General features: G+C 35.6%; 2 protein-coding genes across 3 annotated transcripts in view; both read left to right on the top strand.

Moving 5' to 3' along the window:
- The window catches only part of LOC127546955 (pulmonary surfactant-associated protein D-like), a 26,598-nt gene extending 9,821 nt beyond the window's left edge, over nt 1-16,777 (top strand). The window contains exons 5-6 of the mRNA XM_051973831.1: nt 8,814-8,897; nt 16,078-16,777. Of these exons, the coding sequence (XP_051829791.1) occupies nt 8,814-8,897; nt 16,078-16,469 (476 nt within the window). The 3' untranslated portion in view covers nt 16,470-16,777. The remainder of the gene's footprint in view (nt 1-8,813; nt 8,898-16,077) is intronic.
- A 14,035-nt stretch (nt 16,778-30,812) lies between these two features.
- Nucleotides 30,813-45,175, top strand: LOC127551865 (pulmonary surfactant-associated protein D-like). Of its 2 annotated transcripts, none has more exons than XM_051982002.1 (8): nt 30,813-30,962; nt 34,053-34,262; nt 35,541-35,657; nt 36,643-36,759; nt 38,202-38,318; nt 38,535-38,651; nt 42,524-42,607; nt 44,630-45,175. In XM_051982002.1, the coding sequence occupies exons 1-8, from the start codon at nt 30,857-30,859 to the stop codon at nt 45,004-45,006; spliced, it is 1,245 nt and encodes a 414-aa protein (XP_051837962.1). In that variant the 5' UTR covers nt 30,813-30,856; the 3' UTR covers nt 45,007-45,175. The 2 variants fall into 2 exon arrangements, with proteins under 2 accessions (XP_051837962.1, XP_051837961.1); XM_051982001.1 differs by having other exon boundaries at nt 34,048-34,262.
- Nucleotides 45,176-72,089: the final 26,914 nt, after the last annotated feature.

Genomic DNA, 72,089 nt, shown 5'->3' with positions numbered 1-72,089 from the left:
ATGGCAGAAGGAGGCTGGGAAAGTGGATAGAAATTTCAGGGTGAGAAGGTAACTGGTGATAAACTCCAGAGACAGCTATAGATAAAATCTAAGGGGAATAGAATGGCAAGATCCTTAGAGACAGAGCCTGTTTCACTTTTGTCTTTGTCTCCCTTGCATCTTGGACAGCATCTAGCTTAATGATTGTTAACTGGTTGAAAAAGTCCATTGTCATCTTCTCAGCTTCATTAATAAATGGTTTTAAAACACACATTTATCCCACTTTCTATCTCAAAAACCTTCAAAAATTACTACTGACTTCTGTCAGTAGTTGATCAACTTTAATTTCAGTTTTCGGTTCAGTTTAGTTTTTAGCTTTCAGATGTAGTTGATCAAGTACCAGTTCCTCAGTTTGGATCTATTTGGATCTATGCAGTCTGCTTGCAGCCTACCCTTCCAACCTTTTTCCATTGCTCCTCTTCAAGTACTCTACATTCCAGCCAAATTGACATATTAACTTTCTCTGTACAAGTCATTGCTTCTTCAGCCTCTCCATGTCCTGGAATAAGCTGTCCCCTATATCCTCCTTTTCTCTTCTTCTTAGAATTCTTATTTTTTTTCTCCCTTTGCAAATTATAATCTATTTATTCATTTTTTTATATTAAATACTTCACTAGAATGTGAGTTGCTTGAAAATAGATTTTTTTTTGCCTCATTGGTGCAGGTAAGGTGGCATAGTGGGTAGAGTGCCAGATCTGGAATCAGGAAGATTAATTTTCCTGACTTCAAATCTGGCCTGAGACACTTATTAGCTGTGTGACCCTGGGCAAATCCTTTAACCTCATTTGCCTTAGTTTCTCATCTACAAAATAGGCTAGGGAAAGAGGCAAACCACTCTATTATCTTTCTCAAGAAATTTATTTAAGAGTTGGACATGACTGAACCAACAAAACAACAATCCCCTTGACCACATTAGACACTTTGAAAATGTTTGTTCAATTTAAAGGCTTATGGAATCTGACTTACCTATGCCTGGCAGCATGTTTTCCTCTGGCTCTATTTTCCCCCTCTATAAGCTCTTTTCTGTTCCGTAAAATGATATAGCTGGTAATCTGCCATCCCCCTCCTCCATAATTAGCTTACATAGAGCTCAATTGCCTTTGGTTTTTAACTTTTCCCCTTTGCTGCTTGGGGCAATGTCTAAGATCTCTTCCCCCTCCCCCATAAGATTTTAAAGTTTAATTCTAAAAATGCCAGTAATTAGAGCTAATGTTTGTATTTTACTTGTTTTTCTTCTTCCCCATCCCCTAACCCCCAGTGGAAAGCTTATTTGAAAGAATGGTTGAATAAATGAATGAATCAATGAGTTTGGAGCTCCTATAATGGCTTGACCTGTTTTTCATACTTTTCTGTTTTCTCCTAATTTAGTGTTGATTTTGATTTTAACATCTATTGGTCGTCATTTACTTTCAAGCTACATTCAAGTTCCTTTTCTGTACCTGTTGCAGGTACTTCAGAAGTTTCTTACTGCCTTCTAGGAAAGAATTTTTATTAATGAGAAACAAATTTCTAAATATTCATTTCTTGATCTTGAACTATGTTTCTGTCCCATTTTTCATTATCTTATCCTCCCTCTTTACCACAAGCCCCACTGGCCTTGAAATCCCCAATTATCAAGGAATCTATGGGCTAGTATAAGAGATCTAACAGAGTTATTCATGAAATTTCTCCTCTTCTTTGTCATCTGCAATTGATGTTAATGCATACACCGACCTTCATGATTGTGTATCTTGTTACACTAAAAATAAGCATTTTGTGGTGACCAAATATTCCACAAAAAGATAATTTTTTTGTTATCTTTAAGCTAATGATCAAACCAATGAATCAATCAAGCATTTTAAAGTACCTCCTATGTGTCAGGCAGTATGCTTGGTGTCTAGGAAATAAAGACAAACATGAAATAATCTCTACCTTTAAAGACCTTGCCTTCCATCAGAAGAAACATATTTAACTGTCAATTCCTTTATTTACCTATCTGAAGAAAACCTGTGAACTAATTTTCTATTAAGATGCATCTTCTTATCTTTCTTCATTCCATTTGCAACAAGATTGGCAATGTTACAAGAAATATTATTATTCTTCCGGTTAAGATGGCGGAGAGGAGGCACACAGCTGTGTAACCTCCACGCTTTCTCTCACTATCCATTTCATTACAAGCCTCTGAATTAATGCTTGACTGAAAAAAAAACCCACAAATAGTTACCAAGAGAAGCCATCCTTGAGATTCACCAAGAAAGGTCTGTCTTTACTGGAGGGCTGGGACGGTTTTAGATCGGGCACAGGCTGAGGGCAGCGGCAGTGAGAGCACGGGAGCAGACTGGAGAGGGGGTGGGGAGTGATTGCAGCCGTCTCTGCGGGGAGAGCTTCGCTACAGGGCTGGATACTTTGCTCCGGCAGCAAGTCAGCAGCCCAGCAGAGAAGCTAAAAACACCGGGGCTGAAGAATACAACCCCAAACAGCTGGAGTCTCCCGGGACCTGGCCACCCCCCCCCCTCCCCCGCCACAGTGACTCAGCACGCTCTGGGATCTCAGAGCGCAGGCGCAGCACAGTCCTGCTAGTGCCTCACTGCTGCCCCCCGCAGTCTGGAGAAGAAGCTCGGTAACACACCCAGCCCCTCCCCCAAAGAAAGACTCCAGTTTTTTCTGTTTTTCTTTGCTAGTTTGTCTTGATTATTAGACAGAATGAGCAAGAAACTGAAGAGGACTTTAACCCTTGACAGCTTCTATACAGATAGAGAGCAAACTCTAAATTCTGAGGAGACTAAAAACAGACAATCCCCAGGTGAATGCCCAAAGGAGGAGATCATCTGTTCCTCAGCACAGATGAACCTCATAGAAGTAATTAAAAAGGCTCTCACAAGGGAGCTAGAAGAAAAATGGGAAAAGCAGAGTGAGGCTTGGGAAAAGCAGAGTGAGGCTTGGCAAAAGGAGAGAGAAGCTTGGGAAAAGGAGAGGGAGGCTTGGCAAAAGAGCCTGGAAAAGTCAGTTAAAGAGAGAGTGGATAAAGAAGTAAAATCCTTGAAAAATAGGATTGGTGAACTGGAAAACAAAATTGGCGAAATGGAAAAAAATTCCACAGAATAAAAGAACTCAATGGGACAATTAGAAAAAGATTTTTAAAAAGTGAGTGAAGAAAATACTTCACTGAAAATCAGAATTGAACAATTGGAATTGAATGACTCGAGGAGACAAGAAGAATCAGTCAAGCATTGGACTTCCAGAAAAACATGATGAAAAAAAGAGCCTGGACACTATTTTCCAGGAAATTATCAAAGAGAACTGCCCAGAAGTCATAGGAACAGAGGAAAAAATAAACATTGAAAGGATTCATCAATCACCCACTGAAAGGGATCCTAAAATCAAAACACCAAGGAATATAGTGGCCAAATGCCAGAACCCTCAGATGAAGGAAAAAATATTGCAAGCGGCTAGAAAAACCCAATTCAAGTATCAAGGAGCCACAATAAGGATCACCCAGGATCTGGAAGCATCCACATTAAAAGATCGAAGGGCCTGGAATATGATATTCCGAAAGGCTAAGGAACTTGGTATGCAACCAAAAATAACTTACCCAGCGAGAATGAGCATCTTTTTCCAGGGAAGAAGATGGACATTCAACGAAGTAAGCGAATTTCATCTATTTCTGATGAAAAAGCCAGAACTTAACAAAAAGTTTGATCTACAAATATAGAACTCAAGAGAAATCTAAAAAGGTAAAGATTAATCTTGGGAACTATATTTCGACTATATAGATGTATAAAGAATACATGTATACCTTGTTCTAGAAATTGATGTGGAAAGGACATTGTACCAGAAAAAGGGTAAAGTGGGGGTAGTACATCTCATGAAGAGGCATAGGAAACCTATTATATCTGAGAGAAAGAATGGAGGGGGATGAATATAGTGGGTATCTTACTGCCTTCAGAATTGGCTTTAAGTGAAAAATCTTAAGACATACTCAATCTATGGTGAAACTTCTCCCACCTCATTGAAAAGTGAGAAGGGAAAAGTGAAAAGGGAAGGAATAAGCTAAGAGGAAGGGAATACGGAAACTGGGAGGGAAAGGGGTAAGATAGGAGGAGGAACTCTAAGGCGGGGGGAGGGATACTAAAAAGGGAAGGCTGTGAGAAGCAAGTGGTGCTCACAAGCTTAATACTGGGAAGGGGGGAAAGGGGAAAGAAGGGAGAAAAGCATAAACCAGGGTTAACAAGATGGCAAGTAATACAGAATTGGTCATTTTAACCATAAATGTGAACGGGGTAAACTCCCCCATAAAGAGGAAGCGGTTAGCAGAATGGATTAAAAGCCAGAATCCTACAATATGTTGTTTACAGGAAACACACCTGAAGCGGGGAGATACATGCAGGTTAAAGGTAAAAGGTTGGAACAAAATCTACTATGCTTCAGGTGAAGTGAAAAAAGCAGGGGTAGCCATCCTGATCTCAGATCAAGCTAAAGCAAAAATTGATCTAATTAAAAGAGATAAGGAAGGGCACTATATCTTGCTAAAGGTAGCATGGATAATGAAGCACTATCTATATTAAACATATATGCACCAAGTGGTGTAGCATCTAAATTCTTAAAAGAGAAACTAAGAGAGCTGCAAGAAGAAATAGACAGTAAAACTATAATAGTGGGAGATCTTAACCTTGCACTCTCAGAATTAGATAAATCAAACCACAAAATAAATAAGAAAGAAGTCAAAGAGGTAAATAGAATACTAGAAAAGTTAGATATGATAGATCTCTGGAGAAAATGTAATGGAGACAGAAAGGAATACACTTTCTTTTCAGCAGTTCATGGAACCTATACAAAAATTGACCATATATTAGGACATAAAAACCTCAAACTCAAATGCAGTAAGGCAGAAATAGTAAATGCATCCTTTTCAGACCACGATGCAATGAAAATTACATTCAACAAAAAACCAGGGGGAAGAAGACCAAAAAATAATTGGAAACTAAATAATCTTATACTAAAGAATGATTGGGTGAAACAGCAAATCATAGACATAATTAATAACTTCACCCAAGAAAACGATAATAATGAGACATCATACCAAAATGTATGGGATGCAGCCAAAGAGGTAATAAGGGGAAATTTTGTATCTCTAGAGGCCTATTTGTATAAAATAGAGAAAGAGAAGGTCAATGAATTGGGTTTGCAACTAAAAATGTAGAAAAGGAACAAATTAAAAACCCCCAGTCAAATACTAAACTTGAAATTCTAAAAATAAAAGGAGAGATCAATAAAATTGAAAGTAAAAAAACTATTGAATTGATTAATAAAACTAAGAGTTGGTTCTATGAAAAAACCAACAAAATAGACAAACCCTTAGTAAATCTGATTAAAAAAAGGAAAGAGGAAAATCAAATTGTTAGTCTTAAAAATGAAAAGGGAGAACTCGCCACTAACGAAGAGGAAATTAGAGCAATAATTAGGAGTTACTTTGCCCAACTTTATGCCAATAAATTCGACAACTTAAATGAAATAGAAAAATACCTCCAAAAACATAGCTTACCCAAACTAACAGAGGAAGAAGTAAATATCCTAAACAGTCCCATCTCAGAAAAAGAAATAGAACAAACTATCAATCAACTCCCTAAGAAAAAATCCCCAGGACCAGATGGATTTACATGTGAATTCTACCAAACATTTAAAGAACAATTAACTCCAATGCTAAATAAACTATTTGAAAAAATAGGGATTGAAGGAGTCCTACCAAACTCCTTTTATGACACAGACATGGTACTGATACCTAAACCAGGTAGGCTGAAAACAGAGAAAGAAAATTATAGACCAATCTCCCTAATGAATATTGATGCTAAAATCTTAAATAAAATATTAGCAAAAAGATTACAGAAAATCATCCCCAGGACAATACACTATGACCAAGTAGGATTTATACCAGGAATGCAGGGCTGGTTCAATATTAGGAAAACTATTAGCATAATTGACTATATCAATAACCAAACAAACAAAAACCATATGATCATCTCAATAGATGCAGAAAAAGCATTTGATAAAATCCAACATCCATTCCTAATAAAAACACTTGAGAGCATAGGAATAAATGGACTTTTCCTTAAAATAGTCAGGAGCATATATTTGAAAGTGTCAGTAAGCATCATATGCAATGGGGAAAAACTGGAACCTTTCCCAGTAAGATCTGGAGTGAAGCAAGGTTGCCCTCTATCACCATTATTATTTAATATCGTATTAGACACACTAGCCTCGGCAATAAGAGTCGAGAAAGATATTAAAGGAATTAGAGTAGGCAATGAGGAAACCAAACTATCACTCTTTGCAGATGATATGATGGTATACCTAGAGAACCCCAGAGATTCTACTAAAAAGCTATTAGAAATAATTCATAATTTTAGCAAAGTAGCTGGCTACAAAATAAATCCCCATAAATCCTCAGCATTTTTATACATCTCCAACAAAACCAAACAGCAAGAGATACAAAGAGAAATTCCATTCAGAATAACTGTTGATACCATAAAATATTTGGGAATCTATCTACCAAAGGAAAGTCAGGAATTATATGAGCAAAATTATAAAAAAGTCTCCACACAAATAAAGTCAGACTTAAATAATTGGAAAAATATTAAGTGCTCTTGGATCAGCCGAGCGAACATAATAAAGATGACAATACTCCCTAAACTAATCTATTTATTTAGTGCTATACCAATCAGACTTCCAAGAAAATATTTTAATGATCTAGAAAAAATAACAACAAAATTCATATGGAACAATAAAAAGTCGAGAATCTCAAGGGAATTAATGAAAAAAAAAATCAAATGAAGGTGGCCTAGCTGTACCTGATCTAAAATTATATTATAAAGCAGCAGTCACCAAAACCATTTGGTATTGGCTAAGAAATAGATTAGTGGATCAGTGGAAAAGGTTAGGTTCACAAGACAGAATAGTCAACTATAGCAATCTAGTGTTTGACAAACCCAAAGCCCCTAACTTCTGGGAAAAGAATTCATTATTTGATAAAAACTGCTGGGATAATTGGAAATTAGTATGGCAGAAATTAGGCATGGACCCACACTTAACACCATATACCAAGATAAGATCAAAATGGGTCTATGACCTAGGCATAAAGAATGAGATTATAAATAAATTAGAGGAACATAGAATAGTTTATCTCTCAGACTTGTGGAGGAGAAAGAAATTTGTGACCAAAGATGAACTAGAGACCATTACTGATCACAAAATAGAAAATTTTGATTACATCAAATTAAAAAGCCTTTGTACAAACTAAACTAATGCAAACAAGATTAGAAGGGAAGCAACAAACTGGGAAAACATTTTCACAGTTAAAGGTTCTGATAAAGGCCTCATTTCTAAAATATATAGAGAACTGACTCAAATTTATAAGAAATCAAGCCATTCTCCAATTGATAAATGGTCAAAGGATATGAACAGACAATTTTCAGAGGATGAAATTGAAACTATTACCACTCATATGAAAGAGTGTTCCAAATCATTATTGATCAGAGAAATGCAAATTAAGACAACTCTGAGATACCACTACACACCTGTCAGATTGGCTAAGATGACAGGAAAAAATCATGATGAATGTTGGAGGGGATGCGGGAAAACTGGGACACTAATGCATTGTTGGTGGAGTTGTGAACGAATCCAACCATTCTGGAGAGCAATCTGGAATTATGCCCAAAAAGTTATCAAATTGTGCATACCCTTTGACCCAGCAGTGTTTCTATTGGGCTTATATCCCAAAGAAATACTAAAGAAGGGAAAGGGACCTGTATGTGCCAAAATGTTTGTAGCAGCCATATTTGTAGTGGCTAGAAACTGGAAAATGAATGGATGCCCATCAATTGGAGAATGGCTGGGTAAATTGTGGTATATGAATGTTATGGAATATTATTGTTCTGTAAGGAATGACCAGCAGGATGCATACAGAGAGGACTGGCGAGACTTACATGAACTGATGCTAAGTGAAATGAGCAGAACCAGGAGATCACTATACACTTCGACAACGATATTGTATGAGGACATATTTTGATGGAAGTGGATTTCTTTGACAAAGAGACCTGAGTTTCAATTGATAAATGACGGACAAAAGCAGCTACACCCAAAGAAAGAACACTGGGAAACGAATGTGAACTATCTGCATTTTTGTTTTTCTTCCTGGGTTATTTATACCTTCTGAATCCAATTCTCCCTATGCAACAAGAGAACTGTTCAGTTCTGCAAACATATATTGTATCTAGGATATACTGCAACATATCCAACATATAAAGGACTGCTTGCCATCTAGGGGAGGGGATGGAGGGAGGGAGGGGAAAAAAATCGGAAAAGAAACGAGTGCAAGGGATAATGTTGTCAATATAAAGTAATCATTAAATAAAAATTAAAAAAAAAAGAAATATTATTATTCCCTTGGAAAAGATCTGATAATTGGGGCTGAGAGAAGGAAAGAAACTCTCCAAAACAACTAAGTGTTGAAGATAGGACTTGAGTTCTCAGATTTCTTTAATTACAAATCCAGTGTTCTTCCAAAATGAATTGAGACTTATCGAGTTTGACAGGCCAAGGAGATTTCCAGATATAGAAAGGCTTTCAGGAATAAGAGAAGAAAGTTCTTGAAGACACTGAGGAAGTCAGCATTCAGTAAGAATTTTTGAGAACTTTCATCTCTAATTCCTGAAAATCTTGGGCATTAATCCAAGGGAAAAAAAAAAAAACCCTTATACTGGATTGAGGATTTTTTTTTAAACCTCTCTCTCCACATGCAGAAACCAACAAACTGAAGCAAGAAGTGGCTGAACTGCGTGAAAATATTGAGAATCTTCAGAAACAATTCTCTGAGCAACAGAAAGGTAAGTAATTTGGAGCTGAGGCTGCCACAGGATCTTCTCTTAGTCTCAGTGCTTCCCTTGTTCTTTGGACACATCCTGCTTTTATTGAGTCTTTTAAGCTGGTTTCTTGCTTTTTAAACTTCATTCTTGGCACCTCAGCTGTTCTCCTACCTAGTGATAAGGAAAGGATATTAATAAATCCATTTGAAGAAAATGAAAAATGCAGCTAAAGAAGGGAAAGAGAAAGGATATGTGGGATTCTACACCTGAAACTAGAAGGGATATTGGAGGTTACCTTATTTTAAAGATAAAGAAAACCCAGACAGCTTAAGAGATTTGTCCAAAATCAGACAGGGAGTCAGTGGAAGCACGAGAAAATAAATCCAGTGCTCTGCCTCCACCTAGAGCATTATTTCTCCATTGCAACTCTGCTTCACCACCAAGGGTCTGACTGACATTTCTGACTTCATTTTTCTTAAGGATGTGGACGGGCAATAAGACTTTGTATCTTCTCATAGTAACCCAAATTTATGAATTCAAGGAAAGAAATAACCCCCAAATGAAGTTAAATAGGGTAAAGCAATAGTCTTTCAACATGGAATTATGCTATTGCACTAGCACACCTAAGTGATAAGATATACAGGCTTAGAGACAAAAACAGGGCAGATGACAGAAACTTGGTCTTAGCAACAGGGGCTGTGCAGGAGGCTCAATTTAGCACCATAGCCTGGGCTCACTCATTCTCCCCTGGGCCATTCCACAACATGAAGGCTTATAGAGCTAGCTGGAGCTTATGGGATTTGGGCCCAAGCTTTCCAGAAGCTAGTGATAGTGGCCTATTGCACTATTGTTATTTGAGAACTGTCTTCTCCTACAAGGCCTTCAGAATAGAGAAAAAGAGAAAAGAGATGTTAATTCTGATCATGCTTGAGGTCAAGATTCCTCCCATGTGTGTAGGTGGAGAGATTTTTAGATAATTCTAAAACATCTCTAGGATTTCCTTAAATCTTTGTCCAGTACTCTTTTTATGGGAAATATTTGGAAAGAGCTAGTTGATTTTTTTTTAAAGAAAGAAAGGACAGCTAGATGGTGCAATGAATAGAGCATCCATTCTGGAGTCAGGAGGATCCAAATCCAAATCCAAATTCAGACACTTAATACATATTAGCTGTGTGACCCTGAGGAAGTCACTTAGTCTCAATTACCTTGCAAAAAATAAAGGAACTTTAACGGTTAAGGTAGCTAAATGGTTACCAATGGGTAAGACCAAATAAGCAGAACAACAGTGTGATAGGAAGATGGGAATTTGGTTTAGAATCAGAAAGACCTGGGTTTGAGACTCAGTTCTGCCATTTACTACCTAAGTGACATTTTTGCTCAGTCATTTTCAGTCATGTCTAACTCTTGGTGATCCTATTTGGGGTTTTCTTGAGAGAGATTCTGGAATAGTTTGCCATTTCCCTCTCCAATTAATTTTACAGGAAACTGAGGAAAATAGGATTAAGGGATTTGCCCAGGATCACACAGTTAGTAAATGTCTGAGACCAGATTTGAACTCAGGTCCTCCTGACTCCAGGGCCAGAGCTTTATCCAGTCTGCTTCCTTGCTACCCCTGGGGGAGGGAGAGGTGCCTAAAATGATTAATTTGCACTCTCTAGGACTTTTGGGAAATGAAGTAGATTACTTCTAAGAATGCTTACCACCTCTACAGGTCTATAATCTAGAATCTCCTCTCAAGAAACAAAAATACCTTATGACCTACTTAAACTAAAGGATTAGAAGCATCAAATCAGATAATCATAATGAGTTGGGAGTAGGGGCTTCAAACAATATTGTCAAGGCCATGATGTGCTAACAGAGACATTGGTATCATTGACTTATGTAACTGGGTACTCTGTACCCAGAGTAAGTGCAAATCTGAGAGATTCATAATGTAGTAGAAAGAATAAAGGATGAGGACTCTGAAGGTCTGAGTTCAAATCCCACCTCTACCATTGATTTACTATCTGATGCTGGACAATTTCTTGAACTTTACTTCCTTCATCTGTAAAATGAAGGAGATGGGCTTGAGGGCCACTCAATTTTCCTTTCTGCTCAAAAATCTCATGATCTTAGGTAATATGTGAGAGGTATCATGTAATAATGGAAAATACAAATTTGCATTTGGAATTCCAGACATTAAACTATAAGCTCCAATATATACTCCTTCGAGTTAAGGTTCCAATGAACTTTCATGGGCTTGTTTGGAAATCTCAGTGCCACCATAGCATGAATTTCAATAGAAAACCCATCAAGAATTCTAAATATCTGCTTACAAATTAATATTTAACACATGGCATTTTATGAGTGTGGAAGAACCATTCATGTTACCTGAGACAATTGAGTTCCAATCTTGTCTTTGATACTAATTGGCAGAATTTGGACTTTGGAAAAGTCCCTTCCATACTCTGATTGTCTGTTTCTTCATTTAGAAGATGAAGGGATTGGAACATTTTATCTTTAAGTTCTTTTCCAGATCTAAAATCATAAAAAAATTAATTTAAGCTTTGTCTAGTTGTAAGTTTACAGTCATTTTTGTTGACATCTCCTCCCAAATTCCCTATATTAATAAGCTGTATTCATATAGGGTTTTGTTGTAATGAAGTAGTTATCCTACAAACTTATGACATGGAGCACAGAATGTATAATATCAGCAACAGAGATATAAAGACTAATGACCTAATGGCTATGGCATAATTAGAATACTATCCCAATACCCTTTAATCCAGCAATACCACTATTAGGTCTGCATCCCAAAGAGATAAAAAAAAAACTACATGTGCAAAAAAATATTTATAGTACCTTTTCTTGTGGCGGCAAAATATTGCAAATTGGGGGAACACCTATCAGTTGGAGAATGGATGAACAAGTTGTAGTATGTGAATGTAAAGGAAAACGACTGTGTAGTAAGAAATGGTGAATAAATAAATTTCAGGAAAAAAATAAAAAAAGATCTGTGCAAACTTATACAAATTGAAATGAGCAGAATCAGAAAAATATTATGCATATATAAATATAAATAAAAATATTATAACAACATTAGGTGATGATCAACTATGAATGACTTGGCTCTTCTCAGCAATACAATGTTGCAAGAAATTACAAAGGACTCATGATTGAAAATGCTATCCACATCTAAATAAAGAATGGATGCACTTCTTTTACAACTATGACTAATATGGAAATATTTTACAGGATTTGCACACATAACATATTAAATTGATAACTATTATAGGAAAAGAGTAGAGGAAAACAATTTGAAACTCAAATCTTGTAAAAAATATATTCTAAAAATTGTCTTTACACATAATTGGAAAAAGTACCATTAAAAAGGAAGGGGGAAAGAATAGTATCCGATTCAATAAACCTTCATTAGACTCCTCATATATCAGACATTGTGCTCAACACTGAGAACAGAAATTCTTTAAATAAAAAAGGAAAAAGAACCAACCTTCTCATAAAGGAATTTACATTCTGTTAGAGAATATATGCATCTGGGAAGGCTTTGTTTTTTTTTTCTGTTTAATTTTCTTTTTTTTTTAATTTTTATTTAATAATTACTTTATATTGACAGAATCCATGCCAGGGTAATTTTTTTACAACATAATCCCTTGCACTCATTTCTGTTCCGATTTTTCCCCTCCCTCACTCCACCCCCTCCTCTAGATGGCAAGCAGTCCTATATATGTTGGATATGTTGCAGTATGTCCTAGATACAATATATGTTTGCAGAACCGAACAGTTCTCTTGTTGCACAGGGAGAATTGGATTCAGAAGGTATAAATAACCGGGGAAGAAAAACAAAAATGTAGATAGTTCACATTTGTTTCCCAGTGTTCTTTCTTTGGGTGTAGCTGCTTTTGTCTGTCATTTATCAATTGAAACTCAGGTCTCTTTGTCAAAGAAATCCCCTTCCCTCAAAATATGTCCTCATACAATATCATTGTCGAAGTGTATAATGATCTCCTGGTTCTGCTCATTTCACTTAGCATCAGTTCATGTAAGTCTCGCCAGTCCTCTCTGTATTCATCCTGCTGGTCATTTCTTATAGAACAATAATATTCCATAACATTCATATACCACAATTTACCCAGCCATTCTCCAATTGATGGGCATCCATTCATTTTCCAGTTTCTAGCCACTACAAACAGGGCTGCTACAAACATTTTGGCACATACAGGTCCCTTTCCCTTCTTTAGTATTTCTTTGGGATATAAGCCCAATAGAAACACTGCTGGGTCAAAGGGTATGCACAATTTGATAACTTTTTGGGCATAATTCCAGATTGCTCTCCAGAATGGTTGGATTCGTTCACAACTCCACCAACAATGCATTAGTGTCCCAGTTTTCCCGCATCCCCTCCAACATTCATCATGATTTTTTCCTGTCCTCTTAGCCAATCTGACAGGTGTGTAGTGGTATCTCAGAGTTGTCTTAATTTGCATTTCTCTGATCAATAATGATTTGGAACACTCTTTCATATGGGTGGTAATAGTTTCAATTTCATCCTCTGAAAATTGTCTGTTCATATCCTTTGACTATTTATCAATTGGAGAATGGCTTGATTTCTTATAAATTTGAGTTAGTTCTCTATATACTTTGGAAATGAGGCCTTTATCAGAACCTTTAACTGTGAAGATGTTTTCCCAGTTTGTTGCTTCCCTTCTAATCTTGTTTGCATTAGTTTAGTTTGTACAAAGGCTTTTTAATTTGAAGTAATCAAAATTTTCTATTTTGTGATCAGTAATGGTCTCTAGTTCATCTTTGGTCACAAATTTCTTTCTCCTCCACAAGTCTGAGAGATAAACTATCCTGTGTTCCTCTAATTTATTTATAATCTCGTTCTTTATGCCTAGCTCATGGACCCATTTTGATCTTATCTTGGTATATGGTGTTAAGTGTGGGTCCATGCCTAATTTCTGCCATACTAATTTCCAATTATCCCAGCAGTTTTTATCAAATAATGAATTCTTATCCCAGAAGTTAGGGTCTTTGGGTTTGTCAAACACTAGATTGCTATAGTTGATTATTCTGTCTTGTGAACCTAACCTTTTCCACTGATCCACTAATCTATTTCTTAGCCAATACCAAATGGTTTTGGTGACTGCTGCTTTATAATATAATTTTAGATCAGGTACAGCTAGGCCACCTTCATTTGATTTTTTTTTTCATTAATTCCCTTGAGATTCTCGACTTTTTATTGTTCCATATGAATTTTGTTGTTATTTTTTCTAGATCATTAAAATATTTTCTTGGAAGTCTGATTGGTATAGCGCTAAATAAATAGATTAGTTTAGGGAGTATTGTCATCTTTATTATGTTCACTCGGCCGATCCAAGAGCACTTACTATTTTTCCAATTATTTAAGTCTGACTTTATTTGTGTGGAGACTTTTTTTATAATTTTGCTCATATAATTCCTGACTTTCCTTTGGTAGATAGATTCCCAAATATTTTATGGTATCGACAGTTATTCTGAATGGAATTTCTCTTTGTATCTCTTGCTGTTGGGTTTTGTTGGTGATGTATAAAAATGCTGAGGATTTATGGGGATTTATTTTGTAGCCAGCTACTTTGCTAAAATTATGAATTATTTCTAATAGCTTTTTAGTAGAATCTCTGGGGTTCTCTAGGTATACCATCATATCATCTACAAAGAGTGATAGTTTGGTTTCCTCATTGCCTACTCTAATTCCTTTAATATCTTTCTCGACTTATTGCTGAGGCTAGTGTTTCTAATATGATATTAAATAATAATGGTGATAGTGGGCAACCTTGCTTCACTCCAGATCTTACTGGGAAAGGTTCCTATTTTTCCCCATTGCATATGATGCTTACTGATGGTTTTAAATATATGCTCCTGACTATTTTAAGGAAAAGTCCATTTATTCCTATGCTCTCAAGTGTTTTTATTAGGAATAGATGTTGGATTTTATCAAATGCTTTTTCTGCATCTATTGAGATGATCATATGGTTTTTGTTTGTTTGGTTATTGATATAGTCAATTATGCTAATAGTTTTCCTAATATTGAACCAGCCCTGCATTTCTGGTATAAATCCTACTTGGTCATAATGTATTATCCTGGGGATGATTTTCTGTAATCTTTTTGCTAATATTTTATTTAAGATTTTAGCATCAATATTCATTAGGGAGATTGGTCTATAATTTTCTTTCTCTGTTTTCAGCCTACCTGGTTTAGGTATCAGTACCATGTCTGTGTCATAAAAGGAGTTTGGTAGGACTCCTTCATTTCTGGGAAGGCTTTGTGAAGAAGATAGATGAACTCTATTTTGAATAAAGAGCAATCAATTTATCAGTAAACATTTATTAAGTGCCTACTCTATACCACACACTATATTAAGTAATAGGGCTTCTGAGAATCAGGACCTAAGGGGAGAAAAACTTCATACATGGGAGATGGATTGTGCAACTAGGTTTAAGCAAGCTTTGGAATAGTGAGTTCAGGAAAAGCAAGTAGATTGGCTGGAATACAGAATGCAAAAAGAGTAATAATGTAAATAAAGATGAAAAGAGAGATAGAAGCCATATGGAAAAAAGGTCTTCAATGTTTGGCTTGGGAGTTTGTATTTTATTCTATATCAAGACTTCTTAATCTGGTGTCTATCTATCCCTAGTGGATCCATGGATAGATGCAGGGGTCCTCAAACTTTTTAAATAGGGGGCCAGTTCACTGTCCCTCAGACTGTTGGAGAGCTGGACTATAGTAAAAACAAAAACTTTGTTTTGTGAGCCTTTAAATAAAGAAACTTCATAGCCCTGGGTGAGGGGGATAATCGTCCTCAGCTGCTGCATCTGGCCCATGGGCCGTAGTTTGAGGACCCCTGTTAGAGGGTCCCTGAACTTTGATGGGAAAAAAACCTTTATCTTTATTTTTTGCTTATCTGTAACAGAAATTTAGTATTTCCTTCAATTATATAAAAACATCATTCCGAGAAAATGTCTTAAGAATTCCCTAGTTTGCCAAAGGTGTCCATGAGACACCAAATATTATGAAGTTCTATATACTGTAAGAAGAGGCTGAGAATTATTGAGCCAGGGAATGTTATAATCAGAATTTACATTCTGAGTCTCCTATTTACCATCCTAATCCCAGATTAACTAATCCCTCCGTTAATATTTTCTTGTGTTTTTTTTTTCCTAGTTGCACTCTTTCCAAGTGGTCAAGCTGTTGGGAAGAAGATATTCAAGACCAGTGGCTTCAAAGGCAACTTTGATGAGGCAATGAAATCATGCAAAACAGCTGGTGGTATAGTGGCTTCTCCCAGAAACAAGGCAGAGAATAAAGCTGTACAAGAGATTGTCTCAACATATAAAGAGCTGGCCTTCCTTGGCATGACTGACACTAAGACAGAGGGCAAATTTATCTATCCAACAGGAGAACCATTGGGCTATTCCAACTGGAACTCAGGAGAGCCCAATAACAAGGGTGGGGGAGAGAATTGCATTGAGATTTTTTCTGATGGCAAGTGGAATGATAAGCCATGTGAGGAACCACATCTCATCATTTGTGAATTTTCTTTGGAGGAGATGTAGTTTGTGTGCTGTGAGTTAATGAAAATGTGTTGCTGTGGGTTAGGGGTGAGGAGGGAGAGTACCAGAAGATCAACATGTGGAGGGCCATTTTTACTGATCCTAGCTAATGAATGAAAATAGCAATACTTTGTGCTAGTTACAACTTCTCTAAATGTGTCTCCAGTTAATTCCACCAGAGTCTGAGATAGGAAAGGTGAGATGGTATGGCCACTACCCAACCTGGAGCTATAAATCTGCCTTTATATAAAAGTATTCAAGCTGAATCCTACCTTTTCAACTCTATTGTTGACAAACATTAAATACTATGTGGAGATCACTGTGTCAGGTCCTACTCTTTTTTTAAAAAAATCACATAGTCTTACTTTCCTGGCACTTACAACTAATGAAACGGAGCCCTTCTAAGATGTTTTCTGTCCCAATTAGAAAGTAAGTTACTTGAGGATAGGGGCTGTCTTGTTTTTCTATTTGTATCTCTAGCATTTAGCACTTTCCTCAACACATAGCATTTAATAAATGCATTATCCTTCATTACACTAAGCTTTTAATTCAGTAAGTTGTTACTTTAAGTGTCTACTTTGATGAACCTTAGTTAAAATGAACCAAGATTATCAAAGAGAAGAGATTCATTAATGAGGTTAACACATTTAAAACAACACTTATTCAGTGCCATTATTTAGGTGTATTTAGAACTAGAAAATAAACAATAAAAACTTTTTTAAATTATATAATACTATATTAGCAAAACTTAGTGTTGACAACCTTAAGATGCTGTTTTTTTTTCTGTTCTTTTAATCCTGTCTAATTTTAAGGCCCCATTTGGGGTTTTCTTGGCAAAGATACTGAAATGATTTTGCCATTTCCGTCTCCAAGTTATTTCACAAAGAAGAAAACTGAGGCAAATAGGGTGGAATGACTTGGCAAGGATTACACAGTTAGTGTTTGAGGTGATCTTCCTCACTCCATGCCCAGTACTCTAGCCACTAAGCAGAAAAGAAAAAAAATGAAAAGGAAGGAAGCAAGGAAGGAAGGAAGGAAGGAAGGAAGGAAGGAAGGAAGGAAGGAAGGAAGGAAAGAAGAAGGGAGAAGGGAAGAAAGGAGAGAAGGGGAAGGGAGGGAGAGAGGGAGGAAGGAAAGAGAGGAAATGAGGATGAAAGGCTTCCTGTAGAAATTGATTTAGTCTTGAAGGAGCCATGAAAATTAAGAAATAGAAATCTGAGAGCATAGTATTCTAAGAGTGGAATACAGTCAATACAAAGGTTTGGAGGGAGAAAAAAACTCTCTGACAAAACTCTTTGACAGGTAGTTAAAGAAATCAACTCCTGTAAGAATAAGAGAAGATTTCTCATGATTTTTTTCATTCTGATGTTTTCTCTTCCAAAATGATGCATATAGAAATATGAAAAAAATTAATGTACATTTTTTTTGCTGAAGCAATTGGGGTTAAGTGACTTGCCCAGGGTCATATAGCTAGGAAGTGTTAAGTGTCTGAGGTCAGATTTGAACTCAGGTCCTCCTGACTTCAAGGCTATTGCTCTATCTACTGTGCCACCTAGCTGCCCCTACATGTATGATTTAAAAAAAAAATTTACACGTAACTGAGGAAAATAAAAATAATTACTAAAATGGGAGGTAGAATGAGAGAAGACAAACATGGCAAAAATCAACTAAGAAACAATTATTAATTAATGTATCTTATCTTTCAACAGTTTCCTACATATATCATTTGCCTGATCCATCCAGTTTAAATCTGCTTCATTAAGAACTAACACCAACAGGACAGAGATGACAATATTGGTAAGAAGATTAAAGGAAGATATTTGTTATATTTAGTGTCCATGGCCAGTTCTTTGAGAATTGATCAGAATGGAAAAGTCATTAAAGAGAGAGAGAGACAATGAGACCTGGCATGAAGACTGACACTTAGATGGTTGGACCAGTAGGTGGAGATAGAAGGATAGAAATCTGGGAGGGTCTGCCACAGTACTTAGCTTTGCAGGAGAAAGAACACAGTTCCTGGGATATGTGGAGAAAACAGGATCTTGGGCTTCTGAAAAAGGGAAAGAAACACAAAATATGAAAAGTTTTTTTTATAGTAAGTTGTTCTGAATGATTGAAGATTGTCAACAAGGAAGATCACAAAGGGAGAAACCAAAAAAAAAAAAAAAAAAAAAGGAAAGGAAAGGAAAGGATGACCATTGCCTAAGGATTCTAGTTAAGAGAGGGGAAATCTTAGTTCTTCAACTAACTAATAAAACACGATGAATGTTCACTTTTAATTTTTATTAAAAAAAAAAAACAACAGTTCATTACTGGTTGAAAAATAGAAAAATTGATTGATGGAACAGATTAGGTAAATGATATAAAGAAAGAAAAGTCAGAGAAACATAATGTTGAATAACTCCAAAAACATCAGTCAGAGATCAGTTTATACATACTAGAAATCTTTGGAAGAAATTGGTACAGCTTACACCATAAAACAAGATAACATTCCAAACGGATATATAATGGAGACACATAAACAAAATATAAAATAAAAATGTAAATCATAAAAAATTGGAATTTTTTTCCAATACACTACACTAAATTTCACTGATAAAGATCTCATAAACAAGATAAATAAGGAGCTGATTCAAATCTGTGACAAAGCCATTTTTCAATAGATAAATAGTTGAAGAATACAAAGTAGTTGTTTTCAAAGAAAGAAATTGAAGGTATTAATGCCCATAAGCAAAAAATTCCTCCAAAGGAAAGATAATGATAAATGTTGGAAGGGATGTGGGAAAACTGGGACACTAATACAGTGTTTGTGGAATTGTGACCCGATCCAACCATTTTGGAGAATAATTTGGAACTATGTCCAAAAGGCTGGCAAATTGTGCATACCCTTTGATTCACCAGTGTTTCTAGTGGGTCCATATCCCAATGAGGAAAAAAAAAAAAAAGGAAAAGGATCCACATGTGGAAAAACGTTTGCAGCAGCCCTTTTTGTGGTGGCAAGGAACTGAAAACTAAGTGGATATCCATCAGTTGGGGAATGGCTGAAAAAGTTTGGATATATGGATATTATAGAACATTATCATTCTATAAGAAACAATCAACAGAGTGATTTCAGAAAGGCCTGGAGAGATTTACATGAACTGATGCTAAGTGAAGTCAGTAGAACCAAGAGAACATTATACATAGCAACAAGAAGAATACGTGATGATCAACTCTGATGGCTTGGCTTTTGTCAGCAGTAAAGTGATTCAGGCCAATACATTATTTTTTTATAGCTTTTTGTTTACAAGATATATGCATGGGTAATTTTTCAGCATTGACAATTGCAAAACTTTTTGTTCCAACTCTTCCCCTTCTTCCCCCTTCCTCCTTTCCCCTCCCCCAGATGGCAGGTTGACCAATACATGCTAAATATGTTAAAATATAAGTTAAATACAATATGTATACATGTCCATATAGTTATTTTGCTATACAAAAAGAATCAGACTTTGAAATAGAGTACAATTACTGTGAAGGAAATCAAAAATGCAGGTGGACAAAAATAGAGGGATTGGGAATTCTATGTAGTGGTTCATAGTCATCTCCTAGAGTTCTTTCACTGGTTATAGCTGGTTCAATTCATTACTGCTCTATTGGAACTGATTTGGTTTATCTCATTGCTGGAGATGGCCACGTCCATCAGAATTGATCATCATGTAGTATCGTTGTTGAAATATATAATGATCTCCTGGTCCTGCTCATTTCACTCAGTATCAGTTCATCTAAGTCACTCCTGAAATCATCCTGCTGGTCATTTCTTACAGAACAATAATATTCCATAATATTCATATACCACAATTTATTCAGCCATTCTTCAATTGATGGGCATCCACTCAGTTTCCAGTTTCTAGACCAATAGAGTTATGACAGAGAAAGTCATCTGCATTCAGAAAGAGGACTGAATGTGAATAAACATAATATTTTCACCTTTTTGTTGTTTCCTTATTTTTTCCTTTCTCATTTTCCCCTTTTTAATCTGATTTTTCCTGGGCAACATGATAAATGTGGGAAAATATATAGAAGAATTGCACAAGTTTAACATATTGGATTACTTGCTTTCTAGGAGAGGGAGTGGGGGAAGGAAAGGAGAAAATTCTGGAACACAAGTTTTTACAGAGGTGAATGTTGAAAACTGTCTTTTCATGTATTTTAAAAATTAAAAAATTTTTTTCTAAAAAAAAAAGTCCTCAAAATCATCAGTAATTAGAGAACCTGAAATTAATGCAATTCTGAGCTTCTATCTCACCCCCCCCTCATGTTGGCAAACAGGACAAAAGAGAATAACCACAAATATTGGAATGGTTTTTAATAAAATAGATATATAATGTACTGTCCTTCAGGGTTCCAGGATACTCTAGGGATTTTGTGAGGTATTATCTATGCATTCTAATTTCATGTTCCCTACTTATCAAGAGAAACATCTTTCTAAGACTTTGGAACACTGATCAATGTAATGACAAATCAAGAGTTCAAAAAACCCCATCTTGTAAACAGGTAAATTTAAAAAATAGACTGTTTTTTTTTTCCTTTTTCTTTCTTTAAGCCAAACTTAAATGATGGACCACTAGCTTTGAAGTCAGAAAATCTAGACTTGACTCCTAATTGTCACAATTTATATGGGCATAAGAAAGTTATATGAGCACCTTTTATACAAAGTGGGAATTGGACCATATGTTCTCTACCTTCTCAGTTAGTTCTAATGCCTAAGGTTCTAGTATTGGGTGAACTAATATCCCTGACAAGTAATCATCTGACCTTTGTTGGCTTCAGAATTTAACTGAATATCTTTAATGATGGAGAACTCAGTGCCTCACAAAGTAGCTTTGTCCACTTTGGGATAGCTCTTAAGTGACCAGTGGTTGTGAATCTTTTTTATGTCTTAAGAACCCTTTGGCAATTTGATGAAGCCAATGGACTCCTACTCAGAATAATATTTTTAAATGTAAAAAATAAAATAAATAGAATTATAAAGGAAATCTTTAAATGAATTTATAAAAATGTTATTTTATTATTTTTTTTAAGTTCATAGCTATCAGGTTAAGAACCTCTGCTCTAATTTTAAAGAAATTTATTTATAAAAGTGAACTGAGCACAACTAGGAAAACACTGTACACAGTGACAGCAACATTGTATAATGAAGAACTGTGAATGACTTCGCTATTCTCAGTAATCCAAGATAATCCCAAAGGAGACATCATTTAAAAAATGCATCTGTCTCCAGAGGGAGAAAAAGTGATGTTGTCTGACTGCAAACTGAAACATAATATTTTTCAATTACTTTTTTTTATTTTATTCAAATGTTCTTGCACACAATGACATGATTGCACATATATAACATATCAGATTGCTACCATCTCAGAGAGGGAGGGAAATACAGTAGAACAGGATAGAATTTGGAACTCAAAACTTTACCAAAAAGGCAAATATTTTAAATTTTAAACATTTAAACATGGGGAAAGAAAATATTATTTAAAAATAGAAATTTATCTTCACATTGAGCTAAAATGTTTTTTTTTTCTTTTCCATTTATATCCATTACTCTCAATTCCACATTTCTGGATAACACCAAACAAATCTAAATACTCTTCTATTTGATTGCTCTTCAAATACTTGAAGACAACAGTCATGCTGAAGATCTTTCAAGCTAGATGAAATCTCAAGAGGTCTTTGACTATAATCCCTATATTTCCTATAATGCCCTTTAGACAAGTATAATTTAAATTGTCTGGAAAGATTACAGCTGAAGCCATGTTTAAAAAGTTATTGAGATGTACATTACTACCTCTCCTAATTCTATTTCCTCCTCAAGAGAATATTCAAACTGTTCAAGTCTAAATGAAATCTTTCTGGTAGCAATTACTTTATACCCAATGAAGTAATAAGAAGCAATGATTCAGGATTGTCTTTGAAAGAGCTGCTAACTCTTCTCTCACTGTTTTCTCCTTTTAAAAGCCTCACCTCTTACTCTCTTGGGGCCAAACTTCTTACAATGTCTCTCAGGCCTGTATGTGCAAGAATGTTTATGGAAGCTCTGTTTGTAGTGGCTAGAAACTGGAAAATGAATGGATGCCCATCAATTGGAGAATGGCTGAGTAAATTGTGGTATATGAATGTTATGGAATATTATTGTTCTGTAAGGAATGACCAGCAGGATGAATACAGAGAGGACTGGAGAGACTTACATGAACTGATGCTAAGTGAAATGAGCAGAACCAGGAGATCATTATATACCTCAACAATGATACTGTTTGAGGATGTATTCTGATGGAAATGGATCTCTTCGATAAAGAGAGCTAATTCAGTTTCAATTGATCAAGGATGGACAGAAGCTGCTACACCCAAAGAAAGAACACTGGGAAATGAATGTAAACTATTTGCATTTTTGTTTTTCTTCCCAGGTTATTTATACCTTCTGAATCCAATTCTCCCTGTGCAACAAGAAAACTGTTCGGTTCTGCACACATATATTGTATCTAGGATATACTGTAACCTATTCAACATGTAAAGGACTGCTTGCCATCTGGGGGAGGGGGTGGAGGGAGGGAAGGAAAAAATCGGAACAGAATTGAGTGCAAGGGCTAATGTTGTAAAAAAATTACCCTGGCATGGGCTCTGTCAATAAAAAGTTATTTTTTAAAAAATTGTCTCTCAGGGTTCTAGGATACTCTGGGGATTTTGTAAAGTATTATCTATGCATTCCAACTTCATATTCCCCAACAATCTGGTATATATCATTTATGCTTTGGTCCATCAAAATGTTAGCAAGTCTTCTTTGGCACAGATCATTGGAGATACACTTCCAAGTTAACACTAAGATATTAATGACCACACTCTGGATCTAGCCAATTACTTAGTGGTGAAGTCATATAACTCTTATGTGTCTATCCCAACCCTTTCCATTGTTCTTACAAATAACATGACAGACTTTGCCAAATGGATTTTTAAAAATGAAGCATACTGTGTCCATAGCATTTCCTTATCTAACAAACATTACTAGTGGTTTTCTGTCTAATAAATCTTTTTTTTTAAATAAAGTTATTCTGGCATGAGCTACTCTTGATGAAAGCATGTTGGTTCTTAGTGATCATTGCTTTTCTTTCTAAAGGCTCATAAAAATTCAATTTTATAATGATTTTTCTAGGAATAAAGATGAAATATATTATTCTATAGTTGAAGATTTTACCATTTTCATTTGGAGAGGGAAGGGAGCAGAACAAAAATACAAACAAAACCAAATCTAAATACTCTTCTATGATTTTTTTGTCAGGACAACATGGGCTGATAACATCTAGAATATATTCCTTTTTCTTCTCTCCTGATTTAACTTCTATTTGTTGATTAAGATTCCATTCTAGCCCAATCTTCTTTGATCTATAATTAATTTAGCCTACACTCATTTGACCTCCCATAACAGTTTTAATCAGGACCTACTTCTTTAGCATTTAATTGGTTCTAAATCACATTTGTTCTTCTGTCTAGGCTGTAAGTCTTTTGTGGAACAAAAATAATGCTTCCTATTTTTGCTGTCCTCATGGTACTATTATGTATATATAGATTTCAGATCTTCAAAGATGGATTCCATTCCCTCTGACAAGAAAGATTCAATCTTTTTATTACAATTAGAGATTTTGGTGGCTTCGTGAGGTGCTTTAGCCCAAACAAAATTCATCACCTGGGGGCTAACCTTATTGGTGGTGAGCCTTTCTGACCAGGCTAGGCTGCTCCTTGGATGATAGGCTCTCATACTTGGTACAACAAGCCAGAACTTTCCTTTAGCTGATAAGCTTTCCAGAATCAGCACTCACTTTGATGCTGGTATAAGACAATTGAGGAAGGTTTTGTTGGGACTTGTAGATTTGTTCAATAACGATGCTTCAATAAAAGATAGAACTAAAGCATATCAATATATGAGGGCCTTACTGATGATTGAAATTGGCCCTAACTTGAAACTTTAGGTGAGTCAGTCAATCAATGCATATTTATTAAGCTTCTACTATATGTCAGGCACTGTGCTAGACAATAAGAATACAAATACAAAACTGCTGCTGATATTTCAGGGAAGAAACACCCTCTATATACCTGCCTTTCCTTCCTAATTTCTAAAGAGCAAGCAATACTTAGAGACCTGGGAAGAACTCATACTCATTCCCACTCTCATCCCACAAAATTGCAACTTATACCCTAGAATGGAAGTGAAAACTTTGCCAAGGCAGCTGTAATTCTCTCCTGTGGATTCAACTTCTATTTTATTCAGGACAAGTAAAAATTTCCATATGCCTCAGTTTCTTCATCTTTAAAGTAAATGAATTCATAGATGGCCTCTAATCTTTTCTCTACTTAGACCTATATGATTTTATGATTCCCTAATCACAAAATTAATAAGTATACAAGGTGGAATTAAAACCCAGGTTTTCCATAGTATTCAGTTCAACCCTGTCCACATTCCACATTGCCTCAAGAGCACCAGTGTTCCATTCCTCTCTATTGTCTTTGGTTCTGGGTGTGTAAAGCTGGATAGTACTGCTTATAAGATTTCTTATTCTAAGATTCTGGGAATTGTTTTCAAGATTTTCCAGGGAGATTTCACAGCATTCTGAGGACGCTGATTTCTCTCTGATATAAGACTTCCACAACTACCCATGGAACTGTTCTCAGTTGAAAAGCTAATTCTGTTAAATTCTTTAATGTGGCAGGAACGAAAATAAATTGCTTTTATTTCCCATTTGCTGGCCATGGTTAAGCAAACTATCAAAATATACTGTGGAAATAAATATAATTTTCAGTGGCTGCTGTCTCCAGTGGAGCTACATTTTTAACTGATCTGTTTTCTATTCCTATTTGCCTCCTTATGACCCCAACCCCTGAACCACAAACACCCTAATTATGCTATTTCTAATGTCCTGGTCAAATAAGAAGGGGACAGAAAGTGGCCTGTAGTAAACAAATGATAGCAAAGAGATCCATATAATCCTAGAATCACAGTGCAGAAGGTACCTTAAAAGTAAAAAATATTAAAAGTCCAACTCCACTTCTCCCCTTTTAGAGATCAATAAATTGAGGCAATCTAGACATAAATTCATGGGAGACAAAAACGGAGACATGAGGAATTAGCACTAAAAATCATGACCTCAAGTGTCTATACACAATAAGAGGAAGGAAAGTCTTAAGGTACAATAGCAAAATTTAACTCATAGATCTCACTGGGGCTAAATGTGAAGAAAGTCATGTCTGAATTATGACTCTGAATCCCCATAAGGACATTCAGAATAAACTGGGGGAGTAAAAGAAGTTGCAGTGGAGGCAGCACTATATATTAAGAAGGCATTTTCATGTAATGAAATACAAAAACCAGAACAGGGAAATATGATGAAGAATATCAAAATGAAAGGTCAGAGCAACAGAAATGATTTTGGTCAATAGAGTAGAATATAGACCTCAGGGACAGAAAAGATAGGAAATGAGCTTATGAAATACATCACAAGTCAGGCATAGAGGCACAATAGTGATGAAAAGCTTCAATTACCCAGATATCTGCTCTGATCTTGGTCTCTGTTAGAACAGCTAATAACTATCTTAGTGATAATTTATCCTTTAAAAAGTAGAGGAGAAAACAAGGAGAACTTTGTTTTGGATTTGATTTTCACTAACAAGAAGTAATAAATTGCCAAGAGGTGAAAATGATAGGAACAGAAGAAAGAGACCATTCCTTTCTGAAGTTTGGAATAAAGAAAATGAATCAATAAAATATTATTTATTAAGTATATATTGTGTTGTGCAGTCTGATAGGCAATCAGGATATGAGTATAAAGAAATAATAAATAAGTACAGATAAAATATACACAGCATTAATAAAATGTTCAGTGACATAAGTATCTACAAAGTCAAATATTAAGTGGTTTGAGAGGGAGAACATTAGCAGGTAGGAGGTCATGAAAAGCTTTATGTAGTCAAAAATGTTGCTTTAGCTGTATCTTAAAGGAAATAAGGAAAGGACTCTGTGAGATGAAGGTAAGGGGAGGAGTGCACTCCAAGCAGGAAGCATGGCCAAGGCAAAATCATGTCATTAATTCTCTTTTTATTTCTCTATTTTCTCTGCAAAGAAAAATGATCTTTTTACTAGAGTTACAGAATGAAAATTATTTGTGAAGAGTAAATACTTAAGATAAGTTGTTGTTCATCTTTTATTTTCAAAGAGCACCAATCACATCATGGGATGATAGCTTACCCATGAATTGATTTAAGTGAGGTAGAGTTACATTAAGTCATCATCCTTATTCTCTCCTTCAGTCATCAAAGTACAAATGTCAGGACAACTGGCTATGGTCCATGATACAGGGGATGACCAGGGTGTCTTTGAAGTATGACCAAGCTCTAAGTCCTCCACAGGCCCTGTTTCTGCCATGTTTGTAGCCATTGCATCACACTGTATTCATCTATACTAGGGGAAGTCTTCACAGGTCAACCTGGTTTGGCCCATCTGCCAAGACAATTTTACCAGGGTGTGGCTGCTGCACATGCTACAGATTCTTGCAACCAAAGGGGAGAGTCGGGTGAAAGGTGGACAGTGAAGGATGATGAGTAGTCCTGAACAGGCCTTGGCAAGTTTTGATGCCAGAGGTGCTAGTCCTCTGTGAAAACCAAAGATAACATAAGGGGACGATAAGAGAACATCTAGATCTCCTTAATATATTCAAGTCATTTGACCACATCCTCAGACCTTGAAAAAAACTGGCAGATATGGTAACACAGATGTTTGAAAATTCATGGGGGGAAAAAAAAACTTATAAAGTTGAAGAAAGGACAATGTTCTTATTTTTTTTAAAGGAATGAGTACAGAATCTGGAAACAATGGGTCAGTGAGCTTGACTCTGATGCCTAAAATATCCTAGAATAGCCATTAAAGGATTGTTAGTGAATATCTGGAAAGTGAAGAGATAATTATAAAAAGCCAAGGGATTTGTTGTGCCAGACTAACTTAATTTCCTTTTTTGACACAATTATTCAATGAGTAGATGGAAATAATGCTGTGGATATACTTTAACTCAATTTTAGCAAAGCTTTTAATTATTTCATATTATTCTTGTAGAGAAAGTAGATATATGAATCAGACAATAATATAATTATATTTACAGCTACGGACCAAATACCACAACAGATTGGGACAGGAATCTTAGGAGTAGCAGAACACCCACAAATCACTATTCTTGCTCTCAGACCAGCAACATTTTGGGAAGCAATTACTATGGACAAAAAGTAAACCCATCCCTACCAATTGCCACCCAGAGGGTGAGCAGGGCTGTGTAATTGAAATAGCAAGGGAGATAGAACCCTGATGGAAGGACAAAATGTAGCATGTTCCAGACTACTACCACTTTAAACATTATCTCCCCTCAAACAAGGGTATGGCCAGAATCCTGATCTCAAGAGCCATGGGAATAACATTACTTTCAGTCCAGTGTCCTCAAACATCCTTCCAAAGGCCCATGTCTGTTCTGTGTGTCTGTGAAATCTATCTGCATTCCTTTGAAGGGCAAGTTCTAGGGGTGGGCTCACCTGCACATTGCTCCCCCAACAAACTGAAAAGCACCCAGAATAAGAGGATTACTATGAAAGAAAGACAAAATCACAAACATAGTATACATTAACCATGACCTCCCCCAAATTTAGAGAACTTGGCTTTAGTAAGGAAGATGAAGGGAGGGATGATGGTATGATCATCCCATAGATATTGATACAGGTTGCAAGTTAAGCAAACCTAGCACCACGTAGAAACATTTGTTGAGAATCAAAACCTGATATTGTGGTTTCAGCATTCATCCATGAATCAGTTATAAAAAATCATCTCTAAAGAATCATAAATGTTAATATCCATGAGAATATAGGAAGGATACTGGCTCAATGAAGCCTGGAGATAGAAATTAATGCCATGATCTTTCACTTCATCCTCAAAATTACTAAAGAATACTTTGGAAGAAAGTGTGCAGCAGGAAAAAAAAAAGAACAATTTACAAGGAAATAAAGAAAAGATGGATATTCATGACTATAATTTCTTCTACTAATATATATTAATTTATTGAACTGGAAATTAGTTATTTAGTATTTTGAATCCTTCCTGATGTTCTGCTGGGCATGTGACAATATTCTCTTTTGTTTTGTTTTGTTTTATATTCCTTTCCTATTTTTCTATTTCCTTATCCTTTTTAAATTTAAAAAAAAAAAGAAAAAGGAATACTTTGAAAGGGGCTTCAGTAGTGCTAGAAAAACCCCAATCTATGGATAAAAAGAAAATTTTAATTTCTGCTGGAATTTTAATGCAAGAAATGAGCTAATATAATATATAGTACTGAGGGAAAATGTCTGGATGACCTTGGAAAGATAACAATCCAATGGTTAAGCCCTGAGTATATTTTATCTGAAATATTGAATTCTGTTCCAATTGTAACATTTTAACATAGACATTGTCAAACTTGAGTGTGTTCAGACTATGGAAACTAAAATGGAGAGAGAACTACAAGCTGCCTTATTTAAAACAAATTGGAAAAAACTGAAAATGCTTAACTTGGAAAACAAAAAAGAAGACTTAGGGGGCCCATGATAGCTATCTTCAATGATCTTGCCAAGGAAGAATTATATTTAATCTGCTCAGGAGGAAGAAATAGCAGCCATAGTTGGGAAGTTGAGAAATAGCATGGAGTACTTGAAAAAGAATACTTGAATTCAGATGAATTATGCCTCCTTGGGCAAGTAATATAATTTCTAGGGTCCTCAGTTTCCTCATCCATAAAAATAGAGTTGGATAAAATTACCTCTACTGCTATTTTTAGTTCTAAATTTATGATCCAATAAATCACAAAAAACAAACTAGATTCAACTTCAGAATCATAGAATCATAGACAGAAGTAGAATGCAGACCAAAAACTGGCCAAGAATTAAAATTAAATGAGGATAAGTATGAAATTTTTCATTCACTTTTATAGAAACACATATAGAAGTAAGTACAATGTGAGATATGTATATGTTGAGAAAGAACTAGGAGTTTTAATGGACAATTCAAATTGAGGTCATAAGAGTATCAGTAGATGAAGTAAATAAATTTATTCTTAAATTGCAGCAAGAGATAGCATAATTCCCAGAACCATGGGTGAAAATCCCAGATTATAACACATCAGGAGTATTAAAATCAGTTCTAAGAAAAATATTTAAAGACAGACATTGTCCAGTTTCAGTTTGGCCAGAGGAGGTGACAAGAATCAGATACAACTGAAATGACTAAACAACAACAAAAAATTCCATGAGGACAAAGATAATGTCTTCTCTGATGTTTCTGTGGATTTGTAATTTTATCAATGCACATATATGCTTCAGTGATGCAAATTGCAACTGACTATGTTTGCCCATCCTATAACCAATAGTTTCCTATTAACTCTTCACAAAGAGTCCAACTAACCTGAGGGAGACTTTCTTCTAGATCACATGGATATCAATAGAATGCTTGGCCAATTTGTCAGATATGATTCTATCTTGCTCCATGTCTGCCCCATATTTTTTTTCCTAGTCAGACATTTTCTTTATGACATCCTTTTACTCTGCTTCTTCCACGTAATTCTTCACTTATAAAATGTTGCAGGCAATACACTTCTATCCTGTACCTCTCTGCTGCACTTAGGATGACCAAAAACTTTAATTCTTTGAAGATTGTGGCATTTAATCCTTGACTTGCAGCCAAACATCTAAGACTTCCTCTTCAAAAACATTTCCCCAATGTCCAGTGTTCTTAGTACTTAGGAATAGTCATCCAGTTGGAATGAATTGAAATGAAACTTATCTCATATTGCAAAATATATCTGAGATAAGATTTCCTTGTTCTGAAACTATACAATCTATTTATATCACCTTTTCACTTCCTTAAGTGACCCTTGGTTGAATGATATGAATGAGGGGAGTGGCGTGAGAAGATTACCTGGGTCTAAATAAAGTTATTCATGCTTATAATATAGAATTGGGGCAATCCTGGTGATCAGAGTAAGAGAAGAGTTTTCAGAAGAGCCAGGGGAACAGGGCTGCTATTCTTTTTGCTGTACTTGCTCCCTCTGCTTTTTTTTAAAGGTTTGCTAGGCAATGATTTCCCTTAAAACCTTGCTTACTCAAGTTTCACAAGACACATTTGCTATGTATGTTGAGCCATGTAAAATGAGCTTGTTCATAAAAAAGTAAACCTTGAAACTTCCTTGAGGTAAATTACCAGAAAGATTGAGCAATGAAAGCTAAGGTCAAGAGATAAAATATAAATGAGAAAACAGCTTCTCTCAAAACCTGTTTTGTGAGTGTTCCTGGGAAACTAGAGGAGTTTAATGTGCCTCTATTCCAATCTTTTCTTCAACTCTCTATCCATCACCTTACTGCCTGGCTCCCCCAACCTGGCTTCTGGATCCTCTAGACTGAGGGTAGTTGGTGGAGGTAAGGATTTATGGATCCATATTTGGTTTTGTTCCCTTTGCTTGGCCTAGGAGGCACAGAGTGAATATCAACTGCTACCATCTGCCTTCATGGCTTGGGGGTCAGTAATTTAGTACATGTACAATTTGCCTTATACAATGGTGGATTTGAGATCCAAAGGATAGTATAATGGATAGCATGCTTTTCTTGGAGCCAGAATGGAGTTCAAATTCTCTCTCAAGAGAGAGATCTAGTTTTGTAACCCTAGGCTCTTAACCTCTATCATTTTTAATTTCATTATCTGTAAAATGGAGATGATCATGGCATTTACCTTTTAGGGTTGCTGTGAAAAGCAAATGAGATATTTGTAAAGTATTTTATAAACTTTAAAGTAATATATAAATGTTAGGGTATTATTATTATTATTATTATTATTATTATTATTACTGTGCATGCTTGAAACAGATCTATATTGGACTTGTACTTAGATGTCTATGCTGTGGTACACCAGCTTATAAAACTAGCCAGAAGTTTTAGTCTGGCTACTTTACCTGCTCTCAGCCCCTTTTCTGTTTCAATTTCCTGATGTTTTTCAAGTTCTTCTATGGAACAAAGACCATGTCATGGGATGCCATTCTCCCATGCATGAGAAAGTAGACCAATCAGCCCATAGAATCAAGCTAAACTTATGTCTGCAAGCCAGTGTATATCATACCAAAAAGCCCTAAGCATTAGTTGGAAAAAGCTAAGATAATAAACATAGACTCTAGAATAGTGAGTGATAGAAAGGAAACATTGGTATTTACAAAGATTATCTATTTTAACATTAGATTCAGTGTTGAATTAGCAAAAATGTCAAACCTCAAAAACCTAGTTTAAAAAAAGATAAGAAATAATAGGATTACAGCATTTTAGAGGCCAACTGGTTTAACTCCATGGTAGAGTGCTGAATTCAGAGACCAGAAACATCTATGTTTAAATCTAATTTCTATCACTTAAGAGCTGTGTAACTGTGAATTTATCACTTATTTTTTTCTGGGACTCAGTTTATTCTTATACTTCAATAAATTATTTGAGGAACAAATGACATAATGTAGCTATGATCTCATTGATGTATATAATCTTTCAGAGATGCAGATCATAAGTTAGCCATGTCTATCTGTCCTTTGTGCATCTCTTTAAATTTTCAGCAGATTAGAAGAGGTGGTCCCCCCAGTATGTTGCATGTCTTGCCAAGTTCTCTTCTTCAATGATATTTTATACTCTTTTTCTTGTGTTATCACTTTACATGTAAAATTCCAACAAGTTTCCATTGTCTCTACATTATCTTCAATTCCAATTATTCAGAAACTATAGTATTCTATGACTTACAATCACACAAGATCATCAGAAGAATATTGGTATTATTTTTTAACAAGAAAAGTCTGTTTCAGGAAGAAGTTTATGGTCATTAAAAGAAATGGATTATTTCCCACAGATAATCTACCCCATTCTCTTTTTTTGTGTTCAGTCACAAACCCAACTCATGGTTTCTTTGCAATATATATCCAAGATATATAACTAGCTAGTAGGGTGACAGACAGATACACACATATATATACAAATGCATACACATACATAATATCTAAGATACATGGATAGATCTATAGATTATATAGATATATTTAATTTAACTTTGGGAAATTGAAAAGAAAGTTCTTTATTCCATTCTATGATCTTCCCTATTTACATATATGGATATATAAAAATATATATTTACATATTTCATATATATGATTCTACATATATGTGAGCATATCTATATTTTAATCTATATATAATAGTTTTATATAATCATTCATATATAATTTTTCATATATATGTAAATATATACATATACATACACACATACTATATATGTGGATATAGATAGAGTGTTAGAGATGAAGTCAGGAAGAACTGGGCTAAAATTTTCACTTAGATATTTGCTAATTCTATAACTCAGGGATTATTACTCTCTCTAGGTCTCAATTTCCTCTAAAAAGGGTAGTGAAGTAGTTAATTCGATGATCTCCAAGGTCCATTCCAACTCTAAATTTATGATCCAATATAATCTAGTAATCACCCACAACATTGAACATTCCCACATCATCAACTTCTACTTGTGTGTTCCCTATAATAGAGCAAAAAATTGAAGGACAGCATGTCATAATAGGGAGAACTCTTGACTGGGAACAAGAAAATGAGGTTTCTAATTCTAGCTTTGCTATAAACTCCCCTAGTGACTTTGGGGATAAGTCACTTAATTGTACTAAGTAAGAAATAATAGGAATCAGAATTAGGAAGAAGAGATAATTAGGAAATAATAATATAAGTATTATTATAGATGGAGATGTCCTCCATATTTTGCTCCTTGCAATCAACATTATTCTATTTGTATCAAGATCTAGAAGCTGCAAAATCTCATTAATGAGATATTCTGTCACTCAGAAGTTCAGACTAATTAGCTACCCAGAAAAAAATCTAGTACAAGAAGAATATGTAGTGAAGTTGGATAGACAACTTAAGTATTATAATTTAGATAGAAAAACAAAAGATAGAAGGGGGCAGACAGGAAAGACAGCTATATACAGATAGAGAGGATAGACAGAGTACCAAAAGTAGGTCAAGAACTCAACAAAATAATACAAAAATGTGTCCTAATGAAGGAATTGAGGAATATAGAGCAGGTTGTTGATGGTGATGTAACTAAAGCAGACTGGGAAGAATGCATCAGAATCAGTTTCATTTCTTTCTTTCTCTCTACTATTGACATTTTAACACTGAGGCAGATATTAAGGAAAACAAATGTGGGTGGACACACAGTTCTCACTATGTTAGGTTGTATGTATGTAGGTAGCTTAGTTGAAATGAGGAATATAGCATTTTGTTTAAGTGTTAATATGTATAAATTCTTCCTGTAAGCCTTTATTGCTCAGATGATTCAAATGAGTGATCATAATCCTTTTTTTTTTATCATAATCCTTAATAAAAAGGAAGAATAGCCACAAGCTGCAACTCTGGTTGGTTCTTCCTCCCATCCTAGAATAGACAATGAGTTGAATTAACCCTCTCACTCCCTCTCTAGCTCAGAATTGGGAACCATGTTGCTACTTTACCTCTCTGCATTGGTCCTCTTTATACACACCCTGGATACCCATGCTGTAGGAAGGACATCTTTCTCCAAGAGAGCAACCCCAGATGCCTGTGCCCTCATTATGTGTGGTCCTGTAGAAAATGGATTGCCTGGAAGAGATGGGAGAGATGGGAGAGAAGGCCCCAGAGGAGAAAAGGGAGATCCAGGTAGAGACGTACCTTTGGGTTTATCTTTCTAGAAGATACCTACATTCTGTTGACAGGATTGCCCTCTCCCTTGCTATATTAAATGTCTTGGTTAAGTTTTGAATTTAGGCAAATATTAATTTCAGGACTAACAAAAAAATTCTTCAATTTTGATTTCTCAGCAGTCAATCAATTTCCTTAACTTCAGCCCTACTTGAGAAATTATTTCCCTAATAGAATGAAAATTGAAATTGAAATGGCTCAAAGTTTCCATGTGAATGTTTTATTGATGGTGAAAGACATAAATTTAAAAGAACCAAAGGAATGGGACCAAGCTTTAAACAAAATGAGAACTGGTCAAAATGTCATTAAAAGTGTTTTTTTTCTTACAAAATTTCATGTTTGAAGAATTATTTGCCTCCCTATTAAAAAATAATAACAGAAATCTATTTTATTTTTATCTCATCTCCCTCCTTATTGTGAAAAAAGAAAAGAAAAACAAATTTCTTATAACACATGTATATAGTCAAGTAAAACAAATTATTTCAATGATTGTATACAAAAAGTATTTGTATCTCATTTAGGCCGATGGCAAATAAGTTCCATTTGCTCCTCTAGATCCTATGATCACAAGTATATTATCAGCTACATTATCTTACAATACTAAAGTTATACCTGGAAGCTTCCACCTTAGAGATCCTCTAATCCTAACTCTATGCTTTTGAGATGTATAAACTGAGGGTCCTTGTCCAAGATGACACAGTGATTAATTAGCAGAAAAGGGATTTAAAGCCAGGTCCTCTGATTTCCATATCCTATACTTTCCCTATGGCCTAAATGTTTGCTCATGTCCACAAAAGTCCTATGTTCATGGAGAGCTGGACCCATGTATAAATAACACAATGTTCTGCATGTATTAGGTTAGAGGAGGGGATCCTTTTTTTCTGCCAAGGGTCATTTGGAGATTTATAATGTCATTCACAGGCCATGCAAAATTATCAACTTATAGAAGTCAAGCAGGGTAAGGTTGTTGTACCTAGCATTCCTTAGTAAATGATTTCTTAGGCCACAGGCCACAAGACATCCTTGTACTAGATAATCAATAAAAACATTTTGAATAATGATCTGTTTTGGCAGCCCTTTTTAGCCACTGTTTTAATTAAAAAATGTATTTGTTTTAGAAAAAAGAAAAACAAAAACTCCCCTGACATGATGGGATTTTAGCTAATCTATCCTACAAAAGAGCTTCTCTTGCCTTTACACTGGCTCTTATTAATTTTATTTCATTTCTTGGAATAGGATTGCCAGGACCTAGAGGCCCCTCAGGGTTAACTGGAGAAACTGGTCCCATTGGACCCAAAGGGGAAAATGGAACTGTGGGGGATCCAGGCCCAAAGGGAGATACTGGAGGAAAAGGTGAGTGCCAGATTGGAAGGAAACTTTGGTGTGATAGGAAAAGATTCTATATTTTTCAGTGAAAAGAAGATCTAATGCTGTGTCCTTGTTCTATTCATAATTAATGGGTTTGAGCTTGAACTTTAGCTCTGGTTCTCAATTTCCTAACCATAAATGAATGGCAGACTTGCTGATTACTAACATCTCTCTATAGTTCCATGATTCTTTGACATTTGTAACATCACCTTCATGATACTCAGGTTTGTTATGTGTCAAATAGGGATAATAACATGTTTACTTTTTATCTAGAAAGGTTATTGTGAGGATTAAATTAGATAATAGGAGTTAAAATCTAAATAAATGTGAGTTTGGAATCTGACATATAAATTTTGTTTATTAGTTATATATCACATCATGTTATATAGAATTTTACAAATAAACATAAATTCATATACCTAAATATACATATAGTTAAGTTTGCATATTTGTATTATATGTGGATTTATACATATTGATATATATATATATATATATATATACACACACACATATATATATATACACACACACACACACATATATATAAGACAATATGGTACAGTATTTATTGAAAAGACCTGAATTAAAAAACCTGAGCTAAAGCTAAAATCCTGCCTCTTACAAGTACTGACTTTGTGAACCTGAGGAAGTTGCTTATCCCTGTTTGCAGCAGCTTCCTCATCTATAAAATGAGCTAGAGAAGGAAATGGTAAACTATGCCAGTGTTCTTGGCAACCTTAAATGGAGTGATGAAGAGTTGGACATGACTAGAAAAAAATGAAAAACAATAAATTCTGTATAAAATATTATTGACTTCCCCTATATTACTCCTTCTATGCTATTAGCCAAACTACTTTCCATCTTCAAATGTGCACAAAATGGAGCCTTAGCTACAGTTCATCTTGGTTGTGCTTGCCTTGTCTTGTCTTGCACTGATCACAATGTGTCTTATCTGTCTTTCCTCCAGGACTCCCTGGTGCTCCAGGTGTGCCTGGTCCTCCAGGAAAAATTGGTCCCCCTGGACAACAGGGGATTGTGGGACTCCAAGGTGAACAGGGTCCCAAGGGAGAATGTGGAGATAAAGGTAGGTGCTGGAGCTAGGCTAAAGAAGTGTTGACATTTAGTCTATGGCAATCCCCTGAGATAACAGTGAATAAAAGTCATCCGAATTATTTGGCAGTGGAAAGAGGTCAGAATTAGAAATTAGACTGAGTTCCACACCTAATTAGTGCTGGGATTTGGGACACATCATTTCATCTTTGGCCCTATTAGCCTTAATTTTTTCATCTGTAGAAGTGAGACACTGAACCAAATGGCCTTTTAAATCCTCCAAATATCCTGTCAAGAAAGCTGATAGTGAGCATCTTTCTTTTAGGCAGTAGTTTTGCCCTAATGGGACAAAAGATACCATCATCTTTGTTAATACCCACCCAGGATCTCAGGAGCATAACTGCCACTTTTAAGCATTTTCTTCATTCATTCATTCATTCCAGCAATATTTACAGAGTCAGCTGTATGTCCATACCTCTATTGAATGCTGCAAGGGAATCCCACAACCATTCATCATGGTACAGTGGAAAGAGTGCTGGTTTTGTAGTCCCCATCCTGATTCTGACATTTACTATTTGTTTGATGCTGAGCAAGACACATGACATCGCTGTGAACCTCAGTGCCCTGATCTAGAAAAAAAAGGAGGATGGATTGGATGATTTGTCATGTCCCTTCCAGTTCTATGTCCATAATCCTATGATCATGTTTCAGATTACAAAAGAATAATCAAACTCTATCCCTGTCCCTAAGGAAAATTACAGTCTGCTTAGAAGAATATATACAAAGAAGAAGTTGTACATACATTAGAACAGATATAAACCCTAGTCAAATGCTCAGAAAATGTGTGGTACTAGACATACAGAAGAATTAAAAAGGAAGGGCTTCTGGGAGAATCCTGGGTTTAGATGTGGATGGATTTCAGAGATCATCACAGAGGTCCTAAAACTACAGCCCACGGGCCAGATGCAGGAGCTGATGACATTTATTCCTTCTCACCCAGGGATATGACGTTTCTTTATTTAAAGGCCCATAAAACAAAGTTATTGTTTTTACTATAGTCTGGACCTTCAACAGTCTGAAGGACAGTGAACTGGCCCCCTATTTAAAAAGCTTGAGGACCCCTGATGTACTGCTCTCTCATTTTACTGATGGGGGAATTGAAACCCCAGGAGGAAAAGAGACTCACCCAGATTCACACAGCAAATAAGTGGAAGCACTAGAATTCAAATGCAGGACTTTTGCTCCTGAGTCCAAACCCAAAATTTTTTCTGCTATGTAACTGCTGTCTTCTACAAGCAATTCTCTTGCCAGATCTAAAAGGTAATGATAATCATGCTTCAATGGCAAGCTCAAGTGATTGTTTAGTCTTTCTCCATTCCACATTCTATACAATGACACCAATTGAAAAGGAGAAGATGAGAAAGCAATGACCAAAATAACCCTAAGTGATGAGTAGCTGTTTTTTTCTATCCTCAGGAGCAGCAGGAAAACAAGGGGCACAAGGTCCCATGGGCCCAATAGGCCCAGCAGGCCCTAAGGGAGAGAAAGGAGTACCAGGTGAAAGAGGACCTCCTGGAAATGTTGGAGCAGCTGGTGAGTGAGTGATGGGAAACAGGACCAGGAAATCTGCAAAAGCTATTTGTTTTCTGGCATCCCAAGCTCTGAAGTCCCTTTTGTGTAACATTTGAGTCAAGGGAGTTCAAAAGGCTCAAGGTTATTCAATGTTTGACCAAGGTGGGAAACATTTTGCAGACAGCCAAGTGTGTAAACTGACTCGTTCTCAATCTCTTTCTTGTCATTCAATATTAGGCCCAGTTGGAGTTTCTGGTCTTCCAGGCCCTTCAGGACCAAAAGGCTCATCTGGGCCAAAAGGTGATAGAGGATTACCTGGGGAGAAGGGAGCCAAAGGAGAAAGTGGTCTCACAGGTGAGCTAGCCAAGCAGCTGAAGGAGAGCTAGCTTTCTCTGGCTCCATGGTCCACCTGTTTTCTTAAATTTTAGAGGCTGAACAAAGCAGGCAAAGGAGACATCAAAGTCAAGTCATCAAGATAGAGTCAGAATTGAGAAGATTTGACGATTGAATATGAGGGGTGAAAACAGTGAGGAATTGAGGATTTCCCAGAGGTTGCAAATCTTGGTGACAAGAAAAAAAGATAATTCCTCCTCTAGACAATCTTTCCTTAGACCTTATGCAGTTCACTCTGGCAAACACTTTTGCAGAGAATATACTTTCTAATTAATACTTTCTTTCACAATTCTCTGGAGAACACTGAAGAACATTGTTGTCGTTTCTATCATGAAACCTCTACATATGTGATGTTAGAGAAGAGATTCCAAGGTGTAATTTTGTCCTCCTGAATCACACATCTTTTAAAAAATAAATACACACTTGAGTATCTACTATTCTTGTATTTCACAGTGAATTGTAGAGCTAAGGAAATGATGAATTCAAAATATTGAAGATATCTCTTCTCTTCTCCCATTTTCATCAAGGATACCCTCAGGGTGTGCATGTAGACCATTCTCATAAACAATCTTAGTATATTGCTCTTGATACTTTCTGTTTCTGATACATTCCAGTCTTTAATATCTTAAATATCACTTGCTTATCACCTCCTTTATCACAGATGTCTTCTAGGCAGTTATAATAAGTTTTAGTTGCTCTTTTCACAGTTCATTTTTACAAGTGATATTGGCATGTCGTCACATTGTACAATGGCTGGGGAGGTGTTAGAGTCCAGATGTGGGGATTCCATCAATCAAGTAATAAGCAGTTGTTGAGAACCTACTTCATGCCAACTACTATGTTAGATATTTGAGATTATAAGTGAAAAAGAATGAAACAATCCCTACTCTCATGTCATTATATGATAGATCATTCTCTGTACTTTATTATAGTCATGTCCTTTATTTTCCCTTCATATCTCTCCTAGTTGACACATCCAATCAAATTAACTAGATTTCATGTTGTATATTTTATGTGTGTATATATATGTGTGTGTGTGTGTGTGTGTATATATATATATATATATATGTTATCTCCACTAATAGAATGTAAGCTCATTGAGAGCAGGCACCCTATCATTTCTGTCTTTGTATCCCTAGCACCCAGCTCAGTAGTTGGCACATGGTATGAGTATACACTTATTAAATGTTCATTGATTGACTGCTTGAAATATATTTATTGTCCTCTTTTTAGCTTCATCTATAAGTGCTTTCAAAACAGAGATCTATCCATGTCACTTCCCTGAACAAAACAAAACAAACATTTTACTAAGTCTCCCTTCTCTCTACTGTAGAGTCCAGCTTGGTCTTTAAAACTCTATATTGTCTGGCTCCAGCCTATTCTGTGTGTACTGGTGCCTAAGGACTTAACACATAGAAGATCCTACCAGATATATTCCATCTTACTCTCCTTTCATGTATTTCACCAGCTAAACTGGCCTCAGTCATTTCATCTCTTGCTTCTATCACCTCCTATAGCTGATGTTCATGCTTTGAGGATACTCCATTCTCATTCAAGGAGAAGTTTACAAAACAAGACCTAAAGGATCCCCAATTCCTCTGATTGCTAGTGTTTTAAGACCTCTCCCAAATTATCTTTTATTTAGCTTGCAAGTTTTTCAAAGTCAAGAAATGTTTTCTTTTTGTCTTTGGATCCTGGCAGCCTGGCACACAATAGGAATTTTATAATTGCTTGTCGAATTGTAAAGCTTATTGAATCTAGCTCTACTATGCTTGATGGCAAACTTTCCTGGAGTTCATTTTCCCCTCTACTGCTCTTTCTTGTTCTTGGAGGTGATACATCCTGTATCTGCCATCCTCCTCCTCTGTAATGTTCTTTATAAATGAGCATGTATTCTTAATAGATGGTGCCTTTGACTAACATTTTTTCTATTTGCCATTTAAGTTTGCTACCTCAGACAATAGCTGAGCTCTTTTGGCTCCATTTCTCCCCTCCCTGTGTTGGAAAATATATGGGTTCGAAATTCAATAATTCTTTAAAAAATAATAGCAACCACAGGAAATGTCTTTACTTTTATCCATTCCCCATTTTCCCCAAAGACAAAAGCTTGAATGAATGAGATAGAGATCTTGTAATCTCTCATCCTATCCTCTCTCTTTTATACTTTTTCCTAATGTGGTATTGATTTTGATCTTTAGTCAAGTTGCAGTCAAGTTCACTTTCTGTATTGTCAGGTAACCAAGAACCTTTCTATTCTGTTCTTGAAATTAATATTAATAATAGCCAGGTTCCTGAATGCCTCCTTGGTCTTTAGCTGCTTTTATTTCTTGATTTTGAATCAACTTGATCTTGAAATCTCAGTTTCTTGAATTGAGACAAAAAACTGTCTGTTTTCATTGTCACCTGACCTTCCAACCGCAACCAATTTGTCCTTGAAGTCACCAATTACTGATGCAAGAATCAGCATAGAGATTATTGAATCCAAGGGAGCTGATAAGATTATCAAATGAAAAAATATAGAAAGAGAAAAGTGGAGGAACAAAACAAAGACCTGTTTTGTGTTTTTTTTTTCCAAGTCATGTCTAACTCTACAACCCCCTATGTGGGTCTTATCAATAAAGAAACTGGATTAGTTTGCCATTTTCTCTTTCAGTTCATTTTACAGGCAAGGAAACAGAGACAAACAGAGCCCAGGGTCACATAGCTATAATAAGTGTTTGAGGCTATATTTGAACTCCTGACATCAAGAACAGCATACCGTCCATGGAACCATCCAGCTATCCTTATAGAGGTCTAAATTTAGAAGGTGTGATCTGGATGAAAATCTAGCAAAGGAGCTGAAAGTATAAGATAGAAGGAGAATCAGTAGAGAATAGAGTTCCAAAAATCTATACAGTATGTCAAAGAAGAAAGTGATTCAAAGGCTACAAAAAGATAGGAAAAGATGATGACTGAGACATGATCTTTGACTAAGAAATTAATAAATAATTGCTAACTTTTGAGAGAAGAGTTTTGTTTGAATGATGAGGTCAGAAACCAGATCATCAGGAGTTAAGAAGAAAGTGAGAGGAACAGAAGTAACGACACCTGTTGTAGAAGCCTTCTCAAGAACTTTAATCACAAAAGGTAGAAGAGATTTGGAATGATAGTAGGGATAGACCAATCAATTGAAGATTTTTTTTGAGGATGGGATATCCTCAAAATAATGTAATGAAGCAGTCAGTAGACATGGAGAGATTAAAGGTAAATGAGAAAGTGAGGATTAGAGAGGGTGCAATCTGGTGAAGATGAGAAGGAACACCTCTTAATATGAAAGAGGGATGAACAATGATGTGAACTGAAGTTTTATGAAAAAGTTTCCATACTAATGAATTCTATCTTCTTAAATGATGGATGTGAAATTAAGCAGATATCAAAGATACTCATTAAATATGACAATTTTGCCAGGGTCCCCTATCATTGTTTTAACACAAAAGTATTATATCCCACTCTGAGCAGCATTTATATATAATTTATTTTAAAAAATCATGCATGTTCATATTATAGTCCAAGAACAAAAGGATTCCATATCCAAATAACTTTAGGAAATAGGACATCTTCACAATTGTTACCATGAAGCCTTGTGAAGAAGTCAGAGTTTTCATATCTACAGAAAGCCTGATGGTACCATTTGGATAATAGCTGAACTTTACCCTAGTCTAGGGCTTCTAATCTTTTGGTCATAATATAAAGTTGCACTCCCTCCTACTCACTGCAACTGGTGCCCTGGGTCCTACATAAAATTCAACCTGTGCTAAACTGAGATTTTCCCAAAAATCTTTCTCCTCATGCAGAAATCAATGCTTTGAAGCAGCAAGTACTGGCCTTACAAGAACAGATGAAAATTCTCCAAACAAGTTTCTCCAAGTACCAGAAAGGTAAGTGATCTACAGTGGGGGCAAAGTCTTTTCCCAGTTTCTATTCCTTTCTGGTTCCCTGTGCACAGATTGCTGTTACTGGGCATTCTAAATATGGTTTCTTGCTATTAAAACTTCATTCTCAGAACCAGGACTGATCTCCTGCCAGGTGATGAGAAGAAGAGTTTAATAAATCCTTTTGAAGGACTGAGTAGAAAATTTGTTGAAGGAAAAAAAAGAAGAAACTTGCTTAGGATCCTAGAGTTAGAGCTGGAAGGGCCCTTGTCCTTATTCAGTCATATCTGTCTCTGACCTCATTTGTGGTTTTCTTGGCAAAGATTTGTTATTTCCTTTTCTAACTCATTTTATAGATAAGGAGTCTGGAGTAAAAGGGTTAAGTGACTAGCCCAGGATCACACAATTAGTAAGTATTTGAGGCCTAATTTGAACTCAGAGCTTTCTAATTTGAAGACTGCAGATAATCTATTTACCATGTCACTTAGCTCCCCTAGGGCCCTTAAAGATAACAAATCTAATCAAATTAATTTAATTTAATGTGATTTAATGCCTACATTTTAAAAATAAGGAAATTGAGACCTCAACAGCATAATTGATTAGTCCAAGATTACACAGTGAGCTAAAGACAAGCTCAGGTCCTCTGTCTCCACCTTCAGCATCCTTTGTCCACTGTGCCACATTAGGGTCAGAGATCCCAGAATCTTCATCATTTATGAATTCATTTTAAATATAGTTTGTAAGTGATGCTTTGTATATTTTCTTAGTAATAACAATTTGTGACTTAAAGGACAGGAAGGATTTCAAATGAAGTGAAATGGCACAGGGAGAAGAAGATTGTCTCAAAGTCTTCCTTCTGTAGCATGGAATTATGGTAATGTGCTTGGATGTTGTTACAAGCTTAAGGGGCAAAGCCTCTGACTAGATACTTAAAGCTGAGATGATGAGCTGACCATAGTAGGTGAGAGCATCTTGGTCTTGCCCAAAAGTGCTGGAACCTTGATTTAGTTCCATGACAAAGAGTAAGAGTTTGGGCTACTTAACTTGTTCCAATGAAGGTTTGCAGCGCTTCAGCTGATTTTTAAAATCATAAAACTGCTGGCTGGAGAAATAATTCAACTTTTGGAGTAGGATGGCTGGAAGCCAGAATGACAGGGTTATTCCATCCTTTTTGCTACTACCTGGCTTTGGAATCTTTAGAACCAGCAAGGCAGCAAAGACATTAATTCTGACCATGAGTTTCCCCAGTTCAGGGCTTCTCTCCCCATTAAGATCCACGCTTAAGGCAAAAGAACGGTATTTTAAATGCTTCTAAAAGCTCTCCAAGTCTCCACTCAATCTTTGTTCAGTCTTAATTTCACTGTTTTCACTGAAAACATTTTATGGTCAGTATTTGGAGAAAGCTGCATTAATAAAAGGAAATGAATTTTTAAGAAAGAATTTAAGTGACTACAAATGATTAGAGTATATTGGAAAGACCAAGTTTAGATTTAAATTTCCAATTCTGCCATTTATTAGTTTTCTGACCTTGAGCCAGTCTCCCCATTTGTAATGTGGAGAGGGTGAAGTAAGTGACTTTAAGGATCCCTTCCAAACTTAAGATATTATAATGTCCAGAAAAACAAATAATTTATGATTTTCTTAAATCAGTGATTAGGCACATCAAACCAAAAGAACTTCATGGAGGAGCTATCAGTCCAAGTGTTGCCACTACACTAAAAGAGCCAAGTGTATTATTGAATGCCATACGTGTTACTAGCAGACATATCAAGTTATATAGGACAGTCCAGCAAAATGCAGGCAAAAATGCAAAACAAGTCATTTCATAATGTAGTAGAAGTATGCTGGTTTGGGAGTCAGAGGTTGTTCCAATTCTGATGCTTATTGTTTATGTGACCTTGCATAAATCATTTCTCCAAGGAAGAACTGAATCTCTCTAGTCTCTCCATCCCTGAATGCCATCCTATCCTCAGAATTAACTAGTCTCTCTGTTCATATGCCTCAGGCTCTCCTGTGCTTTTGTCCTAGCTGAATTATTCCCAAGTGGCCGAGCAGTTGGGGTGAACATATTCAAGACCAGTGGCTTTGAGGGCAACTTTAAGAAAGCATTGCAATCGTGTCGTCAAGCTGGTGGGGAAGTAGCCTCCCCCAGGAGCGCAGCAGAGAACACAGCTGTTCAGGAGATTGTCACAATATACAATAAGGCAGCTTTCCTTGGTATGACTGACTCACAGACAGAAGGCAAGTTCATCTATCCAACAGGAGAACCACTGGGCTATTCCAACTGGGCTCCAGGAGAGCCTAACAATGATCAGGATAAAGAAGACTGCATTGAAACATACACCAATGGCAAGTGGAATGACAAAAGCTGTGAGGAGTCACGTCTTATCATTTGTCAATTTTGAGCCAATGATAAAGAAAAAGCTCTGCTTTATCTGGTATGAGGTAAAAAAGGGTTATGGATGATATTGGCTGCTACAGGATCGAGATGGAGAGGACTGCCTGGGAACACTAGAGGATCATCAGGTAGAGGGCCATTGTATTGCTCATGACTAATAAACAAAAATATCAACACTTTGTGTTAGCGCTGGCTTTTTAAATTATGATTCCAGGAAATTCCACTATGTTCTATAATGGGAAAGGGGAGATGGGGAGGACTCCACCATACTTGAAACTCAAAATCTGCCTTCCTAAAAGTCTGAGAGCTGAACCTTAAATCTTTAAGCTTAACAAACATTTACTAAATACCATGTGAAGATGTCTATACCAGAACTGCTCTTCATAAAAATCACGATTCTGCATGTCTTCAACTTATACTGTCACTTCTGAGATATGTTTTATCTCCAAATCAGAATGTAACCCACTTGAGGATAGTGTCTTTCTTTTCTATTTTCTATCTCTAATCCTTCATATTTGTTTGACAGACAGAAAACATTTAATAAATATTTATCCATAAATTCATTCATTCAATAAAACCTTATAATAAACAATAGCTTGCTGAACATCTATTGCTACACGAATGAAAAAGCTTTTATTAAATGCTTACTATGTGCCTAGCACTATACAAAGAGAAAATAGGTTACAAAGAGAAAATAGGAACTGTTGCTGCTCTCAATCAGTTCATATTGTGTGTGAGAAAGACAACATATGAGGCACTCTTCCCAACACTCACACACACACAGTAGTGTATGTCCCAATAGCAAGTAAACTCCTTGAGGAAAAAAAAAAACTGTCTATTTTTGTGTTTTATCCTGGTACCTACCACAGTGTCCCACAGTCAGTATTTAATGAGTGTTTTTTTTTATTTAATTCAATTGGCTCAGATGGTAATCCTAAAAGGGAATCAATATAATATATAAGAAGGCTTCCTGAGTTCTGAGTTGATGTAGGAAGAATTTGAAGTGGAGAGAGGATGTCAAAGCATGAGGAAAGATACAGAAGCAGGAATAGGTCTGGAATATCCAAGGAATAGTAAGAAACTGAACTAAACAGAACAGAGAGGTTACTTAGAGGAGAAGTAAGAAAAAAAGGAAACTAGAATGGAGCCCAATTATGGAAGTTCTTGAATGCCTGGATGGCCATCTTATTACTGGTTATAGTTACTGAAAGCCTTCATTAACTCTTCCCACACCCAGCTCATAAAGTTGGAGGATTAAAACTATATTTTAAGTGGGCAGTGTCAAAGCTATCAGAATTCCATGGATTTTTTACTGAAAAAAAGCCATTGGAAATAGAAAAAGGAAAATAAAGTCTTTCATGTGATTTTTTGCAAACTTCAGATACTTTCTACAGAGCAGAAGTATGCTGGTAAATGTTTAACCACTGGCTCTCAAAAAAAAAAAATGTGCATGCTGACGTACTTTGAAGTTTAATTTGCATGAATAATGTCTTTTTCATTATTTTCTTAAATATAGACAATCAACAAAACTATATATCAAATCCTAATCTATAATATTTGCTTATTTCCTATGTAGAAATAGTCACACTGAAAATTTAACAATGGATTCTCACTATCTGGTTGTACCTAACTCCAACACACAAATGCCAGAACATCCTGAACTTTCAGGAACACTTTTACATCATAAGTCAAGTATGTTGCCCTATGTTAAGCCACAAGAAGCAAATAGAACCCAGATTTCCCATCCCAGAATTTATCTACAGGGATGGCACCCAAAGCTGCATCTCAGAATCCCCAGGTATCCTTGAACTACTTACCCAATTTCATTTCCAAGAATGGTTTAGGAACTTTGTGCTCCAGGATTTCAACTGCTCCCTCAGTGAAAGGGGGTTAGCTCAGCAATATAATAGCTGCCACTTGGACAACAGAATTTTCTCTAGGTAGAGAATACTTTGAATTTCTGTGATAGAAAGTCAAAGGGCAGGAAATCAATTCCTCTCAGAATATAAGAAGACAAGCCTGGATATAACAGCTATGGACTGATGTCACTTTGCTAGAAGGACCTCAGAAGCCAAAAGGTACATGACTTTCTTCAAATATTTCCTATCTTTTATTAATGCTTCCTAAGGATACTGTTCTCAACTCATCCAGTTGAAAGCTGCTTTAATAAATATCATCATACACAGCACAGTGATGGCTATCTTGATAAGAGGAAAGGTAGGTGTTTGTTATGTTTAATGCCCTCAGTCAATTATCTGAGAACTGAGGAGAGTGGAAGTTATTTTTAAATGAGACTAGACCAGACATAGCCAGGGAACCAGGGGGAGATTGACATTTCAAGGGCTCAGTTAGTAGGTGGAGACAGAAATCTGACAGAGTTTATCACAGTGTTTAACTTTTCAGGCGCTAGAACGTTAAGGCATGGGTCTTGGGAAATCTAAAGAAAAAAGGAGTTAACGTTTCTACAAAATGATAGACTACAAAGCACATAGATGATGGTCAAGAAAAATGATGGGAAAGAACAAAAAAAAAGGTAGCTAACTTTTGACCACTGCTACTGCAGTTGAGAGAGGGAAACTTTCATGAGAAAATAGGCTTTTTTAGTTCCTAAGCTAGGGCCGGACTAACCATAAAGAATTTTCTTTGGAGGATCTTTTATAATTTATGAAGTCCTGAAGTACTTTATATAAACACATTTAGTTCTGTTTTGCAGATGAAGAAGCTAAGAATTAAAGATTCTTGATCGGGAATAATTTGTCTTTTGAGGAAAGTCATCTGGAAAGTTCTCAATGTGGATCTTGAATCTATTTTTTTTTCAAAACACAAAAAAATTTCATGGATAATCATAATTAAATACAATCTTCAGTAAGAATGACCCTATTATATTATGTTCTCTGATGATTAACAATGTAATTTCAGATCAAATATCAGCATGAAAGAAAGCACATTAGAGAGATCTCCCCAAAATACACACACACACACACACACACACACATACACACACACACACACACACTCCTCAATAAAATATAATTCTAAGGCTATTATTTAGATTCTCTAACCTTGGTATATATAGAAAATAGATTTTCCCCCTTTTCTCATTCTTTTTTTCTTCTTTTTTCACTTGAGCTTAAATAATGAGCATTGACTTTTGAGTCAGAAAATCCGGGTTTAATTTCTGACTCTGACACTGATAGACCGTGTGATCTTAAGTGAACTCTGCTCACCAACTTACTCTTTTTACAGTAAGGTGGAGCAAGGGATAGATCACTGAGCTTCAAATCCAATCTCAGACACCAGGTAAATAAATGATCTTAGACAAATTACTCAAGTCTATTTGTCTCAGTTTTTCCTCTGTAAAATGAACTGGAGAAGGAAATTTAAAATTCCTCTAGTATCTTTGCCAAGAAAATCCCAAATGGAGGTCAAAGAAAATCAGACATGAGTGAGATGAACACTGAGAAGACTGTACTATGTCATTTCTAAATTCCATTCTAGCTCTCAAGGGTGTAACCCTACTACGTGAACATCCAACATTTCAGAAAAGAGGTCACCTCATCTATTCTTGCCTTGTCTAAAGACCTTGAGTAATGGAAACCCTTCTGTCCACCCAAGAAGACCCTTCTGTTTTGAAATAGTTTCATTTTTTTAGAACTTTATTACTAAATTAAATCCAGGTATCCATCTTTGTAATAGCCATTTCTTTTATTTCAGTTCTATTTTCTGATACCAAGTAGAACACTTCTAGCTTCTCTTCCATAAACTTGCCTTTCAGAAGCAGACAAGTCCTATCAGTTTCTCCATTCTCTTTTCCAGGATGAACATCTCTGGTCCTAGGCCCAAATACTCTTGCTGAACATGATACTCTACTTTTCGTCTAACTATGGCAGACAGCAGCAAAACTGTCCATTCCCTCATTCTCAATCAACACTTGGTCTCTCTTAATTCAGCCTGGGTGTGCATTGATCTTTAAAGCAGATATAGCATACTTTTGGCTCATGCTGAACTTGATGTCCATTAACCTTCCCAGGTCTTTTCTTTGACAAATTACTATCTAACAAAAGTTGTCCCAGTTTTTTTTCTTATAAAGTTTTTTTTTTTAATCAAGAATAAGATTAGATCAATGTTTCCAATAATATAAAGAGACCCTAGTGAGGAACTTCTTTTTTGCATTTATATTTTTCATATTTATTTAATATTTTATTTACCCCAATTACATGTAAAAACAATTTTTACTTTTATTTTTAAAACTCTGAGTTTCAGATTCTTTCCCTTCCTCTCTATAACTCCCCCCCATTAAGAATATACATGTGTAGTTATGCAAAGCATTTGCATAAAAATATGTTGCAAATGAAAATATAGATATCCCAAAAAAAATCCTCAAGAAAAATAAAGCAAAAAAGAGTATGCTATAATCTGTATTTAGACATAATGCTTCATCATATGTGAATCATTATATTGCCGAGAATAACAAAGTCATTCACAGCTGATCATCCCACAGCATTGCTATGACTTTGTACCCAGGACATTTCACTATGTTGAGTTCATGGAAGACTTTCCAGGTTTTTCTGGGAGCATCCTGCTCATCATTTCCCATAGAACAATAATATTCCATGATAATTGCCTACCACAATTTATTCAGCCATTCTCCAACTGATAAGTATCCCTTCAATTTTCAATTCTTTCCCCTGACAAAACAGCTACTATAAATAAAATTTTGTACATATAGGTTCTTTACCTTTTAAAAAATCTCTTGGGGGATTAATGCCTAGTAGTGGTATTGTTAGGTCAAAAGATATGCTTGATTTTATATTCTTTTGGGTGTAGTTCATATCTTCTGATCATTTATCAATTGAGGAGTGACTCATTTTTTAAAAATAAATTTGATTCAGTTCATTATACATTTGCAAAATGAGACCTTCATCAGAGAAACTTGCTTCAAAATTATTTCCCTAATTACTACTGCCAACTGTATTTCCCTCCTATTTGTTTTATTCTCTCTCTCTCGCCTTTCATCCTGATCCTTCTCAAAAATGTTTGCTACTGATGACCTGTTTGTCCAATAGGCCCTCTCTTCTATCACCCTTCCCATTCTCATATCTCCTTTCCCTTCAACTTTCCTCCAGTAAGATAGATATCTATATTTAAATTGAGTATATATCTATACATATATATATATATATATACATATGCATTATATATTATTTCCTCTTCGAACCAATTCTGATGAAAGCAAGATTCACAAAATCTTATTCCTCTTCCCCTTTTCCCCTCCACTGTATAAGCTTTTCTTGCCCCTTTCTTTGCTTTTTCTTACCTAAAATAGTGATATTTTAGAACCAGAGAGTAAAATATCATCATCCAGAAAGTAGTCCTGCCATATCCACGCATGACCACTCCTGGTTTGTTAGTTTCCCAATGTCCTCCCATCCTAGTTAAGACAAATCTTTCCTTCTAACCTTGAAAATCATCTTTGATGTCTCTAGGCTGAAAGGTCTGGAAATCACCAGTATTGCTGCTGATCCAGAGTTCCCAAAGTCCTTTCCTGCTTTGCTGGCACTGAGGCTAGGTCTAGTGCTGAGGTTGCACTGGGGTGGCCTGCATCAGGACTGTTCACTGGACTCCCACCCTGGTGCCTCAGATCTCTTCTGATGACCTTCTAAGTTATATTTGGTTGGAAAATTTTTCCACTCCACCTTTTTGTATGTTCTAATGTTATAAAATTTATTTAGAATCATTATTTAAAGAAATTTGAAGGGGTTTGGGAAAAAGTAGTCCTTGCCTTTATTACATCATCTTGTCTCCTGCCTCTAGTGAGGTACTTCCAAGACAGAGAAACACCTTCTCCACAATTTATTAGCATAAGATGGTTGTCCTTATGAAATTTCATTTTAATAGATGAAACCCAATGTTCTACTTTGCCAATAGCTGTTTAGAGATCCTAACTCAGTCATCCAATACATTAACTTTCCTTCTCAGCTCTGTTTTTTTTTTCCCCATTGGAAGCATTCTACAATACTTTTATCCAAGGCTTGGAGCAACCCAATAAATAGTGGATAACAGGGACAGAATCTTTGAATACTCTATTAGAGACCTATGAGTATATCCACAACACCCTATAAATCACATGTCAGTTGAAGAACAAACGAATTCAGCATGCAGATAAAATTCAATCTTGGGTTCTTTCTACTAATAATAAACTTTATGGCTTCAAACTATCCAAAAAGCTTCTCTGGTTTGTTTCCTTTTTTAATGGTCTTTTTATTTTTCTAAATATTTTCAAAGATAGTTTTCAGCATCCACCCTTGCAAAACTTTGAATTTCAAATTTTTTTTCCTTCCCTCTCCTCCACCTTTTGCATAGACAGAAGACAATACAATATAGGTTAAACATGCAATTCTTCTAAAAATATTTCCATATTTATCATGCTGCACAAGAAACATCAGCTCAAAAAGTAAAAGAAAAAAAACATGGGGAAAAAACACAAGCAAATAATCAACAACAAAGGTGAAAATAGCATGCTTTACTCCACTTTCAATTTCCATAGCTCTCTTTCAGGGTACGGAAGGCTCTTTCCATTATAAATCTATTAAAATTGCTGTGAGCCACCTCATTCTTGAAAAAGAGCTAAGACCATCACAGTTGTTCATCACATAATCGTGGTGTTGTGTATAATGTTTTCTTGGTTCTACTCACTTCACTTAGCATCAGTACATACTATGTTCCAGGTTTTTCTGAAAACAGCCTGCTTGTCATTTTTTATAGGACAAAAATATTCCATTACATTAATATACCATAATTTATTAAGCATTTCCCAACTGATGGTCATCCACTCAATTTTCAGTTCTTTGCTACTACAAAAAGGTTTGTCACAAACATTTTTGTATATGTAGGTCCCTTTCCATTTTTTATGATTTCTTTGGAATACAAACCCAGTAGAGATACTGCTGGATCAGTTTGTACAGTTGATAGCCCTTTGGGCATAGTTCTAAATTGCTCTCCACAGTGATTGTATCAATTCACAACTCCATCAACAATCCATTAGTGTTTCAGTTTCCCCACATATCCTTTTGTTATTATCTTGTCCTGTCATACTAGGCAGTCTGAAAGATATAAAGTGGTACCTCAGTGTTGTCTTAATTTGTATTTCTCTAATCAATAATGATTTAGAGCATTTTTTTTCACATGACTAGAAATGGCTTTAGTTTTTTTTGTCAGAAAATTGTTTGTTTACATTCTTTGACCATTTATCATTTCTATCCATTGCACATTTTTATTTATATTTATATTATTTATTACTTATATAATAAATTTGAATCAATTCTCTCTATATTTTAGAAATGAGGCCCTTTATCAGAATGTAAAATTCTGTAATTGTATAAAAAATTTCCCTAGCTTTTTGCTTCCCTTATAATTTTGGCTTCATTGGTTTTGTTTGATAAAACCTTTTTCATTTAATGTAATCAAAAATATACATTTTGCATTTCATAATGTTCTCTAGTTCTTCTTTAACCATAAATTCTTCCCTTCTCCATAGATCTGAGAGGTAAACTATCCCTTGTGCTCCTAATTTGTTTATAATATTATTGTTTATGTCTAAATCATGAACCCAATTTGAACTTACCTTGGGACAGGATGTTAGATGCTGGCTCATGCCTAGTTTTCCTCATATTATTTTCCAGTTACCAATTTCTGTCAAATAGGGAGTTCTTATTCCAGAAGTTGGAGTCTTTGGATTCATCAAACAGTAGATTATTATAGTAATTGACTATTGTATCTTGTGAACCTAATTTATTCCACTGATCCATTACTCTATTTCTTAGCCAGTACCAACAGGCTTTTATGACTGCTGCTTATAATATAGTTTTAGTTGAGATACAACTAGTTTTATCAGCCTTTGCATTTTTTCATTAATTTCCTTGAAATTCTTGATCTTTTGTTCTTCTAGCTAAAGTTTGCTAATTTTTCTAGATATAAAGTAATTTCTTGGCAATCTGATTAGTTTGGTACTGAATACATGGGTTAATTTGGTAGACTTGCCATTTTTTATTATAGTAGCTTGACCTACCCATGAGCACTTGATAGTCTTCCAGTTGTTTAGAATTAACTTTATTTGCGTGAAAAGTGTTTTATTATTGTGTTCATATACTTACTGGCCTTGTCTTAGCAGGTAGATGCCAAATATTTTATATTATCTACAGTATTTTAAATGGGATTTTTCTTTCTATCTCTTGCTGCTAGACTCTATAACATACAAATGCCCATGATTTCTTTGGGTTTATTTTATATGCTGCAATTTTGCTAAAGTTGTTGCATATTTCTTTTTTTTATTTACTGATACATTTATTTTTTTCCTTTTTCATCATAGCTTTTTATTTACAAGATATATGCTTAGGTAATTTTTCAGTATTGACAATTGCAAAACCTTTTGTTCCAACTTTGCTCCCCTCTTCCCTTCACCCCTTCCCCCAGATGGCAGGTTGACCAATACATGTTAAATATGTTAAAGTACAAATTAAATACAATATAAGTATACATGTCCAAACAGTTCTTTTGCTGTACAAAAAGAATCAGATTTTGAAATATTGTATAATTAGCTTGTGAAGGAAATCAAAAATGCAGGCGGACAAAAATAGAGGGATTGGGAATTCTATGTAGTGGTTCATAGTCATCTCCCAGAGTTCTTTCTCTGAGTGTAGCTGGTGAAGTTCACTACTGCTCTATTGGAGCTGATTTGGTTCATCTCATTGTTGAAGATGGCCACGTCCATCAGAATTGAACATCATATAGTATTGTTGTTGAAGTGTATAATGATCTCCTGGTCCTGCTCATTTCATTCAGCATCAGTTCATGTAAGTCTCTCCAGGCCTTTCTGAAATCATCCTGCTGGTCATTTCTTACAGAACAATAATACTCCATAATATTCATATACCACAATTTGTTCAGCCAGTCTCCAACTGAGGAGCATCCACTCAGTTTCCAGTTTCTGGCCACTACAAAGCGGGCTGCCACAAACATTCTTGTTGTTGCATATTTCTAATAGCTTTTTAGATGATTCTCTAGGATTCTCTAAATATACCATCATATCATCTGTAGGAGTGATGATTTTGTTTCCTCATTACCTATGCTAATTCCTTTCATTTCTTTTCATTCTCTTATTGCTAAAGGTAATCTTTCTAGTAAAATATTGAACAGTTGTGGTGTTAATGGGCAACCTGATCTTATTGAGAATGTTTCTAGTTTATCCTCATCACATATAATGTTTGCTGATGATTTTAGATAGATGCTACTTGTCATTTTAAGGAAAACTCAATTTATTTCTTTGAATTCTAGTGTTTGGGTAGGGGGATGGGTGTTGGATTTTGTCAAATGTTTTTTCTGCATATATAGACATAATCATGTGATTTCTGTTAATTTTGTTATTGATATGGTCAATTGTCCTCATAGTTTTTCTGATATTGAACCAGCCCTACTTTCTTGGCATAAATCCTATTTGGTCATAGTATTATCCTGGTTATAAGTTGATATAATCTCTTTGCTAATATTTTATTTAAGATTTTTTGTATCTAATTAGGGGAATTGATATATAATTTTCTTTCTCTGTTTTTACTTTTTTTCTCTGTTATAGAATTAACTTTCTAGGACTCTGTTCCTCTATCTTTCTGAATAGTTTATGTAATATTAGAATTAATTGTTCTTTAAACATTTGGTAGAATTCACTTGTAAATTCATCTGGCCCTGAAGATTTTTTCTCAATGAGTTCATTAATGGTTTGTTCTATTTCTTTTTTTTCCAAAATGGGACTATTTAAGTAATTTATTTCCTCCTCTATTAATCTGGTCAATCTATATTTTTATAAGTATTCATCCATTTCATTTAATTTATTGGCATATAATTGTGCAAAATTGCTTCTAATTATTGTTTTAATTTCCTCTTCATTGGTGATACATTCATTCTTTTCATTTTTAATACTGATAACTTGGCTTTCTTTTTTCCTTTTTCTAATCAAATTAAACAAAGATTTATCTATTTTGTTTTTTTTTCATAAAAACCAACTTTTAGGAAAATAAAACAATTGGTAAAGTGAGTAGTTCCTACAGTGCTCACATTCTTTTTTCCCATTTTTCTTCTGTCTCTCTTTTAAGATCCTTTTTGAACTCTTCTAAAAGAGCTTTTTGTACTGGAGACTAGTTCATATTTCCCTTTGAGGCTTCATTTGCAGGCATTTTATCTTGGCTGTCCTCTTCTGGGTTTGTATTCTGGTCAGGGAAGACCTTCCCTGTCTCCATAGTAGCTCTCTATGATCATTTTTGCTTTTTTGCTCATTTTTAAAGATTGAGGTCTGCTCTTAGGGCACAGGGGAGATAGTGTAAGCTTCCTCTCAAGGGCTACAGGAGCTTCTTATTGACTATGTTCACTGATTGACCCAGGTATAGATTTCCTCACTTCACTGAATTATGCTGGTGTTCAAGGGGTCACAATTTGCCTTCTGTGGTTTTGTTGGAGATCTCAAAGCTGCTCTGCTGATCTTACCTTCTAAACCAGGACAAAATAATCAATACTGCTGTATTTTTACTAAGAGCCTCTACTGGACTTCCAGACTTCCCCTTATCATGGCCACATTGCCCACTCCCCAATTGAGACAGACCTTTCCTAAAGTTCTTCCAAGATATCTTAAGCAGGAAAATTATTATACTTCAAATGTTTGTGGGTCTTTCATTCCAAAATCTGTTTAGAAATTTTATCCAATGTTGATTCTGAGAGAAGTTGTGGACAGCTCAGGCAGTGTTCTGTCTCCTCTCTACCATCTTGTGGTCTCAGAGCAGTTTGTTCCTTTTAAATGTTACCCAGGCCACTGGAAACATCCAGAGTTCCAAGATATTAAATTTAATTAAAATAGATTTATTCAATGCAATAGTTGAGAAGAAGTTTTAAACCAAACCCCATTCGTGAAGCAATAGTTAAAATTTCTGCTCAGTAAACTCTTTCCTTTTCCCCATTAATTCAATAATAACATTCTCATCTTCCCCCAAAGAGCAACAAACTAGCAGTCTTGTTAAATAGTATTTTATTTTTATAAATACATGCAAAGATAGTTTTTTAGCATTCACCTTTGTAAAACCTTGTGTTCCAAATTTTTCTCCCCTTCTCCCTTCATCACTCTCTCCAAGAGAGCAAGCAATCTGAGATTAGTTAAACATATGAAATTCTTCCAAAATATTTTCATATATGTCATGCTGCACAAGAAAAATTAGATCAAAAGGGGAAAAAAAACACAAGAAAGAAAAAAACAACAAGGTGAAAATACTAATGCTTTTTCAATCTATCATAGTAAAAATAACATTCTTAAGAATTATAGACAATGTTTTCCATATGAGAGGTAAGTTTGACCTTATTAAATTAACAAAGTTAAATCCCTTAGAACTAATCTTTCATGTTTAACTTTTTATGTTTGTCCCGATTCTTGTAGGTCACTTTTCCATTCAGTTCTGGTATTTTCCTTATGAATACATAGAAATATCCATTTTTTCCCATTTGCTGGATAAGTTATTCTTGATTGCAAACATAGCTCCTTTGCTCTTTAGAATAATTAGAATATTTCATGCCCTTTGGTCTTTTAATGTAGAAGTTACTCAATTTTGTGATATTCTGACTGTCGTTTCACAATATTTAAATTATTTATTTCTAGTTGCTAGTAGCATCTTCTCCTTGACCTGGGATCTTTAAAATTTTTATATAATATTTCTCTAGGTTTTCATTTTGGGTTCTCTTTTAATTGGTAATTGGTGGATTTTTTTTTCAATTTCTATTTTATCTTCTAGATCCAAAATTGTGGGCAATTTTCTTTAATAATTTATTGAAGTGTAGAAATTTTTCAGACACTTTTTAAAATAATTATTTTAATGAACTCTATTTTAGACACTTTTAAAAATCATTATTTTAATAGACTCCAACAAACCGAATATTGCATTTCCTTGGTCTGTTTTCCAGATCAGTTGTTTTTCTAATGAGATGTTTTATATTCTTGTTTACTTGTTCATTCTTTTGATTTGGTTTTATTATTTCTTTGTGTCTTATAAAGTTACTAGCTTCCCTTTTCCCAATTCCATTTTTTTTTCCCGTGTTTCTTTTTTTTTTTAATTTTTTATTTAATAATTACATTATATTGACACTCATTTCTGTTCCGATTTTTTTCCCCCTCCCTCCCTCCACCCCCTCCCCTAGATGGCAAGCAGTCCTTTATATGTTGGATATGTTGCAGTATATCCTAGATACAATATATGTTTGCAGAACTGAACAGTTCTCTTGTTGCGTAGGGAGAATTGGATTCAGAAGGTATAAATAATCCGGGAAGAAAAACAAAAATGCAGATATTTTACATTCGTTTCCCAGTGTTCTTTCTTTGGGTGTAGCTGCTTTTGTCCGTCATTTATCAATTGAAACTCAGGTCTCTTTGTCAAAGAAATCCACTTCCATCAAAATATGTCCTCATACAATATCGTTGTCGAAGTGTATAATGATCTCCTGGTTCTGCTCATTTCACTTAGCATCAGTTCATGTAAGTCTCGCCAGTCCTCTCTGTATTCATCCTGCTGGTCATTTCTTACAGAACAATAATATTCCATAACATTCATATACCACAATTTACCCAGCCATTCTCCAATTGATGGGCATCCATTCATTTTCCAGTTTCTAGCCACTACAAACAGGGCTGCTACAAACATTTTGGCACATACAGGTCCCTTTCCCTTCTTTAGTATTTCTTTGGGATATAAGCCCAATAGAAACACTGCTGGATCAAAGGGTATGCACAATTTGATAATTTTTTGGGCATAATTCCAGATTGCTCTCCAGAATGGTTGGATTCGTTCACAACTCCACCAACAATGCATTAGTGTCCCAGTTTTCCCGCATCCCCTCCAACATTCATCATTATTTTTCCTGTCATCTTAGCCAATCTGACAGGTGTGTAGTGGTATCTCAGAGTTGTCTTAATTTGCATTTCTCTGATCAATAATGATTTGGAACATTCTTTCATATGAGTGGTAATAGTTTCAATCTCATCCTCTGAAAATTGTCTGTTCATATCCTTTGACCATTTATCAATTGGAGAATGGCTTGATTTCTTATAAATTTGAGTCAGTTCTCTATATATTTTGGAAATGAGGCCTTTATCAGAACCTTTAACTGTGAAAATGTTTTCCCAGTTTGTTGCTTCCCTTCTAATCTTGTTTGCATTAGTTTTATTTGTACAAAAGCTTTTTAATTTGATGTAATCGAAATTTTCTATTCTGTGATCAGTAATGGTCTCTAGTTCATCTTTGGTCACAAATTTCTTTCTCCTCCACAAGTCTGAGAGATAAACTATTCTATGTTCCTCTAATTTATTTATAGTCTCGTTCTTTATGCCTAGGTCATAGACCCATTTTGATCTTAACTTGGTATATGGTGTTAAGTGTGGGTCTATGCCTAATTTCTGCCATACTAATTTCCAATTATCCCAGCAGTTTTTATCAAATAATGAATTCTTTTCCCAGAAGTTAGGGGCTTTGGGTTTGTCAAACACTACATTGCTATAATTGACTATTCTGTCTTGTGAGCCTAGCCTTTTCCACTGATCCACTAATCTATTTCTTAGCCAATACCAAATGGTTTTGGTGACTGCTGCTTTATAATATAATTTTAGATCAGGTACAGCTAGGCCACCTTCATTTGATTTTTTTTTCATTAATTCCCTTGAGATTCTCCACTTTTTATTGTTCCATATGAATTTTGTTGTTATTTTTTCTAGATCAATAAAATATTTTCTTGGAAGTCTGATTGGTATAGCACTAAATAAATAGATTAGTTTAGGGAGTATTGTCATCTTTATTATGTTCGCTCGGCCGATCCAGGAGCACTTAATATTTTTCCAATTATTTAAGTCTGACTTTATTTGTGTGGAGACTTTTTTATAATTTTGCTCATATAATTCCTGACTTTCCTTTGGTAGATAGATTCCCAAATATTTTATGGTATCAACGGTTATTTTGAATGGAATTTCTCTTTGTATCTCTTGCTGTTGGGTTTTGTTGGTGATGTATAAAAATGCTGAGGATTTATGGGGATTTATTTTGTAGCCAGCTACTTTGCTAAAATTATGAATTATTTCCAATAGCTTTTTGGTAGAATCTCTGGGGTTCTCTAGGTATACCATCATATCATCTGCAAAGAGTGATAGTTTGGTTTCCTCATTGCCTACTCTAATTCCTTTTATATCTTTCTCGACCCTTATTGCCGAGGCTAGTGTTTCTAATATGATATTAAATAATAATGGTGATAGTGGGCAGCCTTGCTTCACTCCAGATCTTACTGGGAAAGGTTCCAGTTTTTCCCCATTGCATATGATGCTTACTGATGGTTTTAAATATATGCTCCTGACTATTTTAAGGAAAAGTCCATTTATTCCTATGCTCTCAAGTGTTTTTATTAGGAATGGATGTTGGATTTTATCAAATGCTTTTTCTGCATCTATTGAGATGATCATGTGGTTTTTGTTTGTTTGGTTATTGATATAGTCAATTATGCTAATAGTTTTCCTAATATTGAACCAGCCCTGCATTCCTGGTATAAATCCTACTTGGTCATAGTGTATTATCCTGGTGACAATTTTCTGTAATCTTTTTGCTAATATTTTATTTAAGATTTTAGCATCAATATTCATTAGGGAGATTGGTCTATAATTTTCTTTCTCTGTTTTCAGCCTACCTGGTTTAGGTATCAGTACCATATCTGTGTCATAAAAGGAGTTTGGTAGGACTCCTTCAATCCCTATTTTTTCAAATAGTTTATATAACATTGGAATTAATTGTTCTTTAAATGTTTGGTAGAATTCACATGTAAATCCATCTGGTCCTGGGGATTTTTTTTTAGGGAGTTGATTGATAGTTTGTTCTATTTCTTTTTCTGAGATGGGACTGTTTAGGATATTTACTTCTTCCTCTGTTAGTTTGGGCAAGCTGTATTTTTGGAGGTATTTTTCTATTTCATTTAAGTTGTCGAATTTATTGGCATAAAGTTGGGCAAAGTAACTCCTAATTATTGCTCTAATTTCCTCTTCGTTAGTGGTGAGTTCTCCCTTTTCATTTTTAAGACTAACAATTTGATTTTCCTCTTTCCTTTTTTTAATCAGATTTACTAAGGGTTTGTCTATTTTGTTGGTTTTTTCATAGAACCAACTCTTAGTTTTATTAATCAATTCAATAGTTTTTTTACTTTCAATTTTATTGATCTCACCTTTTACTTTTAGAATTTCAAGTTTAGTGTTTGACTGGGGGTTTTTAATTTGTTCCTTTTCTAGCATTTTTAATTGCAAACCCAATTCATTGACCTTCTCTTTCTCTATTTTATACAAATAGGCCTCTAGAGATATGAAATTTCCCCTTATTACCGCTTTGGCTGCATCCCATACATTTTGGTATGATGTCTCATTATTATCGTTTTCTTGGGTGAAGTTATTAATTATGTCTATGATTTGCTGTTTCACCCAATCATTCTTTAGTATGAGATTATTTAGTTTCCAATTATTTTTTGGTCTACTTCCCCCTGCTTTTTTGTTGAATGTAATTTTCATTGCATCGTGGTCTGAAAAGGATGCATTTACTATTTCTGCCTTACTACATTTGAGTTTGAGGTTTTTATGTCCTAATATATGGTCAATTTTTGTATAGGTTCCATGAACTGCTGAAAAGAAAGTGTATTCCTTTCTGTCTCCATTACATTTTCTCCAGAGATCTATCATATCTAACTTTTCTAGTATTCTATTTACCTCTTTGACTTCTTTCTTATTTATTTTCTGGTTTGATTTATCTAATTCTGAGAGTGCAAGGTTAAGATCTCCCACTATTATAGTTTTACTGTCTATTTCTTCTTGCAGCTCTCTTAGTTTCTCTTTTAAGAATTTAGATGCTACCCCACTTGGTGCATATATGTTTAATATAGATAGTGCTTCATTATCCATGCTACCCTTTAGCAAGATATAGTGTCCTTCCTTATCTCTTTTAATTAGGTCAATTTTTGCTTTAGCTTGATCTGAGATCAGGATGGCTACCCCTGCTTTTTTGACTTCACCTGAAGCATAGTAGATTTTGCTCCAACCTTTTACCTTTAACCTGCATGTATCTCCCCGCTTCAGGTGTGTTTCCTGTAAACAACATATTGTAGGATTCTGGCTTTTAATCCATTCTGCTAACCGCTTCCTCTTTATGGGGGAGTTTACCCCGTTCACGTTTATGGTTAGAATGACCAATTCTGTATTACTTGCCATCTTGTTAACCCCGGTTTATGCTTTCCTCCCTTCTTTCCCCTTTCCCCCCCTTCCAAGTATTAAGCTTGTGAGCACCCCTTGCTTCTCACAGCCCTCCCTTTTTAGTGTCCCTCCCCCCGCCTTAGAGTTCCTCCCCCTATCTTACCCCTTTCCCTCCCAGTTCCCGTATTCCCTTCCGCTTAGCTTATTCCTTCCCTTTCCACTTTTCCCTTCTCACTTTTCAATGAGATGGGAGAAGTTTCACCATAGATTGAATATGTCTTAAGATTTTTCACTTAAAGCCAATTCTGAAGGCAGTAAGATACCCACTATATTCATCCCCCTCCATTCTTTCTCTCAGATATAATAGGTTTCCTATGCCTCTTCATGAGATGTACTACCCCCACTTTACCCTTTTTCTGGTACAATGTCCTTTCCACATCAATTTCTAGAACAAGGTATACATGTATTCTTTATACATCTATATAGTCAAAATATAGTTCCCAAGATTAATCTTTACCTTTTTAGATTTCTCTTGAGTTCTATATTTGTAGATCAAACTTTTTGTTAAGTTCTGGTTTTTTCATCAGAAATAGATGAAATTCGCTTACTTCGTTGAATGTCCATCTTCTTCCCTGGAAAAAGATGCTCATTCTCGCTGGGTAAGTTATTTTTGGTTGCATACCAAGTTCCTTAGCCTTTCGGAATATCATATTCCAGGCCCTTCGATCTTTTAATGTGGATGCTGCCAGATCCTGGGTGATCCTTATTGTGGCTCCTTGATACTTGAATTGGGTTTTTCTAGCCGCTTGCAATATTTTTTCTTTCATCTGAGGGTTCTGGCATTTGGCCACTATATTCCTTGGTGTTTTGATTTTAGGATCCCTTTCAGTGGGTGATCGATGAATCCTTTCAATGTTTATTTTTTTCTCTGTTCCTATGACTTCTGGGCAGTTCTCTTTGATAATTTCCTGGAAGACAGTGTCCAGGCTCTTTTTTTCATCATGTTTTTCTGGGAGTCCAATGATTCTCAGATTGTCTCTCCTGGATCTGTTTTCCAGGTCTGTTGTCTTCCCCAGAAGGTATTTCACATTTTTCTCCATTGTTTGATTTTTTTGGATTTGCTTGACTGATTCTTCTTGTCTCCTCGAGTCATTCAATTCCACTTGTTCAATTCTGATTTTCAGTGAAGTATTCTCTTCACTCACTTTTTTAAAATCTTTCTCTAATTGTCCCATTGAGTTCTTTTGTTCTGTGGAATTTTTTTCCATTTCACCAATTTTGTTTTTTAGAGAGCTGTTTTCTGTTTCCAGTTCACTAATCCTATTTTTCAAGGATTTTACTTCTTTATCCACTCTCTCTTTAACTGACTTCTCCAGGCTCTTTTGCCAAGCCTCCCTCTCCTTTTCCCAAGCCTCACTCTGCTTTCCCCATTTTTCTTCTAGCTCCCTTGTGAGAGCCTTTTTAATCACTTCTATGAGGTTCATCTGTGCTGAGGAACAGACAATCTCCTCCTTTGGGGAATCACCTGGGGACTGCCTGTTTTTAGTCTCCTCAGGATTTAGAGTCTGCTCTCTATCTGTGTAGAAGCTGTCAAGGGTTAAAGTCCTCTTCAGCTTCTTGCTCATTCTGTCTATTAATCAGAGACAAACTACCAAAGAAAAACAGAAAAAACTGGAGTCTTTCTTTGGGGGGGGGGGGGCTGGGTGTGTTATCGAGCTTCCTCTACAGACTGCAGGGGGCAGCAGTGAGGCACTAGCAGGACTGTGCTGCGCCTGCGCTCTGAGATCCCAGAGCGTGCTGAGTCACTGAGGGGGGGGAAGGGGGGGCGGCCAGGTCCTGAGAGACTCCAGCTGTTTGGGGTTGTATTCTTCAGCCCCGGTGTTTTTAGCTTCTCTGCTGGGCTGTTGACTTGCTGCAGGTTCCAAACCTGTAGCGAAGCTCTCCCGCAGAGACAGCTGCGATCACTCCCCACCCCCTCTCCAGTCTGCTCCCGTGCTCTCACTGCTGCTGCCCGCCGCCTGCGCCCGATCTAAAACCGCCCCAGCCCTCCAGTAAAGACAGACCTTTCTTGGCGGATCTCAAGGATGGCTTCTCTTGGTAACTATTTGTGGGTTTTTTTCAGTCAAGCATTGATTCAGAGGCTTGTAATGAAGTGGATAGTGAGAGAAAGCGCGGAGCTTATGCAACTGTGAGCCTCCTCTCCGCCATCTTAACCGGAAGTCCCCCAATTCCAATTTTTAAGGAATTACTTTCTTCCATTAGTTTTTTAATTTTTTTCTTCCAATTGGTTGACTTTTTTCATAATTTTCTTGTATTACTCTTATATTTCTCCCTCATTTTTCTTCATCCTCACTTATTTGTGCTTTTTAAGCTCTCCTAAGCACTCCTTTGGAATTTGTGACCATTTTAATTTTCATTTGAAATAGATAATAAATAAATAACTATTTCAACTTCACTATCTTTTGAATTTGAACTGAAATCATTTCTATCAACAGAGTAGTTACCTATATTCAAGTTCTTTCTCTTTTGTATACTCATTTTAGTGATATTTCTTGGTTATTAGCTTTTGTCTTAGAGTTGAGCTCTAGTTGCAAGGTGTGGGAGACAATATCTCAAGCGTCAGGTTTTTTTCCTGCTGTTGTTTCCTGAGCTCTAACTGGGCAGCTGACTTCAAGTATTCATTTCCACTCTGAATTGTGACCAGGGCTGTCAGAAACACTATCATGACAAATGTGCTTACTCCTATAGTCCTTCCTGTTGTTGCAAGCTTCAGCTCATTCCTGCAACCTAGAATCAAAAACAGGGATTCTCTCCTCCTGAAAGTGATCACAGCTAGCAGGTCCCTACCCCTCTGTGACCACATTCACCAGTGCCTGCTTGCTTCTCCTCAACCATAGCTTATATCCTTGGACCACATCTGATCAGTGCACCTGGGCCTTGGTCCAGTACCATTTGCAATCTTCCCCTCACCAGATGAGTACCTGCTCTCCTTTGGGTAAAAGTTCTTAAAATTGAAGCTACTGCCCACACAACTATCCCCAAGGCTTGTTTGTTAATTCAATTATATCTGCTTGAAGAAAGAAAAGGATTTTAATGAATCAAAGCACTTTAAGCAGATAATCTTTCTAAGCATCATAAAAAGGTAAGAAAGTAGCAGCCAAAATTTATGGGAAGATGGGTCTGGAGTAGAAAGTACACAGGAGAGAAAATAAATGAGTTAAAATTAAGGATGGATAAATAGACAATAAAGGATCTGAAGGATAAAGAAATCACTAAAGGAGTCACTTTTTAGGAGAAGGACATGTGAAAGTAAAGCATCAGAAACAAGAAGAAAATCTGTTATTGTTGCACAAATTGAAGTTAGGGGAAGGGGAAGAATGGAAAGCAAAGAGGAGGAAATATAAGTCAAGGAAAGACAAGGGAAGAAAAATTTGAGGAAGAAAGGAGAGAAACAAAAGACTAGTTATAGATAATTATAAATTTCTTTAGCCTAAACTAGAATGGTCTAGGGACAAAAATGGTAAGGAAGATAACAAAGTAAGAGGAATAAGTTGCAAATACATGAAAGAAATTCTAATGATCTTGGGACATGAGATAGAAAAGATTATAAAATAGAGGGGTCATAGAAAGAAAATGCAGTATTTTTTATTATCTCTGACACTCATTACTAATGTAATGTAGTCATTCAGATATCCATGAAGTTAACTTTCAAAAAAATCCTATCATTAACACAAGGCACATTAACACAATCTATTCCTTCCCTCATTTTCAACACTTCTCACTTACTCAGATCTGAATGCTTCAAGGCTAAGTCTGCTTCATTGTTGGTAGATCAGAGATCTTGGTATCAAGCTCCCTTATGGATGGGTTGTAACTTTGTCACTAGAGAAAAAGAAATTAGACAACCTTGATTTCTCAGAAGAGTTATACAAGACATAATAAAATGAAAAACTATTTCTGTCATTTAGGATTGATTTGCCTCAGAGTTCAAATGAATGCTTTGCAAGAAGAAATGAGGATACTGTAGGATCTTATCAATAAATATAGAAAAACCAAAGAATGTAATTTTAAGGTATTTGCTCTTGAGATTCATGACTTCTACTCTTCAACACACGTTACCCTTCTAGGATTCCCTGGGTCCAGATATTACCAAACAAGACACTGAAAGTCACATTCTCATCTATGGAGTTCTATATTAAGGAAGCAGAACTGCTCTTATAGCCTTGTATTAATCAAAAGCTCTGCTAGTCACCCATGTCCTAAAGTATAAAGGGCTAGATTTAAAGTCAAGAAAACTTGGGTTCAAATTCTATTTTGGACATTTTTGAATTGGGTGATTTTAGGCTTAGACAGCTATATTGTAGAATACATAGAATGCTGGTACTGGAGTTAGCAGAACCTAAATTCAAATCTGACCTTGGACACTTAGGACCCATGTGATCCTGGGCAACATGAATAATCCCGTTTGCCTTAGTTTCTTCATTTGGAAAAAGAACTGGAGAAGAAAATGTCAAACCACTCTAGTATCTTTGCTAAAATAAGGTCATGGAGAGTCAGACATTACTGAATAACATGAACAGCAACTGGTCTTGAGTGATTCAGTTTTAAGTACTCTGGGCCTCTGATTCTTTACCTAGAAAAATAAAGGGATTGAATTCAGTGACTGCTTATCTAAATCTGAATCTATGATTCTATGACCTCTAGGAAGCACTTTCACCAAAAACTCTAGAAGTGAAAGGACAAAAATACAGAGAGATAAAGTAAGAACACTAAAGTCACACAGAAATTTATAAAAAGAGAAGGAGGAATTTCATTATATTTTAGTCCCCTCCCAAGCCCTTGATCCTGACAAGTTCTTCTACAAATTAGAAATTCAAAGAATTAGCTAAGTTTCAGAATCATAATTTTCCAGATGATTTCAGGATCATCTAATACAGAAATGCCTTAAGCAAAGATCCAAGGGAAAAAATTACAATAATCCACAAGAAAAAAATATTCAAAAAATTAATTTTTTGTAACATTTTATATTTTATTTTATTCATTTAAAAATATTATTCTTAGAAGGGGACCATGACATACCAAAAAATGACTAAAAATCTTGTTCCAGCTTTGGTGTCCTCCCTTTAGCAATGAATAAATTGAAGTCCCTCGAAATGAAGGGAATCCCTCAAGTTCAAGCAGTCTGACTCCAGTCCTGTACTATTTCCCCAATTTAGTGCAATCCTGCTACTTCATACCCCAACACCAAACTCAAATGGATGACAAGTGCCTCACCTTCTTCCAAAAATATGGAAATATCCTGGAGTGAGTGCAGGCACTTCAGGGTACACCTTTGCTTCCCAGCTTTGGACAAGAGTATGAACATCTATGGCTCAAACTGGTATCCCACACTTTGAGGAGTATTTGGTTATTGCAAACCTATGCTAGCAGTCAGGGGCAGCAGGAAAAAAAACAGATACGTTCCTGACTATAGCCCTTTTCCTTAGGTTGGGGAGACATGGCATGGATGTTGTACAATCATGTTCTGCATCTCCTGTGTCCTGTAAGTTCCATCATTCAATACCCAATGTCTACCAAATTCTACACTGGCAAGGAGTCTGTCTCCTAATGAGCATGAATAGGGTGTATCCTCTTTTTCCTCTACTGCTTTGATGTTCTCTACTGTCAAAACTGTGGAGAGGAAACTGGTTATCATAGTAGCATTTGAATGTACATTTGAAGAAAAAAGTATGTGTTTACAAAATGGTGACCTACTGCTAGTACCCTGTAATGCTAAGGAGAACTGAGCTCTGCAAAATTGGTAAAACAGTACAAAATATCAGTCTTCCTGGACTTCAATGATTCCAGAACTAGAATAGGCAAACCGTGTATTATAACAATTGGAAGAACCCAACAATGCTGGAAATTAAGATTATGGTGAATTCCACACCAATGGCCAAATAAATGATAGATCCTGTACAGTTTGTCAACTTGAGGCTGTACCATAAGTTTTTAAAGGACCTTTGTATTGCTGACCTCCTAATAAAGGATTTCCTGGGTAGGAACTATAATTTCATATATAAGTATAAAACTTGCCACTTGTCTTGATTATTTAAAGAGCACTGATGGCAAATTTGCCTGACCTTGTACCCTGAAAGAGAGACATACTTCAAGAACAAACTCTATAGATAAAGAAAGAGAACATGGCTGGGAGAATCAAAATGACATCATTATGTTAGAGTTGAGTTGCAGTATGTCCGACTGTAGCTGATCAAATAATTAGAGCTTGGAGTGCTCTGCCACAGGTCAGACACAAATAGTCCCTTTGAACATTTGGTGTAGCTTCTCTAATTTTGCATATCTCTCATTTCTTTTGGGTTCATTCAATTCCTAGAGCATAGGATTTTCTCTGATGATTGTCCTGTGCCACTGTCTCCCACATCATACAATTAATTCTAAAGTTGAGATGCTTTAAGAATATCTTTGAATCACTTTTTCTGATCACCTTGTGAGGACTTGCCCTGTGTATGTTCTTATAAAAGCATTCATTCTGCATTCAAACAATGTGCCCAATGGAGTAGTAGAGTTGGAAATGCTTTCAAAAAAAAAAAAAAAAAGAATGCAGGGGCAGCTAGATGAAGTCAGGAGGGCCTGAGTTCAAATCAAACCTTAGACACTTAATACTTCCTGGCTCTGTGAAGCAAATCATTTAATCCCAATTAACTCAGCAAAAAAGAAAAGACTGCAAATACAAGAAACTGGTAGAGAGAATCTGATGGGAACTGCAAAGGTATGCTATGCACAAAGAGGGAAAAACCATTTCATTTAGGCCTCTAAACATTATAGGTGACAGTTCAGAGAATGGGATATCATTTTTTAAAAAAAGAAAATATGTTAACTTTTCATGTTTTGGCATGATGCTGGAAATAACATAGGTAAAAAGTTGCATTTTAACTAGGTTGGAGCAAAAGGAATGATCAAAAAAGAAATAGAACCAATGATTGTTATAGATACATCAATGATAATAGAGTACAGAGAAAAGTCAGAAGTACCTAATTTGTATTTTCCTTATTTAATTTGCAAAGGAGAAGAATCAATTTGGAAGGATAAACCAAAAATTGTAAATGGGGAGATGAAATCCAAGATAAATAAGAAAATAATAATGGATCCCCTAGAGGTCTTCATGAGTTCATGAAAAATAGAAAGATATGTTTTGCATGTGACTGAGAGCAACCTCTGGCAGATAATTGAAAATAGGTACCACAGATCATAATGACACAGGGCAGACTTGCCATATCTCTTCTATATTATTGGATCACTGGCATTAAGCTTCCATCCAAAAGATTCTGAAGTTCTGAGTCTATTATTTGACCTTCCCTGCATGTTACTATTAACTTTGGACTATCTTCAGTATTCTATAGTAGCTTTCTTATCCTGAAAGTTCACTCTGCCTCCTCACCCTTTCTTGACATACATATCCTCCCTGTTAACTAATTGAAACTTGTCACCAACCTCTAAAAGGGTCTGAAATTCACAGCTAAAAATGATCTCACCATTTCAACATGGAACAAGGGTTGGAAAGTTGAAAACTGAATAGTAGCTGCCTATCTCCAGTCTTCAAAACACTTATAATGCTATGATGTAGTAGGAAAGCCAGATTTTCCTTCAATAATTAATTTTTTATGTAGAGCAGTGGTGGAAAAGTATTGAAAATAAAATAAAAACATTCAATTTATGTCTTCTTTTCATTGCTATAGAGCTTTATTTGTGGTTACCTTCAATTTATTTATTCTAGCCAAGGATCTCAACATCAGTTATTTCTGTGTTCTTTAATAGCCTCTGAGAACTACTGGTCTCTAAGTATCTGAAATCTACCTCTCTACTTTTTTTTTCTCTTAAAATTTGAACAAGATTTGCTCATCTCCAAACTTAGACACTTCTTTCTATTTACTTATTTTTTTTAGTAGGTATAAAAAATTTCACATAATCTTTTGTTACATAGTTCACAGGTTTAGATAGAAATCTCATGAACTTCAGGGGCTATTTAGTTCAACTTTTTTTTTTTTCAAAAAAGGAAACAGAGGTCTAGGAAGCTGAATGATTGGAACAAGGTCACACAGCTAGAGAATTTAAACTCTGGGTTTGTGACTTCCTGAGCCAATATTTTTTCCATCATATGTTGATGCATCTCTATGAAGTAATCCTTTGAGCAAGGAAATTGTAATATATTTAAGGAACTAAATGTTCTCTTACTTCCTAATCCCCTGTATTTGACCTCAAATCCTCTTAATCTTTACCGATGTAACCATTATGTTCTTCTCTATCCTTCACCCTACCCCTTTAGTGTACTAAATTTTATTTATTTACTTCTTCTTGCCCAGATGGACTTTTAGGCAATTATCAGATCTCCTGATAGCAAGACAAAGTTTTTATTTGTGTTTGCCCACATTTACAGTCTTGCCAAATCATAAAATCCTAGTCAGAAAGGACCTCAGAGGCCTTCCTATCTCTTAAAAAAATGAATCCTTACTACAATATATTTGATACCTGGTCATCCACTTTAATTTAATGATTTTCAGCCATGAAAAACCTCCTGAGGCAATGTATTATTACACTTTTAGACAGCTGTAGTTTTTAAAATTTTGAAATAGAAGAATCCTTGGAGATCTTTTGAACAAAACTATACATTTGACAGAATGAGCAATAAGGCCTTAAAAGAGAATTTGGGTGATTAGGTGGCACAATAAAGAGAGTATTGGGCCTTGAGTCAAAAGAACTGAGTTCAAATCATCTACTAGTTGTACAAAATAGGATGAATCACTGTAACTCTATTTGCCTCAGTTTCTTCATCCATAAAATGAGCTGGACACGTAAATGGAAAACCATTTCAGCATTTCTGCCTAGAAAATCCTAAACAGTCATGAAAGGTCAAATACAAATGAAATTTCTCAACTACAATAAGAAGTAAAAAAATGTCATCAAGCAGTAAGTGACAGAGTTAATTCTAGAACACATCTGATTGGCTCAAGATTCTGTCCCTCATCCCCTATCTTTTTTCTCAAACTTGTCAACACTTTGGTCCAAAGAGTCATTCTGCTTTCCTACTCCAAACCTGATTTCCTTCCCAGAATACTCCAAGAATCCTTTTTCTCCATTGCTTCATTCCTTCTTCATTGCTTCCTTAAAGTATTTTAACTATGGTACCCTGAAAGACAGCAGAGGGTTCTAATTTTTGCTTTAAATTATACTGAAATGAAGTTCTGATTCCTCTACTCACTAGTCATGAGACCTTCAAAAAATCACTCAACTCTCAGATCCAGGCCTTCTGGGGAAAAAGCCCTCTGAAATTGTAAAGTACTTTGTAAATAGGATATAGTTGTATGATCATTTCAATGAGAGTGCTTAGGGGAACAGAAAGAAGGATGAATTGAGAGTCAAGGGACTTAGTTCTAAATCCCATTTCTGTCCCCTTTGTGACCTTGGCAGACTCACTTAACATTTCTTGGCCTCTGTATGTAACTCAGGATTAAGGTCTATTTGAATAAAACTATTCCCAATGATGCAGAATAACTGATGCTACATACTTATATAATATAATACATATTATATAATAATATAATATAATAATATGATAGACAGTGCTGGTGAGATTTTAGGAGAAGAGAGCTCTAGTGTTCTGGATATATTAGAGAGAAAGGACACAGAAAATTTCAGAATCTCTTCATGGAGTGGTCTCTGGAGGAGGAAAAAGAGTCTGAGAGGAAGCTACCTTGGAAAGGAGAGAGCACTCAATCATGTCCCCATGTCCAATTTATCATATTGGTGATTCCAGGAATGCCCCTTAATGGAGGTCAGAGATTCTTGCTTTCTTATGCTTAAGCTAAGGTTATTGTTTGATATATTCTAATCTAAACAACTATTTTGCCTTTTCTTTTCTATCAGATTAGATAAATATTTTTGTTGTTGTTCTTGCTGTTTTGCTATACAAACATATATATATATGCAATACTTGGGTCAACTATAGTTCAAACATAATACCCCTTTTTTAAGAAGTGGAGAAGAGGTAAGCCTCCTGGAAATGAAGTGATTTTTCTTGCTTGATAGGAATCAAAGGCCGATTTTGGAGATGGATGGGCAGAGGAGATTCTGGAGGATCTATTCACTTTGCTATAAAGCAAATCTTGTATATAGAAACAACCTACATGAACAATAACCACATCCTATATATAAAATGAAGGGTTTAGAATAAGAGAGCTTTCAGATCTGCCAGCTGTTATTTGGAATCAGAGATCCTAAGTTCAAATCCAACTTCTATCAATTACTGTCCTTTAGATTTTGAATTCTATGAGTATGAGAACTGTCTCTTCTCCCTTTTATTTTCGTCTCTATTGCTTAGCAAGATTCCTGGCAAAAAGCGAACACTTAATAAATGTCTATTGAGTCTGAATTTCCTCACCTCAAATGAGGAGGTTGAAGTCAATGACTATTAAGGTCTCTTGCAATTCTAAAGCTATAATTCTATCATTCTGTGGTTATTATTACTGGAAGATATGCAAAGTTAATCTCTTTTGCCCTCATTCCCTATAATTCCCTAGTCTATTGTTCCATCTGTTCCCTTCTGTTTTTATAACATATCTCTCACAGCCACTATCCTATTTTAAGGTCTTCAGTGCTTTTCCCATGGACTCTTGCTATAGCCTTCTAATTGATCTCCCTACTTCAAGTCTGTCTCTATTCCAGAATGATTTTCCTAAAGCTCAGATCTGACCATGCAACATACCTACTCAGTAAACTAATAAACTCCTACTCCAGCATTCCCTTTG

Source organism: Antechinus flavipes, chromosome 2 (genome assembly GCF_016432865.1).
Source record: "Antechinus flavipes isolate AdamAnt ecotype Samford, QLD, Australia chromosome 2, AdamAnt_v2, whole genome shotgun sequence".
NCBI classification, from domain to species: Eukaryota; Metazoa; Chordata; class Mammalia; order Dasyuromorphia; family Dasyuridae; genus Antechinus; species Antechinus flavipes.
This window is presented reverse-complemented; position numbering and strand designations above follow the sequence as displayed.

What these genes read in the sequence shown, in the direction of transcription:
- LOC127551865 (XM_051982002.1), top strand. Translation starts at nt 30,857, where the DNA reads ATGTGCCTCTATTCCAATCTTTTCTTCAACTCTCTATCCATCACCTTA. An exon ending in GGGAGAATGTGGAGATAAAG is followed by an intron (nt 36,760 to 38,201) that starts GTAGGTGCTGGA and finishes TTCTATCCTCAG; the next exon opens with GAGCAGCAGGAAAACAAGGG. An exon ending in AGGAGAAAGTGGTCTCACAG is followed by an intron (nt 38,652 to 42,523) that starts GTGAGCTAGCCA and finishes CTCCTCATGCAG; the next exon opens with AAATCAATGCTTTGAAGCAG.